Source organism: Lactuca virosa, chromosome 1, assembly GCF_052849685.1.
Source record: "Lactuca virosa cultivar CGN04683 chromosome 1, Lactuca_virosa_CGN04683_v6, whole genome shotgun sequence".
NCBI lineage: Eukaryota > Viridiplantae > Streptophyta > Magnoliopsida > Asterales > Asteraceae > Lactuca > Lactuca virosa.
In genome coordinates, this window is record NC_136426.1 from 98,442,260 (window position 1) to 98,514,348 (window position 72,089).

The following is a 72,089-nucleotide window of genomic DNA, read 5'->3' on the forward strand; positions in this document are numbered from 1 at the left end:
TAATCGTTAAGACTATTCGTCATTATTTACTAAAATTCAGTAAATATGGTTATACTTACAAGCTTAAGTGTAATTCTGAGACATTGGAAAAGGTTTCAATGTATGGCAGAGCGAATAAGAAGAATCAACTTAGGCAGAAAGATAAAAGTTTCTCAAATCTGAAAAGATGGGAGAGTACTTTAGTATCATGTTATATAATCATCTTAATGATTAAGAGACCTTATCACAATTCATCCTCTAAGTGCATTCTGGTAGCTAAGAAGAGGAGCTATGAATTGTTGAAGTGGTTAAATCAAGAAGATGATTTATACTTCATTCCAAAAACAATTCTTAGAGTTATACTCTAAGATTGTAACTTGAGTGACATGTCTTAAAGAAGGTTTAAAACACTTGTCAAATGTAAGAGTAAAAGTTTTCTACTCTTGTACATTTGAAATTGGTAAGTTGTGATGTTTTGGATAAAACAAAGACCAACTAAGGCCAATTGTGTGAAGTGTTTGTCTTGATTAGAATCCACACTATCTCTTGAATATCTGACAAGAAAGTCTTATATGTCAAGAGGACAGTGGGAGTCTTAAAGGTCTTGAAAGTCTCAAGAACTAATCAAGAATAAAACCTGAAGTTCTTCACTAGCACACGACTTGAGGTTTATAACCTATCGTGTCTACATGTCTGTGCCTATTCAAGTTGGCTTTGCATAGGAGTTCTGAGAGTTCTCAATTGGTTGCACAGCTACTTGGAAGCAATGGCAGGCCCTTGAGCTGCAAAATGGCAAGAATTTAAGATTGCACAAGTTTAATCCATATAAGTGTGGATTTGTCAGTAACCTTGTCTTGTGATTATGGTTTTGACAAAATTCATATGGATAGGAACTCATACACCATAAAATCTAAGTGTCATAAGGTTTCTCTCCGATTCATGAAAATGATGGTAAGGAAACACTTTCACTAAATAGATTTTAGCTAGATAGCAATTGTGATATTTGCATTCTCAAAGTTGTTAGTGGAGCGTGTGTGGTTAACCAGCACACTAACATGGACTTGTGAGAAGTGGTAAAGGTCTAAACAATCGAGACTATGATTACGGCATCCCTTTTCATAGTTCTTAAAATTGTTTAGACACACCTGTGAGCTATCTAAGATAAGGTGTATGATATTGATAAAGTTTTATCAAAGCAATCTAGTATCAGAAATCTGAACTTTGGTAAGAAAGTCAATAAAGTATTGATTTCTAGAAGTCCAGCTGATTTCTGATTACATGTCAAAGCTAGTGGGAGCATGAGTGTTATGCTAATAATCATCATGTTATTGGGAGCATGATAATTATGATAAAGATTGCAAGTTAGCAATGTTAATTATAGAAAACAAAAGTTTCAATTCGTGAGGCTGCAGGGGTTGAAAAAGTTGTTTTGCTATAACTAAAGGAGAGGAAATTATACTTCATTTCAATTGTAAAAGCTTAGATTGAGGTTTTAAGTCGTATTTAGTCAAGGATATATATATGAATTTCATGTTGGAATGACTCAACATAAGGAAATTCTATATATGGGTCCATTATTTGCGTTCTAAAATTCGATTATGATTACGGCATCCCTTTTCATAATCTGAATTATGAGAACTTGGCAAATAGAAATGGAAATGTTATAGCAAAAGACTGGTTTAGTCTTTATGTGAGACATCATGACTCGTGTCCCATATGCTTCGGATATAGGATCGATTTCATGTGCTATATTCATCCTTTCTAAAATTTTCCAAATGCCTGGGGCATTAAGAAGGGAAAAGGTCTAGAACTGGATATGACTAAAAGGATTAAGCAATTGTCGAGGACAATCTAAGGTTTACCAAAGATTGGTTGCTCAAGGACAGTTGGAAGTATAGTGTTAATTCTGGAAGGACCATATTGACATAATTTGTAAGGAGGCAACTCTTGTTCAGAAGTGATAGTCAAAATGGAATATGGAAATGTTTCAAAGTTGGAAATTATTCAATTTGTGTAAGATTAGGAAACTTAATGCAAGAAGGATGTTTCCAAGGAGTTGATCTCATTGGAATGCTCTGTAATGTTTGTTGTCAAGTCCTTGTGACTCTGTGCATAATCATTACAGGAGGATCAATGCATATAAGTTTAGAATCTAACAGATTTCAGTAAATGGCATGAATTTGGAATTCTTGCATTTGCAGTAAGGTTTTGGGACTGTGAAAGAGGATCATTGGAGTTATGTTCAATTGATCTAATTCACAAAGTGAAGATCATAGAAAAACATAGTATGCATACTTGGTGTATGGCATGACTAGTGTTTAGAAAACATAGTGTACATGCTTGGAGCATGGGACAACTATTGTTTTAAATTCAAGAATAAAGTTGATAGCTGAAACAGTATACAATGAATAATGTGTAATCATATGGTGATAAATAAAAGGTGTTTTATTTATATTCATAGGTTTTGATACCATATTAGATTCTATTATTATTGTGTTTCATTTTGCATGTTTTGACTTCCAGAATAACTAGGTCGTTCTTCCTGATTGACTAAGTTATTCAAACTATCCACAGTCGGTCATATGTTGGAAGTAGATATGAATCAAGACTGTCATGGGTTGTCTTGTAGAGGTCTAAGATATTGGACAAGGGGCTACAACACTCATGAGTGCTCATAAGTTCTGAGTATTGGATTCAACCCGCGCTCATTGGAATCACTTCATGGATTTTATCACGAGTGATCATGAGACGATAATATCTTATATTCTTCAAACCTAGAGATATGAGTTGTTACTATGAGTTGGTTGTACATTGATTGCACGAAAACGCATTCGGTAACTCGGTGTTATAAAACGTGCCTTTGTGTATGATTCAACAAGTATTAGAACAAGCCATATGAGTCGAAGTTTATCCATTCCTTTTTACCTTCGGGATAAAAGCGATATCTGTGGGCCCCTCGATGATTTGATGATGACAAATGGAAGTGCTCGGCCGAGCCAGGGCTGATTTGATTTGTTCAATTAGTCAGTCGTCATAAATCGGAAATCGGGAAACAACAAATGGACAGAGAGAATGATTATAATCCATGTCTCAGTCCATATGATATCTAGAATGGAGGAATATATGATCCCTTATCTAATGGACAAGTCATTGACAAAGGTCAGAGTTCATCTACAAGGTCAAAGTTTGACAGCGGCTTTTGAGAGCTACGATTGCCAGTTGGTTCCTGAAGTCATACGCAATAATAGTTTTAGACTTATCCAAGTGGAAGACTGTTGGATTAGTGTCTAAGTCCATAACTATAATTGGTATGTACTTGACCCGACTCGGCATGGTCCATTTGGGTTGCATGGCATCGGAACATTTGGATAGACCGTTTATGAGGAAAAGACATTTTGTGACATATTAATATATTATAAGTTTTAATATATTAATATGAAATCATGTTATTTAATTAGTATTGATCAAGAATTAATTTGGACTTAATTTAGTGATCAAAAATAGACTAATTAAATATATGGGGATTGATTGTGTAAATCATTCATTCTTCTATATCTGGGCTTATGATCCAAGATTCCTTTATGTTGGGTTTAACCCATGTGGTGATCCATGGATACTCCATGGAGGTTAAAACCCATGGAGCATAAGGAATGGGTAAAGTCATGAGTTACATGGTGTAACCCTAATAGCCACACTATATAAGAACCCCTTTAGTTCAAGAAATTGGCACTAGTGATACATATTTTGAGGGCTAGCCAATTTGAACATGTATGTCTTCTTCTCATGGTTATTCCAAGAGTTCATGATGTTGTGTGAACCATTTGAGGTGTCACACTTGGGGCACTAGGCTCTCAAGCTTCATGGAGTCAAGCAACAACAACAAGGTATGTATTCTATCTATTTTAGTATCCTAGTATCAATGTTTTGGTATGCTAGTTAGGATAATACCTTGGATAATCATATTTGCATGTATAATAGAGAAAACATAGATCCAAGGTATTTAGGGTTGCATGTACACTTAGGAGTGTTAGAATGCTCAAAACCCATCACTTACTACCACCAATACTTTCAATTGCAGAAGGTCCACAAAGGTCGATATGTAGAAGTTCCAATGGTTCAATGATTTTCGTGTTTACTATTGTTGGATGACTTTTCCTACTTTGTTTCCCCATTTCACAAGCTGCACACAAATGGTCCTTATCATACTTCAAGAGAGGAAGCCCTCGCACATGATCACCAAGAACAAGCTTGTTGATGTCTTTGAAGTTGAGGTGCGAAAGTCTTCTATGCCATAGCCAGCTATCATCAGAGTGAGATTTTGTAAGCAAGCATATGGAAGGCTTCCCTCATATCGGGTTCAGAATCAAAGGATACATTTCTCCTTTTCGCTGCGACTTTAAGAGAACTGCTTTCGTTTTCTTTTCTATTATTCCAGATCCTTCATCGTCAAAGGATACTTTCAAGCCTGTCCCTACAACCAATTGTGAAACACTAATGAGGTTGTGTTGTAAGCCTTCCACATATGCCACCTTACGAATCGAAAAATCTTCGTTTGTTATCATCCCATAGCCTTTGATCTTTCCAAACGAGTTGTTTACATACTTTACATTTCCACCATCTTTGAGAGATCGAAACTCTCGCAACTCCTCCTTCCTCCCAGTTATGTTACGTGAGCAGCCACTGTCGATATACCATTCACAATCGAACTGCTCGTCACGAATAACCTACGAAAATCAAGCAGATTTAGGAACCCAAAGTTGCTTGGGTCCTTGAGAGCGTTTTACAGAACGAGAAAAAGTAATTGCAAGATCAACCATATAAGTTCGTTTGATTAAAGTGGTTTCATCTTTCTTAGTTATTGTGAAAACTTTTACTTTATTATCTTTCATTTTCATCTCTTTTGAATCAGATTGTTTTCGTTTGTTTTTTATTTGATTCTTGACAAATTCTTTCTCAACTTTCTTTGGGTTAGCAGTCGATTTCTTGGTTTGAGTGTCAGAATCTGAAACTAACTTTCCCTTTCCTTTGACATCTTTGAGCGAAGCCTTCGTGGGTTGAGAATGATGAGATTTTGGTTTCTCATTAGGCTTCTTTGAAAGAGACGGTTTTCGAGCAGAGTTCTTTTTGGGTTTTTGTGGATTGCAAGAATGACAGTGCGAACATTGATTAGGATTTGCATGCGAACGAGCTTTCGCATTTTGATTGGAAGTTTTTTCTTTGTGAACATAGTTGGAATTTTGGGATTGCCAAAATTGCTTCCTCTCATTGAGATTTCTCTGATATCTCAGATTCCTTTGACGTTTTTGCTCTGCAAGTTGCTCAGAGGACTTGTGAATATTCGCCTTGGGTTTCGTTTTTCTTGCATGAGATTCGTCCTTTACTGATTGAGGTTTGCTTGGACTTTCCTTTATTCCACTAGACCTTCCTTTCTCATATCCTGAATGATTGTTCAGTGGTTCTGCCATGTATCTTCCTTTCACTCTCCACGAGGTTCGTTCTGACAGACCCTTCGTTTCATCTACATTGTCTATAGGAGCGGACCAAAAGAATTCGTCGCAACCATCTTTGTTGTCTTCGTTGACGATGGACGTTAGTTCTACTGTTTGATTTTTTTCCAGTCCTTTAGTAGCAAACACTTGATTAGGGACAGTTTGCACTTTGGGAAAAACGGTTGCTTTAGCTTTCAAAATTTCAGGTTTATTTTGAGAAATACGTGTGAATTCAACCGAATTTTCAGAAAATCAAAGGTTTCGCAGGTTCATTTTCGTTTTTAACAAACTCTGAGCAATCCACCTCATCCTCTATAGAGATTTCGCTCATATCACTTTCCTCGTCGAATTCAGATGTGCTTTCAACATTTATCTTATTTTCTGAACTCAATTTGGTACTCAATGAATCGAATTTCTGTATAGTATCAGATTTGATTTGCTTTTTGTCGTTTTCGTCCAAAGCTGTTTTAACATGTTTTTGTGATCTTTGGACTTAATGTATGATTCAATTCTCTCCAGTCCTACCCTGTAAGCATCAGAAGTCTCGTCAGATGAGACGATGGATTCACACTTATAACAGTCGGCATCAATTTCGTCTTCGTTTAACTCAAGAAATGGTAAAATCATCTTGTGAATTTTCTTACCAATCTCACAATCAAGGTGCAACTGAGTAATGTTAAAGTAAAGCCTTTTAGCAATCAAACAAAAAATATTACGTTGTTTTAAAAGCATCAAATTGTCTCGTTGCAAGTAAATTAATTGATCCCTAGACTTATACATATCTGACTCGATCTTCTCAATCCACATTCGCCTTTCATCGCTTTTCGACGAAACCCTGCTGATTGGATCAGTTAGGTTAGAGTTTGTTAATCGGGTTCGTTTTAAACTATCACTAATGCTTAAAAAAGTGAATTTTAGTTTGTTTAATTCAGTTTCGTATCTAGACATAGGTATATTGAGAGATTCAAGAATCAGATTTACCTTGTTAATCAGCTGTTCGCATTCATTGATTTGTTCACCAACCGGTTTCACAGTGAAACAGCTGTCATCCCTTCTTTCACTCCCAATAGCATTCTCCTGCGTCTGTGACCCATCACTTGTCACCATCAAACATCTTCCCGCAAACCGCGAACTCTCCTCTTTCTCAACGAACACCCTGCCATGTGTGGGCCTGCGAACCTCATCGTCTTCTGAGTCTGTCGACCAAACCTCAACTCCTCCAAACTCGTTTTCAACCACATTTCCCTGCACAATCAAAGCAAGCATAGAGTTATCAGTAACATTTTTCTTCTTGATCTCCTCCAACTTTCGCATGTGGTAAGCCTCATCATCTTCTCCTTTTTTCTTCTCATTTAACCTTCTCAGTATGCAATCCTTGGCCAAATGGTTTTTGCCATGACAATAGTTGCAGTCATAGCCGGAGTCACCCATGAGCTTTTTCTCATTCTTTTCTTCCTCCTTTGAGAAGCGCTTTTGTTCTCCTCTTTCACCTTTTCTAAGTTGTAGCTGCCCTGCCAGTTTCAGTTCTTGTTCGATGGAAATTTCTTTCTTGCGAACCGCTTGGGATTTGAAACCATTAAAGCATACTCCTCATTTGTAAGATCACATTCAGAGTGATCAGACTCAGGCTCATCCTCTGCAACTATCTTGCCCATCGCAACAAGAGCTAGAGATCCCATACCAGAAGCAACTTTTGCTTCTTTCGACACCTCACTTTCATGTGCCTTAAGAATCCCAACAAGCTTGCTAAAGTGTAACTTTTGAACTGCTCGTGTGCTTTGACGGTAGAAACCACTGCCATCCACTTAGATCTAAGCCCATTCATGAGGGTAACCTTTTGCTTAATCACCTCACGTCCAATACCATGTTTCATCATCTTGCTAAGAAGATGATTATAGAGATTGAATGTTTGGCTCAGATTTTCTTCTGGCTTTTGTGCCAAAGCACCAAACTCTGAAAGCAGGAATGTTTGTGTAGAATGCTCAAGATCTGCGTCAGTGGAGTAAAGTTCTTTGAGCCTTTCCCAGATGGCTTTCGCATTATCACACGAACTAACTAGATGGAAATTGTCAGCCTGCAAAGCGAATCTAATGATCATCATTCCTTTGACGTTGCTGATTAGTTTATCTATCTCGTCTTGAGGAACATCCTTCACATCAAGGAGCATATGGTTATATTCCTTCTGATTTTTGATAACTCTTTTGGTTTCTGTGTGAACAAATGGACCGAGAGTAATGGCTTCCCAAATCAAATAACCATTATTATCTGAATCAAGAACATAATCTTCAAAATGAAGCGCCCATACTTCATATTCATGAGGAAAGAGAATCGGGATCCTTATTGTTGATCCAATACTGCTTGAGATATTAATGGAGTTGATGTTAGAATCTTCGTGCTGCATGATGATATTTTCTTTGATACCTGTAGAGAATTAGACGTGTAAACTAAGACAGTTTATAGGGTAATATCAAGATCACTTTGTGCCGTCAAGATGACAATGAAGACGAAAGAACCAGATCCTATATTAACGGGAACCCTAAAACTTTGTAAACAGAACGGATGCGTATAGATTACACAGTCTCCTACTCTGATACCAATTGTTAGGATTGAAATCCTTAAATATCGATTAGATTCAAGAACAGGTAAATCAAGAACACAACAACGATTGAAGAATGTCGAATGATTAAATGTCACGCATCAGAAGAACTCTATGAGGAATTGCTACAGTAGAGGCGTGATTAGGGTTACAGCGTAAAGATCATAGTTAACTAAAATACGATGCATGCATGCACCTTAAATACTCTAACCCTAGAAGTAAATACGAGTGGACAGGCCCAATTCGTTAATACAAAAGACTACATTAAAAAGCCCAATGACGCAACATCTAATACCCAACACACCTCCTGGCCACAATGGGGTCCTTCACCCCGTGGAAGTCTGGCGCACCACATCCCCTGAAATCCTTGAAGGAGAGTATGTGTGTCCCTGATTGGCCATTTTCCATGTCGCTCCTGAACTCCCTGAGACGATCCTCCATCAGCTCAATGATCCCTTCCTTGATCGACCCGAAAATCACCAGGGTCACCTCAAGGATGCCTCACGTAATCTCAAACGCGATGAACTCGCGTAGTCCGTCATCAACCGGCTCGAAACCTGCACCCGAACCTGAACCTGATTTTTTCCCAGACCCTGAACCTCCTGCTCCATGATGTTTCACCACCATTCTGAAACAAAAAACATAATCGTCATGGTCATACAAGTAACATCCCGATTTTCAAGACCAAAAATTTCGTTTTTTGATTAAGTAATTTATCAAAACTGTTTACTAAAACGCAACATCAATATCATAACAACTCATAACCCATGAGACAAATGTCATAGAAATATGTCATGAAATAATGAATATGTCAGAGTATAATCCCAAGAACGTCATGGTGCGGAAATCGAGTGTGTGCGATGCGCTGCTACCGTGTCGGCTCCTTCCCCTTCGATGAAGAGGTACCTGAAACAAAACTATAAACTGTAAGCATGAAGCTTAGTGAGTTCCCCCATCATACCACATACCATACAATAACATACTGTCAGGCATATCTGGGTGCCCGACCTACCCTACTAGGCATACCGGGGTGCCTAACCTATCCCTGTCAGACATACCGGGGTGTCCGACCTACCCCTCCGGTTTATCTCAACCGGTTACGGGGACTATTTCACCCCCTACTACTACCACATAATACATAACATAATCATACTGTCAGGTATACCGGGGTGTCTGACCTACCCCTTCGGTCCTTACAACCGTAACATGGGGACTATTCCCCCTACTACCACTATCACCTAATATCAGATCATACTAGCATATAGAACATATCACATAGTGGTAAACCCAAGTAATTATCACAAAGACAACAACTTGACAAACAATCCTTACTAGTGGGTCGGCATTGTGGCCGTAGACCCACTTCTACTGGAAGGTAACTCACCTCGATGCCGTGCAGTGTCCGAACTCTCCTCGGTATGGAAATAAACTCTTCTCAACTCCTCAATCCCTACCCAACAACCTTTCTAGATTACCATTTCATACTCATAACCTTTACAAGGGTCAACTCAAGTCCAAGTCGAAGTCAAGGTCAAACCCTGGTCAGAGTCAACTTCGGTCAAAGTCAACATCTAGTTGACTAGACTCGTCGAGTTGGTCCACCAACTCGTCGAGTCCCCACGTCCACAAAATGCTAAAACTTCGTCCCTACTCGTCGATTCTATCAAGAGCTTGACGAGTTCTCCTTCAACAAAACATCGGGACCTCCTTCAACTGCTCGCCGAGTTCATCCTTAAACTCGTCGAGTCCATCTTCATCCGCATGAAGGTGGTTAGTCTATGACTCGTCGAGTTCTCCTTGAACTCGTCGAGTCCGTCTTCATGTGGTTGGGACATTGCCTTGAACTCGCCGAGTCCTCTCATACACTCGCCGAGTTCCATGATTTCCAGGTCCCTAATGAGCCTAGAAAACTAAATGTTCTTCTATCTTAGCATCTGGTCCATCAACAGAAGGATTTGATGGGAAATATGACTCGACTCGCCGAATCCCATGAACGACTCGTCAAGTCCCTCTTTGTCCAAAACTATACAGTCTATCTCAGTGGGTCTTAATGCATCCAAATCATAGATCTGGCCTCCTAGGGTCCATTTCATACGTAAAAGCTACGAACTTGATGGCCATGCATGGGGTTTTTGGCTCCAAAATCCATAAAAGGGGGTTTATAAGATGCATGGGCTTCCTATGGCCATAAAGTTGGCACCTTTATGCCATGGGAACCCTCAATGGTTCAAGATATGAAGTGTAACTCCATGGTACACACTCTGTCCGAATATGGCCTTAGAAATGCCCCAAAATGATAAGATCTAAGCCCTAGAGGAGATCTATCAAATGAGAAGTCAAGGTTGAATCTTTTTACCTTGAATGGGATGGAAATAAATCAAAACCTCTGGATCTACTAGTCTTATCTTGATCTTCCAAGCTTCCTTCTCTTCTTCAAACTTCAAACCACCACAAAACACACAAAAATGGCTCAAGATCACTCAAACAAGGTTAGGGTTTTAATCTAGGGCTTCTCTGAGTTGGGAGGGGTGATGGAGGCTGGTTTGGGACGAGATAAAGTGTTTAAATAGGGTGCAAACCCTAAATATTAGGGTTTTGTCCAAACAGCTCCTACTCGTCGAGTCGGGCTCCCGACTCGTCGAGTAGGTTACTAAAACCTGCGTCCAACGTCTTGTCTACTCGACGAGTTGGGCCTCCAACTCGCCGAGTCCCAGAGTAAAAACATACAATCTTTAAATTTAAAATACGTACCAGGAACCGGGTGCTACAATACATAACCTCGAGAGGTCTCACACACTCTACAAGTTCCGTGGTTCTATCTCAGCCCTCCTTGACTCGAGTATGGATCCTCTGCTTTCAGTAGTATGGGACCATACTACCTTCCACATCTATTTGTACTTTCCTCAAGGGTTTCCTTGACTTCACCAAGTCCCTTCTACTACTACTGCTCGATGCACTAATCTCATCATAGGCTTACCCTAGGGTAACTCTCCGACCTACTCTTCGCCATCAGTTGCATAAGAAATCCCTGCTACCTTTACCTAACTAGCTCGTGAATACCATTACATATCACTAAGACCGGATAATTCTTCGAATGAGAGGTCCTACCCTACAACGGTTGGACTCAAACAAGAGCTGCGAAATAGGGCTAGACCTGACCTTATGAAATTATTTAGTCCTCGCAATATGTAACTTAACGTATTCGTCTACTAGTTAGTTAAAGATAACTAGAACTTCCTAAAAGAACAAAGCAAGCAGCATTCGGGCATTGAGTAACCAAACCAAGCATATCCTATTAAGGCCATCATATCACTGACTAATCAGTTCTAGCATGTAATTCAATAACCACATATAGCAGGCACATAAGGCATCTTCCTAGATCCTTAGCCCTAATCTAGCATGCAGTTCTCATACACATACAATAGGCATATAAGGCGTCCTTCCTAGATCCTCAACCCTAATCTAGCATGCTGTTCTCACAATCATATCATATATCATAACAACGTGTATGGGTATCTTGGGGAAAACTTACTTGAGCTCGGCCGATTGCATGCATCACACACCTTCTTCTTTCTCAAAACTCTTTATTTTAATTCTTAGAAAAACTATTTTCTTGTAAAAATCTTTCAAACCCTCGATTTGAGTCCAGACACCCCCGAAGGTGTGTCCGAATCCCTCAAACCAAGGCTCTGATACCAACTTGTAACACCCCAAAATTCTAGACCAAAAATTTCATTTTTGATATAACGATTCATAAACAATTTATAGAAAACATCATCAAGTTATTTCATTTCATAAAAACCATAGATCATATGTCCCAAAAGCATGTCAAAAGGTAGTAGCAATGTTAGAGTACAAATCCCAAGAATCTCAGATGCAGAAAATCATGTGTGTGATGCGCTGCTACCGTGCCGGCTCCTTTCCCTTCGAAGAAGAAGGACCAGAAACAAAAACTGAAAACCGTAAGCACAAAGCTTAGTGACTTCCCCCATCATACCACATACCATACTACATACATACTATCTAACATATCCGGGTACTGGACTACCCCTTCGGTCTCTTTCAACCGGTAACTGCCTAGTATATTAGGGTGCTGGCCTACCCCTTCGGTCCTGTCGACCGGTACCTAGCCGAGCATATCATGGTGTTGTCCTACCCCTTCGGTCCTTTCGACCAGTGCCTTGCCTAGCATCTGTCGGCGACGGGTGAATTCCGAGCGAGAGGTCAAACCAATCCCATTCATATCAGGGTGTTGGCCTACCCCTTCGGTCCTTTCGACAGGTACCAGGGACTATTTCACCCCTACTTCTACCACATAGCATCCTAGTGCATAAACACATAAGTCATGTACTGCCTAGCTTATCCGGGTGCTGGCATACCCCCTTCGGCCCTATCGATCAGTACTGGGGTCTATCCTACCCCTCCTACCACTATCACATAACATCATAGCATACTAGCACATAAGGCATAACAGATAGTGACATACCAGATAATTATCACAAAGACAAGCATCTCTACTATAACTCTTACTAGTAGGCCGGCATTGGTGCCTTCGACCCACTTCTACTGGAAGGTAACTCACCTCGAGTGTCGTGTAGTAGCTGTATTGTCATCGGCTCCTGGATCAACTCCTCTCAAACTCCTACACATAAAATCTCCTTAATTACTCTTTAATACTCATAACCTCTCTAAGGGTCAATTATGGTCAACGGTCAAGGTCAAAGTCAACATCCGGGTCAAAGTCAACTTCCTGGTTGACTCAACTCGCCGAGTTGGTCCATCAACTTGCCGAGTTCTATGATCCTTAACACCCTGAAATCTCGATCCTACTCGTCGAGTTCCCCTTCAAACAGAGTCGGGACATTTCGCTTGCAACTCGCCAAGTTCCTCCTTAAACTCGTCGAGTTCTTCAATCTTCAAACCCAAGAACATATCCAACTCGCTCAGTCATCTCCTAGACTCGAGGAGTTTGGCCAGTAACAAAAAAGGTTGGGGGAACTACGACCCAACTCGCTGAGTCGTATGAACAACTCGTTGAGTCCCCCATAGTCTAAATCCATTCAGTCGGGTTCAATGCTTCCAAACCGTAGATCTAGTCCCCTAGGGTCGATATATCACGTAAAGTTACTAACTTTACGTCTATGCATGGGTTATTTAGCTCAAAAGGCCCTAAAAGGTTGTTCACAAGTTGCATGGGACTCCCATGGCCATAAAGTTGGCACCTTTATGCCATAGAGTCCCTCAATGGCTCTAGATCTGAAGGTTCTTTCCACAGGGGATATCAAAATCCCAAAGGTCATCATTATTGAACCAAAACATGGAGAAAAAGCCCTAACACTAGATCTAAATACTCAATAAGCAAGGTAAGAGCTTTATACCTCAGGTGAACCAGAAATGAAGCTCTACTTCTGGATCCAAAGCTTCTTCCTTCAACCAAGCACTTCTAACTTCCACTCCTTCAAGTAAATACCAAAGAATCACTCTCTTTTCACTCACACACACTCAAAATGCTCAAGATCACGAATTAGGGTTTTGTTGGACTGAGGGAGGCGATGAAGGAGGCCACAATAAAGTGTTAAGGTTCTTAAATAGGGTGCAAACCCTGAAAATTAGGCTTTCACTCTAGCAGCCCTACTCTTCGAGTTGAGGCTTCTCAACTTGTCGAGTAGACTTCAAGTCCCGCGTCCAAAATCCGTTTCTACTCGACGAGTTTGGGGCCTCCAACTCGTCGAGTCCCTTTGCAAAAATGAATGATTTAATTTAAAATACATACCAGGATCTGGGCGTTACACAACCACTAATTTTCATAAATGTCATTGCAAGGAAATATAAAGTAAACTAGATAAAACAAGATTTTCTTTTATTGATAATAAGTGGAAAAGTTTTGTCCTTACAATGCAAAAAAAATATGAAAACAATGTTTCTAGACATTTCCTAAGCAATCTATTAATCTATCATAAATCCTAAGCAGCAGCTTCAAAAATCTGATCATCAAACCATGCGACCGTTATCCATCTCTCACAATCAGATTCAGCTTCTTCTAAAGCTTCCTTCTTTCTCTTAGATCCTGCAAAACAAGAAAATGTGACTATCATAGACAAAACTGCAAAATTGGTCCTCGTGGTTTGCAAAAAACTGTGGATTGGGTCCAAAACATTTTCAACTTGCATGAAAGGTCCAAAATCAAAAGTTTACCATGAATTTGGTCCAAAAATTAGGAATTGTATGTGAATTTGGTCCTTGATGGACTTGAAATGACGGTTTTGCCCTTTTAGTTTCTTTTTTTTTATATTTTTTCATATTTGTTTTAATACTTTGTTAATTAAAAATAAAAACAAAAAATGGACCCACCCCATCCCCGCCCCCATCGTCCCCTAACATTCTCTATCTTTCTAACCTAACCCAAATAGCCTTCATCTTCAAGAAACCCAGAACATAAACATGATCGTAAACTTTACCCACCAAGTACATCCTTCTTATGTTAAACAGTCCCCGAAGTTATTAATCTCCTTCGTCCCCTTCGGTAAGTCCCAGTCAAACAAGTAAACAAGATTCGACAGAGCCAACTCCATCATCACAGCTCCCATCGTCATCTCATGACACCCTCTCCAATCAGACCCAAACAGAATCAACTCAAAATCCATTCAGAATCGTTTCACTTCTTGATGTTCGTCATAAAAAATGTGTTTGTTTTTTGTTGAACCAAGATGAAAGATTGAAAGATAAAATTAACCCAGAGAGAAGAATGGAAAACCGAGGAGGGTCGATGATGGTAGTGGAGGAGCTGATACCAGATTCTACCTGTAGATTTCTCTTGAAATCCTTCGTCAACGCTCCTCTTCTATCCTTGAGGTAATTTGTTTTTCCTTTACAAAATTCGAATTCAATAAAAGGAATTAATCAGTTGTTAACTTGTTCATCTGGTCTGAATAGAGAGCACGAAATGGCTAGCAAGAACATTGCAAATTTGTAGGGTTTATTTTGGGGCTAAAACTCATAGTGTCGACTTCATCTTTACCCTCCTTCTTCTCACCAACGATGGCAACTGTTTTGAAGTAGGGAAAACAAATTAATATCATCATCAAGAAGGGGGGAAATGTGTGCATCTACATTGATGACCTGGATGCAGGGAAGGAGGTTCTTGAATTTCTTCATTATTTTCAAGAATTGCGTATATAGTGGATGCGATAAGGGGATTTAGTGTTACTTTGTTGGATCTCTACCTTTCTTCCTATTCAGAAACAAATTTGAATGATGAAGTTTCTTACGGGTTACTTGAAGATCTGACCATTTCAATCTCTCATATCTAGTTGAAAGAATTGATCGAAGAAGATGGAAGAGAGAGAGAGAGAGAGAGAGAGAGAGAGAGAGAGAAGAGAGAGAGAGAGAGAGAGAGAGAGAGAGAGAGAGAGAGAAAGAGAGAGAGAGAGAGAGAGAAAGAGAGTCAAAGCGAGAGAAAGATAGTCATAGAGAGAGAGAGAGAGTGAAGGAGAGAAAAAGAGAGGGTACAATGGATTAATGGGGGTGGGGTGGACCCGTTTGTTTAATTTTTTCTTTTTTATTAAATTAGTAATGTATTAAAAAAAGGGCGTAAAAGAAATGAACAGGGCAAAATTGTCCTTTAAACATTTTCAGAACTAAAACCACAGAAAATTCTTCATTTTGGACCTTTCGTGCAAGTTGAAAACTTTTTGGACTCCATCCAAAGTTTTTTGCAAACCACAAGGACCAATTTTGCCGTTTTGTCGACTATCACATCATGTATTAAGAATCTACGAATACGAACTTAATAAAATAATGGAGTTAGATAGTGGATGTACCTAAAGTAGATGCACACGACTTGACTTTACTATCTTTAAGATCTTTCAGGTATATTGGGCAGCTTCACAACCAATGCCCTTCAATTGGAAATAGAAACATATGGACCTCTCAAGAATAGCACATGGGACTATCTCAGAACTAGCCTTTCTCTTTACCATATGGTCAAATGGTTTGACCTTGGCCGATCCCTTTCCATTGGGAAGAGAAACCTTTTCTGGACTACCAATGTTGCCATTATCAATGGAAATTTTGGAGAAAGATCCTTGAAACATTTTTGCTTGACTTGTGCTCTTAAGCATTTCTGCTTCAGCAGCAATCAACATATATGTTAGATCAATTAGGGTCACGTCGGGGTCCCTCATATAGTAGTATTTGGTAAACTGACTATATGACTCAGGAAGAGAAAGTAGAACCAAGTCAATAGCTAGCTCCCTTGGTAAAACGACACCCAACATCCCCAATCTTTCAATGTGCGATTTCATTTTCAGAAGATGCGCACACACAGACTTTCCATCTTGATGTTTACATGCCAATAGTTGCTTGAGTGACTTCGTATTTTTCAGCTTGAAGGAAACATGGCTTTGGGAGAGTCACTGGCGGAGGAAGAGGAAGAGTTATAAAAGCATGATTTCGAGTTCCACCATTGCTTGAAGAAGGGAACATTCTTTCACCTTGATCAACATGTGGAAGATCATCTTCAGATAGAGGAAAATCATTTCCAGAAGAACGAGGAAGACCATTGTTTCCTGGATTTCACATCTATAATAGGAGAAAGGAGAATTCAAGTTAGTTGATTTTAATCCTTAATTATTAACCCATAATTTAAATTAAGGCTAGGATCCATATTTTCGATTCAAACTTTGAAGAGGGATGTCGTAATCAAATTCGAATTTATTTTAGGTAGGTAAAGCATTTACGGATTTCAATCCCATGAAACTCCTAGATTTTTTAGATTCATTGAACTATTCAATGGCATGTTTAATTTCGATTATGTTCTCACTTTATGACTTGGATGTTGAGGATCACAAACGAGATGTGAATAACCATGCAAATTAGCTTGGTACTCTCGATGTCATTTATCATCTCCTTTTAATGTGCCGGTGAACCACACACGCTCCATTAATCAATAATAATTTTCGAGACACCCATTGTCACTCCTTATTAGTCCATATTAGTGTGCCAGTTAATCACACACGCTCCACTAATGACCAATAAGGTGTGATGTGCAATTTCATGGATTAGCATCAAATTCACATTTTTCCTAAAGTAACCAAGAGTGGGATTTTAGAAAATAGTTTAGTTACTTTATATCATTATACTTTTAATGAGGTTATGTCCTATCAAAACCGTTCGGCTAACGACCATCCACCATCCAAGAGAGTGGTGGGTAAGAGTGTATATCCATGGCGATCATTTTATAGGTTGTTTCCTTAAACTCTCCTTATAGTATGACTTCGTGAATGAGGCGTACTAGCGATTTGACTGACTATTCTTATATATATATATATATATATATATATATATATATATATATATATATATATATATATATATATATATATATATATATATGTATATATATTAAACTTTTTAATTATATATACATAATATAAGGTGTATTTTAAAACATTTTAAAAATTCCAAGGGCTTAATCTTTTAATAATTTAACCTTTTAATTTAATTAAATTTAAACCTTTTATGGATTAATTAATTATCTTTTAATGAATCATTTAATTAAATTATTAGTAACATCCATAAGGATGTATTTTAAACCTTTCAAAACACAAAATATTATTTGACATTAACTATTAAGTTCAATTAATATCTAGATTTATTATTTAAACATTTAAAAATCGATCATATTAATCATAAAACAATTAATCAAGTCAAATACTAATCTCCTATCATTTAGGCTTTTAAATTATCATTCTAGATACACCAAAATCGGATTTGGAGATAAACATAGCAAGTAGATATCACATAAAAGCTGTTAAGGTAGATTAGGCATTGAAAACGCATCCAGACTGAGTTCATGTCGTGAGCTTCTAAGCTCACGTCGTCGAGATATTAAGCAAACAAATTCGCAGCTGACTGAACTCACGTCGTGAGCCTCCAAGCTCACGTCGTGAGCTGCGACAGAACATAACAAGTTTCTTTTATTGATTCACCAATGTGCAAATCCATGAAATACAACCCATGGCTCTGATACCATTGATTGGTTTTTTGAGGTTACAACTACAATGCCTTAAGCGGAAAACAATCAAACAATTCAATTGATTAGGGCACATACAACCTAATTGGATCTATGTCTTTCAAGTAAAGCAACATACTATGAACCCTAGGTTATAAAACTTTTCTATGATCTAATTAACTTATACGAACAAGAAAAACTAACCTTAAATATTGTTGTAGTAAACAATCTTCAATTCCTCCTTGAAACTTTTCGGTAGCAAGCGCTACAAGTGTCGCGCCTCTAATGGTACACACTTAAACTAAGCAAGAGGACGAGAGAGGAGAGAGGAGGTGGGAGCTTGAGAATTTGGCTACTCTTCTAGGTTTAGTGGACGAAAATATGAAGGGGTACAACCCTTTATATAGCTGAGGTAGCTTAGAGCCAAAGCTAGGGTTTAAGGAGGAAACCCTAATTCCTTAGTTTAAGGCCTAAGCAGCCCATGAAATTCACATCCAAGGCCTTTGGATGAAAATTATAGGGCCTTCCTAGAAGTTTTCGTCCAAACCTTCTAGGGAGGACCAAGATCCTGATTCCTCAACTATCAATAAATTGTTGAACAGCCCCTGCACTTTTAATTAATATAATTAATTCCAATTAATTTTTGACTAACTATTAATTTAATAATATGATTTCTAATTAATATATTATTTTCATAATACATTAATAAATCATTTATTTCAATTTATTAATCAAATAATAAATTCACCCTCTCTTTCCAAAAGTTATCCTATCAAGTTGCTAGTATGAGGGCAACCCAAAAGGATTGTGCTACTATCAATTCATGTTTATACCAATTATAGTTATCGGCTTAGATACCGAATCCAACAAGTAACTCATGCCTCCATTACCAACTTTTAACATATCAGGATCTACAAAAAATGTAAAATAGTTAACCACAGTTGACCACATTTGACTAAGATAACATATATTATTCCTACCATACCATCCACTAGATCCTACAACCTACCCATTTGTTATTCAGATCAGCAATCAGCCATATTGGTTCAATCACAGTTAACTTGTATCTACTGAGTTGAGACATCTAGAACAAACATCGTCCCAATAAACAAAACTCCAAATAATTATTAAACTAATATACTTATGCATGCTTATAAAAAACATTTAAAACTTCTAGATCACTCGATTCCAGATGTTGTGCTTACCTTTGTCTTCTCTAATAACATGCACTTCACTGTGAAATTGGTATCTGATAAACAAGAACAATGGAACTGACCACATGAGAATAAGTAAATAAGAAACCGTTCAAAAACGTTAGGATTACTAAACCACTAACAACTATCTGCAAGAAAACACGTAGAGCTATGAGAAGTCATATTGAAGAGAAAGATAAATCACATGCCTAATAAAGGACCTCTTACAACTTACATTTGGTTTTCTTTCAATTAGAGGTTGTAAATGTCACAAAACGAAAGGGAGATGGATAGAAGGGGTCAAGTTTCCAAAAACAGATGTAGATTAATCTGGGAAAGCTAAATTTGTAACAGATAATGAAAACGGGGAAGATCTTGTAGAAGCACCACCTACAGCATTAATAAAGGGACTAGGACAAGTAGAATAGTTCTATAAAAAGTCAAATGTTCACATTTTTCATCAGTTAAAGTTAATGAATAATGAGTATTGCTTTTAATGTTGCCTTAAAGTTTCGAACCCAGAATAATGATCCAGTGACATTTGTCAGACACTTGCTATCTCCAAAGAAATCTGCAAATCAAAATCAAAGGAGAAATTAACACATGATAATTGTATCAATATTACTCAACAATTGACTAAATATACGATATTTCATGTATATGCAAGGTCTCAGGATGATAGACCTGAACAGATGGATATGCAAAGATCCAAAAAAATGAAGGGCAACCAATTTCTTTCATGTTTGTACTAACTCTTTCGTGTGTTGCTAAATACCGAATAAGTGAATTAGAGAAACGTTGGGATCCGATTAAGGAAGAAGGGGAAAAAGTACAAGGAAATTGATGAAGTGAACATGTGAATTGTGACAACCCGAAATTTCTATCTTGTACAGTTATTCAATTCAATCAAATTCAGACTCGTTTCTGCTATCTTTTAGCATTGTTTAGAGTCTGTTTGACTGTTCCAAGTCTTGTACATTCAAGGATAGGGTATAGGAATGAGTTTCTAAAGTTCATAGTATTAAATTCGGGCCAAACACTCCTTCATAGGGAGTGTACGGCCGTACACATGGTGTACACATGGGTGTACGGCCGTACACCCATTAGGGTCGAACACTCATGTCCATATATGAGTTATGCCCTCATTTCTAGTCATTTGTTACTCATTCAAGCCAAGAACTCAGATTTCTCTCTCAACTATCATCAACTTTCTTCATCTAGATCTTCATTTATGTAAGAATTCCTTCCATTTCTTTGTGATTATCCTTCATGATCTTGTATCACCCTTTGATTTCATCCATGAAATTACTCTTTTTGGGTAGATCTTCAAGTGTTCAACACTTTCACCAAGAACACCTACTAGTTCTTGGGCTGTGAACTCCATAAGAACCTTCAAAAGTGTGAGTCCTTCTTCTATCTTCTATCTAGGCTTGATAAACACATAATTCCTTGCCTTAAATCGACATCCAATGCATGAACACCAGGAGTGTACGGTCGTACACCCTTCATATGGTCGTACACCCCTTGTTTAGTGCATGTTTGGCCTCAAGCTCATGTTATATTCCAACATAAGATCATGGACACTTGGAGGATGCTAGATAGAGCCTTAGACCACCTTTTTGGCATGTTCTTCAAGGAGTGTACGGCCGTACACTCCATGGCCGTACACATATGTGGCCGTATACACATGTGGCCGTACACACACTAGTGTGGCCATAAACCCCTTTTATGCAATCCTTTGTACTTGTAACACTTCAATCTAAGTGTTTCCTAAGTCCTAAGGTGTTTTCCATACATTATTAGTTGTATAAACACTAATTATATACATATATGTGTCATTATATGCTTATTAGGATTCGTTTGTGCTCGAGTCTTCACTTGACACTTAGCATCCTGCAACCGATCTTACATTCATATCACTCACTGCAGGTGAGTTCATACCCCTTAACTTATCTTTTAAATGATTTTAAATGCTTTTATGGGGGAATACAAGTAGAAACATTATAGTTATTATATCAATCATATGTGATTAATAATTATCAAACAAATGGATTTCTTATACTTCAAACTGTGTTTTCAAACAAATTGCTTCAAATCGTTTTTATAAACTATTTTATATGTAAAACTCTTTATCAAACTCTTTTAAACTTATATATTGTCAAAATCATGTCTATATAGATATAGTTATATAAGTAGGATTGAAAGGACTTAGGACTGATAACTCGCCTTACTTCATGTTCCTTGTTTGGTTGTGGACTTAGGGTATCGGTTGTTTGTCCGAATGTCGTTTGAATCTTAGTTATATATTATGTATATGTATATAGAAATAAAATTTCTTCGTTCAGTTCAATACCTTTGGGTAGCAAAGGTGTACAAACATGTTCATCCATACAAATAACATTGTTAGTAAACTATAATAGGTATAGTTTAGGAAGTCACTACTTACTATTTCTACAACAATGAAACATACAAGAGTCAGTTCATACATGAGTCAGTTCAAACATACTATAATGAGATACAATGCATACTATAACGAGAAACAATACTCACTATAAAGAGAAACAGAGAGAACATACACTACACTAGAACATACTATACACTAGACAGAGAGAACATACAATACACTAGAACATACTATACAAATACAAGAATACTATAACATTAATGTGATCCACTACTTCATGGCGCGGCAATATACTGCTGTGTCACGTTTTGTACCCAGAGTCTCCTGGAGGGAGAGCGTCAATTTGTGTATAGATTTATACGGGATTGACCATCCTACACCTTGCTGCTAGCTACAGTGGGACCTGCAGGTCTACGAGTGACGAATGTCATATCATTTTCGACGTCTCGAACGTCGTGTTATACTAGTCGATCAAGTATGGTTACAATCTTATCACATTTTGCCTTAATTAAACAAACAGGTTTAAGGTAGTTAGTACATTGGTAGTTACTTAGATAAAACTACAGTACATCCTTATTTTCCCATTTCATTCACATTGTGATCTTCTCACTTAAACGGTAATGAAAACTATATTTTGGTAATGATAGTCATACTTTGGGAAAATACACTTTTACAAAAGAACAAACATAAATAACAGTTAGGTCTTGGTAGAAGACTACTTTAGTAGAAAATATAGGATTTTCTAGGAAGTTTACAAACATTTACATTCAAACACTTACAAACTTTTACATCAAACATTTACAAACACTTTCTTCAAACATATATAAACAATGACACTAAAATACTTATGAATTCACCAGCTTTAATGCTGATCTACGCTTTCAAAATAACTTGTATTCTCAGGTCACCAGTAGACAGGTACCGATGACCAGGTTTTGAGAAGATGGAGCACGTTCAAGACTCATCTCTTATTTTGATATATATTTTTGGTGTCTTATAAACTATTCAGAACACACTTGTATTAAATTATATTACTAATGCAATGGATGATGTTGTTGCTTGTTTTACTATTATGCATTGTTGTGATAATGTACATGACGTCCTCCGCCCCTGAACGTTTCCGCCATTCCGGTTTGGGGGTGTGACATGAATAATGTGATAGCGATAGAGGAGAAACTTCGATAGCGATATCTTCCTCATAGCCATGGTGGAAAAGGTGGTTGACGACAGTCAATGGAGAGGCGTCGGAGAACAAATTAACTTATGGAAATTAAAGGCATCGTTCCGACTTCCGACGCCTGTCGTCTGTCGGGTAAATCGTACGCTTGATCTCGATTCCTTTGGGTCATTTCCAATTCCTTTTGGCGGATAAGTTAACGAATGTGGTAAGGAAGGGTGGTGTCAACTGGCAGTAGTTCTAGGGTTAGGGTTTTGTAGGTGCGATGTTGGGAGCGGCAGTTGTTTGAATAGTTTGAGTTGGCGTCGACCGGTGATGGTGGCAGCGAGGATGGTGGAGACAGTGGGTTGAAGGCCAGTGGTTGATAGTTATCGGATTTGGAGAGAGAGAGAGAGAGAGAGAGAGAGAGAGAGAGAGAGAGTTCGATTAGGGGGCACATCGATCCAAGGTGGGAGACGAAAAATATAGAACAAAAAAAACAAAAAGAAGGGATTAGGTTTAATTTAGAAATATATTATTTTTGGTAAAGAGGGAAAAAATTGTTATAAGTTTTAGTAAAGAAGAAAAATTGAAACTTTTTTGAAGACGAAAAAGTTGAATCCCTCCAAATTTTGTTTTCATTTTTCAACATTCAACTGTCACCATAAAACATTTAGTCACGTGTTTTATTTATCTTTTATTGTTACGATTTTGTGCTTTTAGATACACATAAAAATTAAAACGTGCTTATAAAATATTTTTAGTGACATGTTTTTTTTTAAATGTCATAATAAAATACTTACAGTCATATATTATTATTCTTTTATATTTAAAATCATTAATTTTATACATACATTTGAAATTAAACTGTTATCATAAAACACTTATAGTAAAATGTTTTTTTTAATGTCATAATAAAATAATACAGTCACAATGATCTATCATGACTATTGGCTAGTATTTGTAATATTTTTATGTGAAACAATGACAAAATATGTAAATATAGTTTGCAATGGTGACGGTTTTTAACTAATATGTGACTAAAACATTACTGCAATTTGATTAATGACCTTTAGTAACGCAATTAACCAAATCTATAACAACCCTATTTTTAAAAAGTGTGGTCATATGTCATTTTTGTACTAATGGATCCTTATAGATTGCATGTGCCCTTAAATGTTAAGTGATTTTCCGCATGTACATGTTTGTTATGACCTACAAAACCCATCACTATTACCCATTTTTTTCCTTATAACAACGTTGTATTTTAAAAATTGTCTTTTATTAAGGCATTGTACTTGACAAATCTACCCGTGTAGGGTAAATGATGTTAAAGATAATATGCTATATATTTTTCAAAGTACAATACCCTAATTAAAAAATAACCAAAAAGTATGATGCTATAATAATAAATAAAATTCAAATTAGAGTTTTTTTTTAGAAAAAAAAAAAGAAAAAGAAGAAGAAGAAGATTTAGAGAATAAATTGTTATTTCTTGCAATTAGCCTTAAAATTTAACACCGTAGTGGCATAAAAATGAGTGTTTTGGTTGTTATATTTTGTTACAGGTGACACAAGGTTGCATTTTTTGGGGATCGTAGAAGTGACCTTATTAAATTTGTTTATCCTATTTCCTTTTCAGGAAATACAGATGTTTTAGTAGGGAGAACAGACAAACTTCACTCATCATCTTCAAACAAATATGAAGAAAGAGTTGATGCACTAACTGCTACCCTTTTGCCCGTCGCGAAGCGTGGGAATTCCTCTAGTTTGATTATATCCTGTAATATCTTTATTTTCCTTAAATTATTGTTAACCAATTTGACCAAATTACCCTTACAGTTAATTATGTGTAGTTATATAATAAATGTTATCACATGTTAATGACATCTACCCTCATATCACAACCCTTCATTCATTTAATTTAATGAACAAGAAGTGGCCATACATTCACACGATATTTGTAGTTCACATTTATTTCTAACCCTATATATATATATATATATATATATATATATATATATATATTGACATTTCTAATTTCTAAGTTTGCTCCTTTGAGTAGACTTCTTCAAAAGGGAAAGGCATGAGTGAGCTAAATGGGACAAGCACCAAGTAAAGCTCTCATTGAAAAACACAATGTGTAGAATGAAAGTGATTATACCACCACTTGGTCAACAGCCCACCTTCCACTTACTCTAGATATGAATCACAAACCCATTTTAGATGGGATAACTATAATCACAATCCTCAAATCATATTCAAACTCCCCCTAAACCACAATTTTCGAACCATTGACTCCATGCATTTTGTCAATCAACTACCTAAATCAATATAGATAAAGAAAGCGACCAAGTAGCCTTTTGGCCCACCGCTAATAATTCAATCAAGTAAACGCAAAGGTCAAGTGTATCTGCACTTTAGAAGATCATGATTTAGAGAATATTCACCATCGCACTAACTGCATCTTGCAAAAGGACCATTTGTTCGGGAATCAGTCTAGTAATCCCCAATTTACGGGTTGTTTTAAGATTAACACCAGGAATTATTTCAAGAAATAGATGCCAAGTTACAAAGTGTGAGACCCACAAGTTGGGAGAGTGAGAAAGATAAAAGGATAGCATGGTAGGCATGGGATAAGCTTCTTGGACAAAGTGCAAATCCACACTTTTAATTCTTACATGTTACTTATAGATATTGTAAAATAATATGCATGTGTGTGGGGAAGAACTTCTTTGTAAAAAAGAGGAAAACACTTGTTCGTACAAATTCGTATCGCTATATATCAATAAAATAAAAATAAAAGCCCCCATGAATGCAAATTCAAAGTACAGCATTGCAGCAAAAGATCATAACCACATAAACCTCCAAATATCAACTCTTTTCCCTTTATCCTCTTCGAGCTACCCATCCCTCTCTCTCTCTCTCTCTCTCTCTCTCTCTCTCTCTCTCTCTCTATATATATATATATATATATATATATATATATATATATATATACACGTATGTGTGTGTGATCCCGCATTTAATGCTCGAATAAGCTCTATGCTCAAAGATATTCAACCTCAACACTATATATAATCTACCCATCTCCATAACAGCAACACAACTTTACTCACACACACAGAGGCCTATATCCATACTACACACATACATATATATACATTATAAAGATGATGAGAGGGAAAGCTTTGAAATCGTTGACTAAAAAGTGGAAAAAGATGAATGATGGAGGAGTTATTCCTTCATCTACAAACTGTGACAAGTGTTGTCAATGGGCACTTAATTGGGCATCATCATCCATGCGCGAAGAGGAAGAAGCTTCGATTCCAAGAGATGTCCCAAAGGGTCATTTGGTGGTGTACGTGGGAAAAAACCAGAGGAGGTTTGTGATCAAGGTGAAATTACTGAAACACCCTCTCTTCAGCGCTTTGTTGGATCAAGCTCGTGAAGAATACGACTTCAGTACTGAGTCCAGACTCACTATTCCATGTGATGAGGACATGTTCCTCAGCGTAGTTCAATGTGCCATGTCCCCACAGGATCGAAGGATCCCTCTGTGCCTTTGACTTTCGTTGGGTCTAAGAAATTGGAATTTATGCAAGATTATAATCATTATATATATTCATGTAAAGAGATATATAACTAAATATTGTATGCGACTAGCTATAACAATGAACTTGAATGCAAGAAATGAAACCTGTCTTTTTGTTCCAACAATGATAAAGTACAACTCTTTCTGTAGCAAGTACAACCCTGCGAAGAACTAAAAACAGATTCAAGAAGTTATAACTAATTTAAATTTTCCCACGTTTGTTTTTTAATCCAAAAACCAAGCATTAGAATATCAAACTTTTTTTTTGAGTTCATAGTAATTATAGAAACTTGATTTTCCTCTCTATGCAGATTTTCCTTTGGGTTTTCACGATATTTAGGCCTCCAATTATAATAAAATGTTACTGAAATTGTTAATGTTGGAGAAAATAGATGGGACATGCTTTAAAATGAACTATATAGATATGACGCCATTCTTCCCGATAACTGAAATGCATGGTATACCAAGAAAATATAGCAACAACAACAATACCCAAAATCAAATAGGAATGGGGTATAAGGAAGGTAAGATGTAGACAAATGTACTTCCATCGACGGGGATAGAGACTTCTTCTACAGATGACATCTAGCATATGACACATGGGCCCATAATGATGAATAAAGTAAGGGTGCGATAAAGACGAAAAAACATAGGCAATGGCAAAAAAGGTAAATAATGTACCAAAAACACAATCATATAAAAGAAAATTGGTGAAACATTTCAAAAATTAGAGTAAATTATTTATTTTTTAAAATTAACCCAATGACTATAATTGTTTACAAATCATTGTTTCAAAAATGGTAGTCAAATAATCAGAGTATCCCAAAATCCAAATAACATAAAATCCGAATGATGTGCACGATTACACATTCGTCTTGCCACAATCATCTGAAGAACCTAAAACCATAACAAACAACTGTAGGCACGAAACTTAGTAAGTTCCCCCAAAATACTACCACACAAACATATAACCAAACAGATATCGGGTCCACAACCTCCTGGTTGGATTACCTCTGGCCCACAACCTTTCGGTTGGCTTGCCCAATATATAATAGGTCCATAACCTCCTGGTTGGATTACCCCTGGCCCACAACCTTACGGTTGGAATGCCCCGGTCTGTTGATTGACAGCACAAAGTCGTACAGTCTCAACCCCAGCATACCATGTCGACATATACATAAAAAATAACATATATCCAGCAATAGACAATCATATAATTAGTCAGCAGACAAAGAGGCAGATCTAGAGATCATTACCGCATAGCAACATCCAATAAATCAGGACACATATCTAACAGATCACTACAGCATAGCCACATCCTCTAAACCAGGATACATAGACTAATGGGCTGATATTGGTGCATTCGACCCACAAGAACAGTGAGGAAAACTCACCTGAATCGAAGGACTCTGAAACACTGCGATGCGATCATTTTTTCTACACTGCTTGCACCCGTGAATCTACTAACACCAGAACCAGATAAAATCTTAATCAATAGTCCAAAATCCTTAAGTTTGACCCAAATTCAAACTTGCTCAAAAAGTCAACAGTCAACGAAAGTCAAAGCCCAAGATTGGTTGTGTACGCCCAGCGTACTCCATGTACGCCCAGCATACGCGATTCAAGTCCAAGACGCCAAGCATACGCCCAACGTACGCTGACTGATCCCAACATTCCATTAAGCACTTTATCCCTTATGACCTTTTGTCTAGAGCTCATATATAGACTCAAAACATCGACTGAAGTCATAAAGTTTCCACCTTTATGACTTTCCATGGCTAGAAAAGGTCCAAAAGCTAAACCCTAACTTAATGATTCATTAAGACAGCATAACTCTTGCATGGAAGGGATGGAAGGACCAAGATCACATTTTTATGGTTCCTAATAGCTCCATAATGGATAAAGTTTACAACTTTATCCATTAAAATGGTCCAAACAACCAAAATCTAGTCTTTTAAGTTTCAAAGGGACCAAAAGTGCATCCTTCTTACTTAATCGATTAAGTCCAAGTTTCCAACCTTTAGATCTGAATCAAAATGATGTTTAAATGGATAAAGTTTCCAACTTTATCCATAACAAGGTCACAAACTTTCCAGATCTAAACTTTATGCACTAAAGTGATCAAAAGCTCATAACATCCAAAACTAGCTAGATCTAACAAATGTATCATTAAGATTCAAGCTTTATACCTCTAGAAGAAAGATCAATGTGAACAAAGTTTGGATCTACAAGCTCTAATGCAACCAATACTTCTCCAATGAGCTCCTTCTTCTCCAAGATGCAACAAGAACACTCCAAAGCACTCAAGAACACCTTCTTTTGCTCATAAGGCTCAAACTAGGGTTGGGGTTTCAAGGAAGGGTGTTAGAAAGGTGGAGACTGAGAATGGAATGGGTTTGGGGAAGTTAAGGAGCTTAAATAGGGCTCAAACCATGAAAATAGGGTTTGGGTTCTAATCGTGTATGCCCAACGTACTCCTGGTATGCCAAGCGTACCAGGGATGCCTAGTACGCCCAGCGTACATCATGTACCCCCAGCGTACTAGACTGAGCCCAAAACCTTCCTAACTTCAAACGGTCATAATTTATTCGTTCCAACTCCACTTTTGACGATCTTCATATCCACTATAAAGGTATTGAAGAGCCCCAATAATATTATCTAGATATATTGGACTAAAAACTTCCCGAACAAAAATCCATATTTTATGCAAGAAGTTCGAAACATCATTTTTCCCGTTTTACCCTTTGACTCCAACACAAACCAAGGGCTTTAATCGCATAACCAATATTATCAACATCCAATAGGGTCTAAAACTTATTCCCTTGAAGCCTAAGGCCTTTACTTGATCCATTTATTGTCCAGAATCCCAAAATAAGAAACTTCTCGAAACAGGATGTTACACTAGGGCTTATATTACTTTGTGATTTTAAACCTCCACACCCTCCTATAGTCCTATGTAAGGTCATGTCCTCGGAAAAAGTCAACTTCTTCATCTCTAACATCACACTATCTTCTCACTTGATTATCGGGTGTACTCTATCCCTTGCACCCTCAATCACTCAATCGTGTCTCTCCACCTTCCTAACAATAGTCGTCAGTTGCCTCCATTGGACATGTCTAAACCACTAAAATCGTGATGCCCTCAATTTTTCAGTTATTGATGCATTTCCCATCGTATTTTAGTTCGGATTTTTGTATCCAGTATCCTATCCAACAATATTATGTCTCATGTGTACTTCAGCATCCTCATTTCTACAACTTCCATCTTATTCTCATGCTCCTTGTTTGATAACATTCTTCTCCATACAACATAGTTGTCTGGTGTCACCCTATAAAATTTTCACTTTTATTTCAAGAGGACCTTTTCACACAAAACTATGGTAGCCGATCTTCACTTTAAAAATCTGCACTTTAAAAATCTCACTTTATACGTTGTGTAACGTCGTCAACAACCCTTCCTTGTGGATTATAGACCTCAAATACTTGAAACTTTCCTTTAAGTGTAGTACTTGATCCCGATACATATTTCTACACCATCATCATTATTTTCCCTGTTGAAATTGCACCATAGATATTTTGTCGTACTTGTGTTGATCTGTAAATTCTTTTCCATCATCCAAGTTAAGGGTGTAATGTAACGCCCGTGTTTCTAGAATAAGCATTAGTATAATGGTATAATAGTTAGAGTCAACAATTATAACCTACTTTGAAGTAATAAAGAGAAATTATTTGAATATTATGTGAATTATGTGATTTTATGTGCATTATACTTATTTATAAGATATAATAAGTTAAGAATAAAAATAAGCGTCAAAAATAAAATAATATATAGACACAATATCTATGAATAAAGTTGTAGTGGTCGGGACAAGGATTCCGCAGATATAAAGAACGACGAAATCTGAGTTATAACGAAGAAGTTATGACATGTCGAAGTTTCGCGACAAAACCGGCACGACACCAGGAATCGTAAAAAGTGAGTTCACGATAAATTATTTTTTAGACTTAGTGATCTAAACTAAAGTTGTAGAGTACGTCTCCACCTACGCGTGGATATAAAGAACATCAAAAACGGAGCTCGTATGCAAAAGTTATGAGCTTCCAAAGATGTAGCTATCTGAGGGCATGACACGTGGCAGAAACCGTAGCCGCCTCAAGTCCATGACGTGAACATTAAGTCCACGGCGTGAAACTAGTCAAGGACACTAATCGAGTCTAGAAGACACGTGCTAAGGCTACGGTATGACTCATGGAACCTCACGACATGAACCTATCATGTTCACGACATGAAAATGTCATCCGGGCATCTTTCGAAGCTAGAGCGCAGATGGAAAGTCTACGAAGTGATTCAGTCATGATTCATCACGTGAACATGTCATGTCCACGACATGAACTTGTCTTGGACACCCTATAAATAGCAAGTTCGACTCTTTCATTCCTTACACCAAACCTTCTTTCTTGATGAGGGATTATGGTTTATAGGCCAGTAGATATAAATAAATGTTGTAAGGCCTATGTTCTTTTGTTTATGCTTTTGATCTCTATTGACAATGACATCCCGAGGTTTTAATATAATGAAATACATTTCTTCGGAAATGCTTTGATAAAATCTTTATCATATTTTTGGGAACAAATTTCGCAACATATTTCTTTAAAAAGATACTCTGTCTTTCAAAATAAAGCATAAACAAATCGGTCTTTTCTGACCGTGAAAATGGGGATGTCACATGTAATGAACTCAAGTCAACTTGATGAGTATCTTATATAGTTATATGGTCTTATATACAGGAAAAGGGAAAGTCAAATAGTTAATTATTAGTTATGATTAAATGCAATCAAACAATTAGTAGGTAAATGTAAGGGTTATGGGTAATGTTAAATATGACTCAAGCATTTGGAGCATTCTCATGGAGCATTTGGAGCATTCTCATGGAGCATTTGGAGCACTTAGAACTAAATGGGGCACTTGAGTTTTATAGAGCATGTAACAAAAGAATGGATCATCTGAGATGGATTTGGATCATCTGAAAAAGGAACGGATCAAGTACCAAAGGAACGGATCATCTAAAAGGTGGTTTGGAGAAACTTGGAGTGGTTTGGAGCATCTTGGAGTGACTTGGAGCAACATGATCCAACATGTTGAGCCATGAAGATGTTGATCCATGAAGATGTTTGAGCCATGAAGATGTTGAGCCAATTGAAGATATTGAGCCAAATGAAGATGTTGAGCCACGTGAAGATGTTGGACCAACATGGAGAAGTTGAGGCATCATGCAGAAGTTGCACCACCTGTAGGAGATGTTGAGCCAAACATGAAGGATGTTGCGCATCCTTGCACAAGATGGGCCAACATCATACATGTTGCGACATCTTGGTGCAAGATGCGCCATCTTGGTTTCTTGATGAGCCATGATATTTTTTGTGAGCCACGTATACTATGAAGTCCTATATGATGCTCAGAAGTTGGTGATGCTCAAGGAATACACCATGTTGTGCCACCATGATGTATGTTGGGCCACTAGTGTTCATGTTGTACCACTATGGATCAAGGTGCTCCATCATGTGTGTTGTTGATGCTCATGGGTTGTATGACACGGATGAATGTTCCATAAGATGTTGCATGGTGGAATATGATTGGTTGTCACCTTTCATGGGCCTGTGGACAAACGGGCTTTGCCCATTAGGGTTTTAGGTCTAATCCCTCAAGTATAAATATGGATGCATGCTAAGTCATTTGGTGTCCTTTGTATCCTTAGTGAGTAGCACGAATCTCTGGTGAATTATACTTGTAACCTCTGTTGAGAACTCTGGAATAAAGAATACTCCCCTCCTGCATGTGGACGTAGGTCATTTTGACCGAACAACATAAATATTGTGTCTTGTGTGCTTTTGGTTTTGTTTGTTATCCCCATTACTTCCTAACAATGGTCATCATAACTTGGCAAATGGCATCAGATTTGATTTGCTCTGAGTCTTAACAAGTATCGTCTGATTTCCTAACAGGTAATTTATTTTTTACAATTGTCTCTTAGTTGACAAATTTAGTAGAAAGTTGTTTCAGTAGAGTTGTATAATTAATGGATTAGTTAGTGTTAGAGTCATTCGTTGATTGTATTAGAGTTAACTTTGGGAGAGACCAAGAACTCATTCATATTGCATCATTACAAGTTGCAATTAGTATCAGATTGTATCATGGTATCACAGCAGTTTCAAACCATGGGAACTTGTTCATCAGCTAACTGAATAAATGAAAGGAGGAATTTCATTACAAGTTGCAATCAATATCAAATGGCATAAAAAAGTTTCAAACCATGGGAACTCGTTTAGCAGGTACCAATTGCACAAGCCCGATTTGAATCAAATTTTGAATCAATGGAAGGAAGCCTTCAAGCAATTATATGCAACAACAAACCAAATTATCAAAAATCCAAGAAGATGTAGGAAAGAAAATGATTATGTTAGTGTTAGACAAGTATGTCAACAGACATTCAAAATCAACTTCATTTTGTGTCATTAAACTAACAATCAACAAATTTTATCTAGAAAATTAGATTTTAAAGGTCGATCAATATTTTTTCTTTAAATCGCCTGACCAATAAAATGTTGGAAGTAGTGATCATCTCATTCGATGGTGATGCTTTATGATGGTTCCAACGAGGGAACAAAAGCTTGTGATCAAGAAATGGGAAGAATTAAAACAATTGATCTTGAATCAGTTTTGAAAAATAATGAACAAAACATTTTGGGGTTAATATCATAAAACATTCTTATACATTGAGTTTTTTAAGATTAATCCTCAACTTATTTTTTTTAAATGACCATGCATTTTTTCATTATTTTCGATTTGGCTATTTTAGTAGGTTTTCCAATAATCTTCAGGTTTTAGATAAAAAAAATCAGGAAATCATCAGAAAAGTCCTAATATTTTACCCTAATTTACGAAAAATCTCAAACTAAAATTTGTTTATAAAAAATCATGAATTACCAGTAAAAAATGATGATATGACTCCTTTTTCTCAGTTTTTACCGGTTTCATCATTTACTTGGTTCGATTAAAGTTTCATTATTTTACCCTGATTTACAAATAAGTCTTAAACTAAAATTTAATGATGAATTGGTCATTTTCTCTGTGTAACATATATTTTATCGGTTTCATTGATAACCTGAACGCCTACTCATTAAATAAGTTGATAAGATGGATATGATGTGTTATATAATGCTACGTTTACCGTATAATTTAATATTCATCTCATCGGCACATTTATGACTATGTATCCAAGTCAGCAATGAAACCGATAAAATGTGTGTTTTCGGGAAAAAAAAGTGTGGGAAATGAGTTGATGTATGATGAGATGGATATATCGGGTTACATAAGATTAGATAGACGATTTGAAAATTCTTATAAACTTAAAAAATGAAGAAGTTGTTGGTAGTTTATGTAATTATTACAGTCTTCGTGGGATGCATTTCATATTCCAAAAAATATACATTACATCACGATATCAAGTTTTATGGTAAATATGACATTATATAACCCAACATATCCATCTCATCAGCTCATTTAATGACTAGGCGTCAAAGTCAGCAATGAAACCGAAAAAATGTATCTTAATGTGAGAAAATTGTCAAATCATCACTAAATTTTACCGGTACTTCATGTTTTTTAGTAAATAAATTTTAGTTTGAGACTTTTTCGTAAATTAGGATAAAATCTTATGATTTTTTTGGAGATTTCCCTAAAAAAATTCAGAAAAACACTTATCTTTTATAAACTTTTAACTTTTTTTCTTTAAAAACGAACGTTTGGCAAAACTTTTTGCATGATGCTCAAAGATTGCAGCAATTGAAAAACAATTGTCTAGCCTGCCTTGAAATTGTTTCTAACGAGAAAAACATGCAAGCTTAGATTAGATTCCAAACATAGAATGGTGTTCGGAAGTTGTCTTTGTGTTTGGTTCTTAACATAATACAGTATAAGATATCAAGCCAACTAAAATTGTTTTTCTTTACATGCTACAATCTTGAAGCATCTTGCAAATATATCTTGATATATATTTTGTCAACAATAATTTGATACAATAGTCTCTCCTTGTTTCGAACAAACAAATGGTTCCATGAAATGTTGAAAAACATTAAAGATCACTATAAACGTCAACAAGAAGAATATGACAATTATGAGTCAAAAAAAAAGACATAATTTCGTTCATACGAAAACAAAATTTGAGTCTCAAAGGAATATAACGACATTATTATAGATCAAATCAGTTCTTAGCTTGAAATGTTTCTAACGGTGAAACATGAATTCTAAAATCAAATTCCAAAAAAAATAAATGAGTTTTTTCGGAAAAAAAATATTGAGGGTTTTTCCGAATTTTTTTTATTCTAAAACCGGAAGATTACCGTTAAACTTATTAAAATTGCCAAATAAAACACACACACACACAAATTAGGAAAAAAAATTGGGGTTTAATCCTTAAAGAAACAATATATAAGGTTTTTTAATGATACTAATCCAACCATTTTGTAATCAATTATTGGAGGTAAAACAAATGATACGGTGAGGTGAGAAGGAAAAATAAGAATCGGAAATCAAGATCAAATTTAGGAAACAAATTTGGTATCATCAATCTTCATTTCTGTCGGGGTTAAGACTGCATTTACTGTGTATGGCATAAACATTATATTTGAAGCTAGGAAAATAAAGATCGATATTATAAGGCTAATTCTTCCTTGGTTATCTAAGGGCATCGATTGGAGATGACAACTTTCAGTAATGCTCAAGAAATAACCAACGGAATCACAGATGAGGTGATATGGGTCAACTCTTGTAAAGTGCAAGTCAACTCAAAACCAATGTCAGATGATCAACATCCAATTTGTAGGTTTATAGTGATGTTTTATAAATGTAATTGGATTATTTATTTATTTTTAAAGATAGAATCGATGGGACATATCACATATGTACAACACAAGATGGCATAAATTACCACTACAAGGGAGTGTAAAATATACACATGTTATATCTGCCTCATGATAAAAGTACATATGATACAAAACATCAAGATGGTGTCACAAAAACAATGGCAGTGCTAATGCTAAATCACATTTTTTTTCTGAAATACAATCAACACACAAAGCACTGAAGAAAATTACCAATTCAAAAGAATTTTTCAGCAAGCATCATCATCTAACATCTTCAAGCAACCCTTCAAGCTCTCTTTCACCAAATGGTGTTCCATTTGAATTTGCATCTTTTGATTTAACAGATAAATAGTATAGAAGCCATGCCACCATAAAGTATACCTCCATGAAAGACTGAAATGCAGAAGCAAATAACTTCCCAAAGAATCTTGAAAGCACCCATCTTGCAAATGACCCACAAATAATACCTTCCAAACACTTGAGATTGATAGCAGGATGCAGCATTAAAGATAGCAAATGACACCCTTCTTTTACAACTTCTTTCACACTCTTTCTGGTGTCCACCATTGCAATCCAAGCATCCACAGCAAAAACGAATGACACTAATGTGTCAAGCAAGAACCAGGATAACAGAAAGCCATAGATTTCTCTCTCAAACCCTTTTACCCAAGGGGACACGATTGAAAATGGCATTAGTTTTAATCTAACGAAGATCTTGAAGAACAGATATTGATCCTCGATTTCTCCAAAGAACCAAACGCCTAGGAGTTGAGTCAATGCATCCCTTACAGCCCATCTCATAACAATGTAGCCTGATAACCTTTTCAAACCTAGATTTGATCCATCCCAGAGAGTTCGAAGAAATGATTTATGCCCTTTTAACAAATCATTCATGACTACTACAAAAATAATCCCGAGAACCCAAGCGTAAGTAACAACAAATCCAAGAATTGCAAAACCGTATGAAGCAGATAACACGCCGAGAAGAAATAATAAGGCAGTCATTTCATGATGTTCTAGTTCAAACCTCTTGAGAAAAAGCTGCAGATCATCAATGGTATCACTCTCATTTTCTTTAATCATTGGAGGAGAGTTGGTATTACCGGTATCTGTCTTTTCTTCTTTCTCGATTGCCTCGACTGCTTTGAAAGAAACCTTAGCATGAGAACGCACAATCTCTGAAACCCTAATTCCATTATCGGATATGAAATTAGAGAACCCTCGTTGGGGATCAAAGAAGTCAACTATGAATGAGGTGGCATTCAGTTGTGGTCTTGGCAGGGTTCCGAAGAATCGGTGATCAAGCTCTTCATCTCCAGAGAAGAAATCATCATCTAGGGTTCCAACACGGGTGAGCTGGAGGAAAGGCCGGCGGCGATGGCGGTGGGTGATGGCGGGTGGGGAGGCGGGATTAGAGGAGATGTGGAGGCGAGAGAGGAGTGATTTTATGGAAGGGTCATGGTCGATGAAGGAAGTAAGGGAGTGAGTGGCGGTTTCGACGTTGGAACGGAGGGAAAGGATGAGAAATGAGAGGAGGATGAAGATGAGGAGGTGGTGGTGGATGGAGAAGATGGTAGTGGTTTGTTTGAGGATCTGAGTGGTGGTACGGAGGTGAATCAGGGGAGGCGGCGGAGAACGGCCGTCCATGGTGGTGAATTTTGCAACGGCGGATCTTGGATTTGTGTACTTTTATTTTTGTTCGTCGACGAAATAATCCCCGGCACAATTGGTTAGACTTGGATGGAGTTGCATATGAACAACATGGTTAGAAAATGAATTTAATTACTAAACTAACCCCAAAAGTAGTTTAACAAAAATTGGGGGCAAATTTGGAACATTAGGTATTACCATGTTTTTTAAAATGATTTATTAACTTCTTATTGGTTTTATCAAAAAGTCAATAAATTAAAAAATTATTTGGTAAAAGTTAACTTTTTAGACAAAAAAAATATAAAAATTCACTAAAAAAATTAAAAAGCACTCTCAAACACACCCGAAGACGATGTTATTCCCAAAACCACGGTTTAAAAGACTAACTCAAAATCACCAAAGAATTCTCCATAATCATAGTTAAAAACACATGTTTAAGACACTAGGTGAATCATCGCGTGTTGCGTGAATATAACTATTTTATTAAAATAATAACTTTTAACAAATTGTGATTTAATATATATAAATGAAAACCAATGTTAGTAGCAAAACAAAAAATTATAGTTAACCTATTAGTTTTATTATCTGTAATAATCTTATATCATTAGTTATTTATATTATTAATTGATGATTTTATAGATTGTTTTATTTGTGTAAATTGTATATCAAACGTACGTTAATTTCTATATATAAAAAATGCAAAGTACTAAGAAATAAATAAATACTACAAATTTTGATGATTTTATAGATCGCTTTAAGTTGTGTAAATTATATATAAAACGTAAGTTGATTTGTATATGAAACAAATAACAAATAGTATTGAAAAATAAAACTTTTAATTACATAAAAACACTACAACATCTACTATAACGATTACATCAAATGAAATTTGTTAAACACTTATAAATTTTTCAAAATGAATATTTAGAAATCAATATACCATGATATATAGAAACATTGTTATGAAAAAAGACGTTGAAATAACCGTTGATGAGACATAATTCATATTGTAACACCCATAAAAATCACAAGAAATTTAAGCTTTTAAAATCAACCCAATTCATAAATTGTTTACAAATCATAGTTTTCAAAACATTTTTCCAAACATCAGGGTCTCCCAAAATCATAAGTCATAAACAATAGGATGTGTACGGCCACGCATTTGCCTTCCCGCGGTCATCCGAAGTACTTGAAACATAACTCAAAATTGTAAGCCAACGCTTAATGAGTTCCCCCAAAGTACCAACACATAAACAGATAACATATACAATAACAGCATGTCGGGTCCAATCAACCATCGGGTTGGAATACCCCAGGCTCAATCAACCATCGGGTTGGAATGCCAATATATTATGGGTTCAGCTAACCTGTAACACCCCGTTTATTTATTTAATAAATAAATCGATGAATGAATCGTAGCCCATAAATCAGTAATTATATGGCAGAGTGTTGGTCTCGAGGGGTTAATTGTCAGTTTTAGAAGTTTGGGGTTAAAAGTGTAAGTTCCGGGATTTATTTTGTAAAGATTTTTAGAAGACAAGGGGTATTTGGTAAATTCTGGGCCAAATATGAAAAGGATTGGTAGGGGGAGGGGCTGTATTGTAAATCTCGGACCTAATTTGTAATGTATTTAGATGGCATGGGTTAAAAAGGTAATTATCGGATTTAAATTGAAGAAGATTTCCAAATCCAGGGTAAAAAGGGTAAATATTGGATTAAATGTGAAGAAATCTTATGGGGAGGGACCAATTATGCCATTATGGCAACTTGGTTATGGAGTCGGGTATATAAGTGTAAGGAACCCTAACCCTAAAGGAAGGAATCAGCCGTCTCCCTCGCCGGCCTCCACTCCCGTTTCTTCACCTCCGGTCGCCGCCACCTCACATTCCCATCCTCCCTCCGCCACAGCAACCCAATCGTCGCTAGGTGTCGCCACGTCGTTGTTCCTGGAAGCGATGAGAAGCCGGAAAGCTGCTGAGAGAGGCTGAGATCGTCGCAGCCGCCGCCCCCGGCCGTCAGATCCTGCTGTCGCTACTCCTTCGTCACCGAGGAACCACGACATCGCTGCTGTTGGGTTCTAGTCGGAGGCTAGGCGCATTTCGCTGTCGTCGTTTGCTGCTGCCGTTCGGAAATCGCTACATCCCGCCGACGCCTCCATAAGCCACCTGCCATCATGAAATGGTGGCTGGGTTGGTGGTCTCGTGAAGCTGGGTTCGTATTAGAGTGTTGGAGGCGTGTGTTTCGATGGTCAAGACTGCAAGAGGGTCCTTTGTGCCGGAGTTATAAAGAAAACCCCACTGCCACCACCGTGAGGTGGTGGCTGTTGTCCTTAACCGTCGGCAAGAGGGTCCTTATGTGTGTTTGTATTGGTGTGTGTGTGTTTGATTATTGTAGTTAGCATTGTAAAATGTATCTAGAAAGAAGGATAATGAAATGAAATTGAAAACCACCACCTAAGGGTGGTGGCTGTCGCCTCCTGCCGCCACCGGCCGCCGTGTCGGGTGGCGGTGTGCTTGCCTTCTGAGTTTGATTCGTTTGGGGTGATTGAAACCCTAATGGGCTCAATGTAGCATAATGGTCTTAAATAAAACCCTAATGTGCTTAATAATATTCTGGTGGGCTTAAGAGGCCCAATAAAGCCTTAATGGACCTAAAAGCCCAACAATTGATAAGTAGACTAGTATTTGGGATGGAAACCCTAATGACGATAAAACCCTAATTTTGAGAATTAATCGGGACACACACACGGGAATTATTTAGTAGTTTGAAATATTAAAATAATAATCATTGGCAAAGATTAATCTAAGCAATATTGGACTTAATGGATTAAGTCCTTAGTGGGTTAAGTCTTTAATGGGTTAAGTGAGAAACACTTAACCCTAATCGTCATTTTATGTGAAACCCTAATTTCACTTGGGTTTATTGTTGGGCCTTTCTATTGAGCCTTGATGATTGGGTTATTAATGGGCCATCCAAAGTCAAGCAATTGGACTAGAATAATTAATGGGCTATGAGGTAAGGCCCATATGAGGAGTTGGGCTCAATTTGGAAAATTGGGTCATAGATGGGCCAAAGTTTGGGCCTCAATAACTATAGGATGTTGGGCCTTAATATAGGACCATGTAAAGGCTTGGGCCCAATTTGGAAAGTGGGCCATATGTTGGGCTTTGATTCTTAGTTGACTTTGCGCTTATGGATTGGGCCTTGGGCTTGAATAAGCCAAGCTTGGGGTAATGTAGTAATTATCCAAGTATTTATTATGGTTATGTGATGGGACCCAATTATTAATTGGGTGTTATTTTGGTGTTGACAGTTCGGGAACCTGTCATCCAGCAGCTGGGGTTGAGTCTGCGGGACTTCAGCAGCGTGGGATTGAGTCTGCGGGACTTCAGCAGTGTGAGGTGAGTTTTCCTTCCAGTAGGAACGGGTCTACGGCCACAATGCCGGCCCGTTTAGATAGCAGTAGTTCCGGACTTTGGTCTGATGCAGTAGTACAGTATGCTTGATATCTTTGTGATTCAGGCATGTTTATGTGTTAGTTAGTCCGGACCTCGGTCTGATGCAGTATGCAGTATATGTGCTTATGTTATATGATATGATCATGTTATGCTATGTCCAATTAGTCCGGACTTCGGTCCGATGCAGTGGGCAAGGCCCAAGATAGTCCGGATTTCGGTCCGATGCAGGGGGCAAGGCCCCAGTTAGTCCGGACTTCGGTCCGATGCAGGGGGCAAGGCCCCAGTTAGTCCGGACTTCGGTCCGATGCAGTGGGCAAGGCCCAAGTTAGTCCGGATTTCGGTCCGATGCAGGGGCAAGGCCCCAGTTAGTCCGGACTTCGGTCTGATGCAGTGGGAAAGGCCCAGTATGTGCTTTATATGTTATTGTATGGTATGTGGTAGTTTGGGGGAGCTCACTAAGCTTCGTGCTTACAATTTCAATTTTGGTTTTAAGTACTCAGTTTTCAAAAGAGGAGCTCGGGAAGATTGCAGTGCACACACACCATTTGTTCAGCCTGGGATGTTTATGCTCTGATATACTTGACAGTTGTTATAATATTTTGAGATACATTGCTTATGATTTTTATATGAGGTTTATTGACTATGGTTTTTATTATTAAATTAAACGAAATTTTCAGACTGTGTTTTTGGGATGTTACATAACCATCGGGTTGGAATACCCCAGGCCCAATCAACCATCGGATTCGAATGTCAATATACAACGGGTCCTGTCATCCTCGGGATGGAATACCCTCGGGCCCAATCAACCATCGGGTTGGAATGCCCTCGGCCTATTGGCTCACGCACAAAGAAATAAAGCCTCAACCACCAACCAAATATGTACATATATAACAAAAAAACATATAATCAGTCTACAGACAGTCAGGCAGATCTACAGATCACTACGCATAGCATCATCCTATCTACCAAGATACAGATCATGGTAACATACTATCACATAACAAATATCTAATCCAATAGGCAGACATTGGTGCCTTCGACCCGTAAGTACAGTGAGGGAAAACTCACCTCACAAACTGGACAAAAGTTGATGAGGTCCCGACTCCGAATCTCGGGCCCAACCGACACCTATCCATCAAAATGACCAATCACAATCAAAATCCCAAAATACCCTTAGGTCAAACTTGGTCAAAGTCAAAGTCAAACTGATCAAATCAACTGAGTCAACCCAGCCGAGTCCACCCAACCGATTCAACTCAGCCGAGTCACCACAGAGTGAGTATGCGGGGGGAACTCCCTATGTATGTTGGGCGTACTCGCACGTTGACTACCATCGGGGTCGTTGACCTCTTACGCAGGGCGTACTCCAGATACGCGGGGCGTACTCCCAGAATCCCAAAAATCCCATTAAGTGCTTTATAGCTTAAGCACTCACGTTTATTTTTCAGATCCATGGCTAATATACCCTCAAGAATCATAAAGTTTCCAACTTTATGACTTTGCATGTCCATTAAGTGCTTAACTCAACTTCTTAATCCATTAAGACCTTCTAAATGATGCATGGAGCAAAACCAACCATTTGGAACCCTTTTTTATGACTTAAGATCCTTCCAAGGGTCTGAAAGGACAACTTAATGGGTCAAGAACATGCTATGTTCATGAATCATCATCTTGGGACCAAAAAGTGACTTAAAAGAGAAAAAATCAGGATCTATAAGATGGAGTGGTAGAGATGCAAGCTTTATACCTTCAAGATGTTGCAAACCAAGAAGAAATCCCAGATCCAAAGTGCTCTCAACTCCAAGATCTTCTCACCACCTTCTTCTTTCTTCAAAACCACTCCAAAACTCTCTTATAAGCTCAAAATTTACTCTCTCTTTCTTTAGGGTTGCTTGAGGGTCGATCTCACAGAAGGAGGCTAGATAAGAAGAGGATATGAGTCCATAAGGATGCTTATATATGAGCCAACTCCCTAAAATTAGGGTTTGCATGCTTTCCACGCACGCCCTGCGTACGAAGTGTACGCCCAACGTACTAAGGAACGCCTTAGTACGCTTAGCATACACACGTACGCACATCGTACTCCTCAATCCCAATTTTACCAAAACGCCACTAAGGGTCCTTTTGCACTCTTTCTTACACTTGGGGACCAAAATGCAATATAATTCAATTATAGTGTCAAATTTAGAAGTATCTCATCATCGGGATGTTACAATTCTCCCCCACTTGAACTAGACTTCGTCCTCGAAATCGACTGCGACGAATAACTCAGGATAATTCTCCCGCATCTCAGCCTCCGGCTCCCAAGTCCACTCGGAGCCTCTCTGATGCTGCCATTGCACCTTTACCAAAGGTATCTACTTGCTGTGTATGACCTTCATCTTTCTTTCCAAAATTAACCACCGGTCTCTCGACATATTTTAGGCGCTCATTGTGACAACTCGAAACTTTTATCTTGTACACTTAGCCAATTCAATCAATGCTAAACTTGTTTTTTTGACTTCTTGTGCTGTTTAAGGGTTCATTTGAGAGTTCTAAGCTTAAGTAAGACCAAGGTTGAGTTTAGGAATGAGTCAGCAAGTCGCATAGTGTCGAAACCGGGCCATACACACCCTTAAGGGGAGTGTACGGCCGTACACATGGGTGTGCGGTCGCACACTCACCTCTTAGCCGTACACTCTCTTTTAGGCAGCATACATACCCCTATATAAAGGGTAGCCCCCTTTCCTTTCATTCCTTTAACACCTTGGCAGCACACAACATTTTTCCTCTCAAGCTTATTCAACCACAAACCCTCCAAAGCTCCAAGAACGTGAGTAATTCATCCTCTAACTTGATATCCATGAAAGACCACTCTATCTAAGCCTTAAGTGTGCAATATTCGTCATGTTCTTCGTGTTTGGAAGTGAGTGCGACCGCACACTCTTAAAACACCCTCCAAAGTGAGAGTTTGACTTCCATACTCGAGATAGACATGACCCTAGCCTTATTGCACCTTGGAATTGACATTTTGGACATACTCATGTGGGGTGTACGACCGCACACACCTGTGTACGGCCGCACACACCCTTGTGCGGCAGCACACTCCTTGTGTGCGGCAGCACACTCCCATGTGCGACCACACACTCATCCTAGGGCCACAAACCCACTTCTAGGACCCTTAACTTGCACTACAATTGAGAATAGACCTAGAACACTTCGTGGATACAAGTATGGACCTTGAGAACACTTCAAAGGAACCTTCTTTCATGAGTGTACGGCCGCACACCCCTTGGGTCGCACACTCATGGCCATACACACACTCAAGGTGGCCATACATTCCCCTCATGCAATCCTACAAGGTCCTAACACTTAGTGCAAGTAGTTCCAAGCTTCTAGAGTGGTTTTCCATCCCATCTAGTGGTGAAATACCTTCATTTGACTCTTTTATGTGTCATTACGTGTTAATTAGGATCAAATCGTGTTCAAGGCTTCACTTAAACACCCAGCTTTCCGTATCGATCCTTCAATCAAACCACTTACCCGAGGTGAGTTCATACCCCTACATTTTCCGTGTTTTTAATGTTTTCAGGGGGGAATACAAGCCAAACTCAAAGTATTTTATTAAGTTTTAAACTTATTAATACAGTCCAACGATTTCCACGTCTAATAACATATTCGGATACTTTATCCCTTTTGTAATATGTTGAGCATAATGGAAACTTTATTTTGGAAATCTAACTTCATAGCTTTCAGAAAGGTTTTACAAGGCACTTTCCATATCAACTCTAATAAACTATAATGGGTATAGTTTAGAATAACCTTCTAGGCAGTTTCTACCAAATCAGATTTCAGGGATGAATATATATAAACTATGGCAGATTTAGTTTATGTTATATGTTTTCTCAGAAGTATAAAGTACATTTATTCAAGAATAATTACTATTTTATACTGTCTCTAGATTGTAAACTAGATTATACATAATTGTGAGGCTCTACTTCAATACTGTACCCTTAGGTGTACAGGGATAAATCCTTTTAGTATAACCAGAGTCTCCTGGAGGGAGAGCGTGAGATTTGTGAATAGATCTATTCGGGACTGACAATCCCACACCTGAACTGCTAGCTACAGTTAAGCGGACACGCCTGGGGTGAACAAATGTCATTTAGCTTAACGCCTGAAGAACGTTATAAAGGTCTCTAGGTCATATCAAGTATGGTTATACGACTCGCAAATAAGTATAAACTAACTTTGGTTTACGGACTCTACTCTTCATTTGTTTTATGTTGAGTAATAAAACTGCTTTCATATATGTACTGATAGTAATCAGGGATTTCTAAACTTGCATCTCTACCTCTAGGACGGATAACCTGTTTTTAGGGAAAATATGGGATTTTCTCGGGATAACACCGGCATTTCCAAAACTGATGGTTTATTTTCTACTACTAGATACTCTTTCAAAACTACTTTTCGTAAGAAAATATGGGATTTTCTTGAGGAACACTTTTCAAAAGAATCAAAGAACATTTCCCACCAAAAACTGAATACTTATGAACTCACCAGCTTTTTGCTGATATTCTTTCAAAATTGCTTGTATTCTCAGGGAATCAGTAGATAGGTACCTTCCGAGCATCGCGAAGAAGTCGGAGCTAATAAGATTTTGTCTTTATACTTTCCTTATACTTTTGATGTATTTGAATCAGATTTAAAACCGATGTAAACTTATTAAATTTTCATGTATGCAATGTTGGTTGTGTTTACTATGATTGCTATTATACACTTGTTGTGATGCTAAACATGACGTCCTCCACCCCGGAACGTTTCCGTCATTCTGGTTTCGGGGTGTGACACTCATCGACCTGAATATCATCCAACGGAACCACTACCTCGTTGTCCAACACATATTTCTGCAACTGAGAGACATGGAAAGTGTTGTGGATCTGACTAAGCTCGCTCAGCAAATCCAACCTGTAAGACACCTTGCCAACCCTAGAAATCACCCGAAAAGGTCCAATAAACCGGGGACCCAATTTCCCCCTCTTCCTGAAGCGTATCACACCCTTACAGGGTAAGACCTTCAGGAGCACCATATCGCCGACCTAAAACTCAAACTCTGATCGGCGCCGGTCGGCATAGCTCTTCTGTCGACTCTGAGCGATCTGCAGTCTCTACCTAATCTACTGAATAAGCTTCATGGTTTGAAGGACTACTTCGGTCCTTCCCATGACCCTAAGACCAACCTCTCCCCAACAAACTGTTGGATAAGGTGTCTAAGTCCATAACTTTATTTGGTATATATTTGACCCGACCCGGCTTGGTCCATTTGGGTTGCACTTCACCCGAACTATTGTATGGTTAAACCTTTGAGAATTGTATGTTTATGATTTGTTAATATATTATAAGTTATAATATATTAATATGAAATCATATTATTTAATTAGTATTTGATCATAAATTAATTTAGAATTAATTTGGTGATAAAAAAGGTGACTAATTAAATATGGGCTCTTGTATTTATATAAGTGTGGGCTAATACTCATTTGGAATGGGCTTGGCATGCATGGGAGTCCATGGATAGTCCATGGAGATTTTAACCCATGGATCCTTGGAAAGGAAGAGTCATGGGTATTAGGGTTTACATGGATGTAACCTTAATTCCCCACACTATATAAAGGAGCTTATGATGCTTGAAATGGAACTAAGTGTGTGTGTGTACGAAAGGTGGCCGATTTCTACAAGCAAACATACACTCTCATAGTTTTTCCAAAGTTTGTGGTGATTTGTGATTTCCATTTGAGGCATCCATATTATTGGTGCTTGGCTCTCAAACTCCAAGGAATCAACTCACTATTGAAAGGTATGTAATTCTTCTAGCTTTTATGTTTAAAGTTCCCCATGCCATGCTAGATAGGTTATGAACCTTGGAAAAACAAATTTGCATGTATTCATAGTAAAACATAGATCCAAGGTTTCTAGGGTTGCATGTACACCATAGGAGTGTTAGGATGCTCAAAACCCATCAGTAGTATCAGAGCCTAGGATTGTTTTCTTGAATACTTGATGTAAACTGTTGAAAAATCGAAAATTTGAGTTGTCTGGACAGTGGACTCGCCGAGTCCATGGGGGGACTCGACGAGTCCAAGTGAAAATTCATCCTACTCGTCGAGTAGGTTCCTGCACTCGACGAGTAGGAGGCTCTGACTGCAGTTTTTCGACTTTTGCTGCTGGAAATGGACTAGAAACATTACCCTAAACTGTTTTGGTGTTTTAAAACTTGTTTTAGATGGTGTAATGGTTATGATAATCCATTTACAATGGCTAATATCAAAATTCCATGATTTATATGTATTCATATGATTCTTGAAGTTTTGATATGATATTCATGTTCTTATGAGTTATTGTTAGATCATAGGAATTACTTGCTAAATTGTTTAATGATTAATTCTTGATCAATTATGTGTTTTAATGGAATCCATAATTTGTCATCAAGTTATGGATTTCCAAAGGTCACTTTCTTTAATGTACATTTAAAACACATAAGTTACATAAAAATGAAGAGTCTTCACTTTTATGAACCATTAACTCATAAGTTATGAAATGAAAAGTTTTGAATAGTTTTAAAACTTGCCCTCATGTTTTGGAATTTGTAAAGACACACACACTTTAATTCCAACCCTTAGGATTTTAAAAGTTAAAATTCAACCCTTATACTATTATAAGATTAATGGTTAATATTTATATATGTATAAGATCAAGTCGTTTTACCGTTAGTAGGCCTCATTCACGAAGTCGGTCTATAAGGGGGGTATAAGGTTGTTGCCTATAAAATGGCACCTTAATGGGTGTCCACTCTCACCCACCGCTTCCTTGACTGGTGGAGGGTCGTTAGCCGAACGGGTAGTACAATGACTTTAATTCTCATTAAAAGTATAATGATTATTATAAAGTAACTAAATGTTTTTATAAATTCCAAATCTTAGTTACTTTAGGAAAATGTGAAAATGATGCTAACTAATGAAATTCACACTTTGTACCTTACCAAGTTGTTGGTGGAGCGTGTGTGGTTAACCGACACACTAACTTGGACTAGTAAGGATAACAAAGGGTGACTTAATGTTTATCATAGATCGGTGGAGCGCGTGTGGTTAACCGGCACATTGATTAGGTGATAATATTAAGGGTACCAAGTGAATTTGCATGGTTATTCACACCTTGTTTTGTGATCCTCGGCATCCCATTCACAAAACTTGAAGGGCACAATCGAGATTGAAACATGCCATTGAAAAGTTCAATGAATCTCAAAAGAATCTAGGAATTTCAAAAACCAATTAAAACCTAATAATTTATTTCATTTTCATGGTGGAAATTGGTGAATCGTCATTCACCTACCTTCGAATATGTTATAGCTTAGATTACGACATCCCTCTTCTAAGTTATAATATATTGTGTTGGGTCCTAGCCTTAATATTACATTTGGGTGTCTTATTAAGGACTCTTTATATCTAATCTAAACTTGTCTTTCTTCTTTTCAGATGTATTTTAACAATGCTTCGGGTTCTAACCCTACCAGCTCCTTCTCTCTCATGAACCTTTGTGGGAGAGTCATCTTCGATGGTTCCAACTTTATGGATTGGATCCGGAACATCAGGATGGTCACTCGTTACGAGGAAAAGGAATATGTCCTCGACAAGGAGCTTGAGGAACTCGATGAGACTGTTGGATAAGGTGTCTAAGTCCATAACTTATTTGGTATATACTTGACCCGACCCGGCATGGTCCATTTGGGTTGCACTTCACCCGAACTAGTTATGGATAATTTTATGAGAATTGTATACTTACGATTTATTAATATATTATAAGTTATAATATATTAATATAAAGTCATGTTACTTAATTAGTTTTAATCTTAAATTAATTATGAATTAATTTAGTGATTAAAAGGAAGACTAATTAAATCATGGGCTATTATATTTATATGGTGTGGGCTAACACTCATTTGGAATGGGCTAAGCTTATATGGAAGTCCATGGATGATCCATGGAGCTTTTACCCATGGATCCTTGGAAGAGGAAAAGACATGGGTTATTAGGGTTTCACCCTAACCATGTACACTATATAAACAAGCTTATGTTGCATGAAAAAGACACTAATGTGTATGTAAGTGTGGTGGCCAAAATCAAGAGTTAGTATACTGTCTCATACATCTTTTCCAAGTTTGTGGTGATTTGTGATTTCCATTTGAGGCATTCACATTATTGGTGCTTGGCTCTCAAACTCCAAGGAATCAACAATCAACAAAAGGTATGTAATTAATCTAGTTCCTTTATGGTTAAAAGTACCCCATGCCATGCTAGATAGGTTATAAACCTTGGAAAATAATATTTTGCATGTATCTTAGACAAACATAGATCCAAGGTTTAATAGGGTTGCATGTACACTTAGGAAGTGTTAGAATGCTCAAAACCCAACAGTGGTATCAGAGCCTAGGCTTGTTTGTTTGATACTTGATGCAAAATAGTGAAAAAAGTCAAATTTTTGCTGTCTGCCTGATGAACTCGCTGAGTCCATGGGGGGACTCGCCGAGTTCATGAGTAAACTCATCCTACTCGGCGAGTAGGTTCGTGCACTCGGCGAGTAGGAGCCTCAGAATGTAGATTTTCGACTTTTGCTGCTGGAAATGGACAGGAAACATTACCCTAAACTGTTTTGGTGTTTTAAAACTTGTTTTAGTTGGTGTAATGGTTGTTCTAATCCATTTACAATAGCATATATCAAAATTTCATGCTTTGTATGTGTTCATATAATTTTTGAAACTTTGATAATCATGTTCATGTTCTTATGAATTTAGAAGATGATAGGAATTATTTGTTGAATTGTTTAGGATTAATTCTTGATCATTTATGTGTTTTAATGGAGTCCATAATTTGTCCTCAAGTTATGGATATCCAAAGGTCACTTCTTTTAAACACACACTTAAAACACATAAGTTACATGGAAATGAAGAGTCTTCATTTTTATGAACCTTTAATTCATAAGTTATGAAATGAAAAGTTTTGAATAGTTTCAAAACTTGTCCTCAAGTTTTGGAATTTGTAAAGTTACACACACTTTAATATACTTTAATTCCAAACCCTTAGAGTTTTAAAAGTTAAAATTCAACCCTTATACTATTTATAACATTAATGGTTAATTATTATATATATGTATAAGATCAAAGTTGTCTTACCGCTAGTACGCCTCATTCACGAAGCCAGTCTATAAGGTGGGTATAAGGTTGTTGCCTATAAAATGGCAACTTAATGGGTGTCCACTCTCACTCACCGCTTGCTTGACTAGTGGAGGGTCGTTAGCCGAACGGGTAGGACAAGGACTTATAAATTCTCATTAAAAGTATGATGAATATTATAAAGTAACTAAACCTTTTATAAATTCCCAATCTTAGTTACTTTAGGAAAATGTGAATATGGTGTTAACCCATGAAATTCACACTTTGTACCTTACCAAGTCGTTGGTGGAGCGTGTGTGGTTAACCGGCACACTAACTTGGACTAGTAAGGATCACGAAGGGTGACTTAATGTTTATCATAGATCGGTGGAGCGTGTGTGGTTAACCAGCACATTGATTAGGTGATAATATTAAGGGTACCAAGTGAATTTGCATGGTTATTCACACCTTGTTTTGTGATCCTCGGCATCCCAGTCACAAAACTTGAAGGGCACAATCGAGATTGAAACATGCCATTGAAAAGTTCAATGAATCTCAAAAGAAACTAGGAATTTCAAAAACCAATTAAACCTAATAATTCATTTCGTTTTCATGGTGGAAATTGGTGAATCGTCATTCACCTACCTTCAAATATGTTATAGCTTAGATTACGGCATCCCTCTTCTAAGTTATAATATATTGTGTTGGATCCTAGCCTTAATATTACATTTGGGTGTATTATTAAGGATTCGACATATACCTAATCTAAACTTGTTTTCTTCTTTTCAGATGTCTTCCAACAACAAAGCTTCGGGCTCTAACCCTACTGGCTCCTTTTCCCTCATGAACCTTTGTGGGAGGGTCATCTTTGATGGTTCCAACTTCATGGATTGGATCCGGAACATCAGGATGGTTACTCGTTACGAGGACAAGGAATATGTCCTCGATAAGGAGCTAAAGGAGCTTGATGAGTCCACTGCTACTCCTGAGGAGGTCGTTGAGTATCAGGCACATGAAAGAGATGCCACCAAGGTGGCATGCATCATGATGGCCACCATGACAGCTGAACTCCAAAAGTCCTATGAGGATTATTACCCTTTTGAGATGCATCAGGATCTGATGGAAAGGTACCATCAGAGTGCTCGTCAAGAGCGGTATGAAATAATCTCCTCCATGATCACTACCCGTATGAAGGATAGCGAACCAATCACGAGCCACATGCAGAAAATGCAAAGGTATGTGGACCGTCTAATGAAACTGAATGTGAACTTCCCTGAGGAGTTGGCAATTGATATCATTTTGCACTCCTTGCCATCGTGTTATGATCAATTTCGTATGACATACCACATGAACAAGGAGGAAGTCACACTCAGTAAGCTTCAGGGACTTCTGAAGACTGCCGAAAGTGGTCTTAAGAGTAAGTCGGTTGCTACTCCTACTCCTACTACTACCCCTGTTTTGGCTATCGGGCAAGGCAAAGGGAAGAAGAGGAAGCACCCTTCGAAGGGTACCAAGGGAAAGTCCCTTGAAGGCTCCTCATCTGGAACCAAAGGTGGTTCTATCACTCCTTCTGCCATCCCTAAGGATGCTGAATGCTTCTACTGTGAAGGGGCACTGGAAGTGAAACTGCCCAAAGTACTTGCAGGATGTCAAGGATGGGAAAGTGAAACCATCCCATGCAGGTATTTACACTATATTGTCTAATAACTCACCATATTCTAATTCTTGGGTTCTTGATACAGGTTGTGGTATTCACATCTGTTGTGACTTGTAGGGCCTAAGAAGAAGTGAGGATGTGGAGCACGGAAAGATAAACTTAATCATGGGGAACAAGAAGGTTGCACCTGTTACCAAGATTGGAGTTTATACTTTGTTGCTAGATAGTGGGTTAAAGTTAGATTTGAATAAATGTGTGTACTCGTCTGAAATGGCGAGGAATATTATTTCCTTTCATGCTTTTTACAAACAAGGTTTTACCTTTTCTTTTGATAATGAAGTTGGTAGTATTAATGCTTTCTTTAATAATGTTCTTTATTTTAAAGCATTACCTTGTGATGGTGTGTATAAAGCTGTATCGGTTGTAGATAATTTAGGAAATAATGTATTATGTATTGATTCTTCTACTAGCTTGGATAAAGCATCTTTGTGGCATTGTCGTCTTGGACATGTAAGCAAGAAACGCATAGGCCAGCTCCAAAAGGATGGAGTCTTGGAGTCGTTCGACCTCAAGTCGGATGATAGTTGTGAGTCTTGTCTACTTGGAAAAATGACAAAATCACCCTTCACTGGTACTTGTGCATGGGGTGAGGGTTTGTTGGACCTTATACATACTGATGTATGTGGACCATTCAAAACCGCCACAAGGGATGCTAATCGCTATTATGTGACTTTTATTGATGATTTTAGTAGATATGGTTATGTCTACTTAATCAAACATAAGTCAGAAACTTTTGAAAGGTTTAAAGAGTTTAAACAGGAAGTAGAAAATCAATTGGGCAGGAACATTAAGATGCTTCGATCCGATCGAGGTGGTGAGTATCTTAGTACAAATTTCCTCGACTATCTTAAGGAGTGTGGGATTGTCTCACAATTGACACCTCCCAGGACACCACAGCTGAATGGTGTGGCTGAGAGGCGTAATCGGACCTTGTTGGACATGGTTCGTTCCATTATGAGTCGAGCTTCGCTACAAATCTCTTTTTGGGGGTATGCCTTAGAGATTGACGCCCATATCCTTAATCTAGTCCCGACAAAGAAGGTTGCCAAAACACCTCATGAGATGTGGACTGGGAAAGTTCCCAACTTGGACCACATCAAGATTTGGGGTTGCGAGGCTTTTTTAAGGCGCGAGACTCACGATAAGCTTGAAACTCAAAGTGAGAGGTGTATTTTCATTGGCTACCCACAGAAATCCTTTGGTTACCTCTTCTACAGACCCAGTGAGAATGTGGTCTTTGTGGCAAGGAGAGGGGTCTTTCGTGAGAGAGAGTTCATGATCCAAGGAAACAGTGGGAGGCAAATTGACCTTGAAGAACTTCAAGAGTCAAGTGGTGAAGGAACCTCAAACCCTAGCAATCAACCTGATGAGGAAACTCCTGTTGATCCAACTGACGAATCTGTACCTCTAAGGCGTTCCACGAGAGTTAGGAATGCACCTGAGCATTACTATGGTTTCCATATTACTGCGGAAGGTGATACATTTATCAGTGATAGCACACTGGTAAATCTAGATGAACCTAACAGTTACACAGAAGCCATGGCAGGCCCTAAGGCTGTTAAATGGAAAGAGGCTTTAGACAGCGAGATACAGTCCATGTATGACAATCAAGTTTGGAACTTGGTTGACAAGGTACCAGGTCGTAAGACAGTCGAGTGCAAATGGATCTTCAAGAAGAAGACCGACATGGATGGTAATGTACACACTTATAAGGCGTGACTGGTTGCAAAGGGCTTTTCTCAAACTACGGGAGTTGATTATGATGAGACCTTTTCACCGGTAGCAAAGATTAAGTCTATTAGGGTTATGTTAGCCATTTCTGCATTTCATGACTATGAAATATGGCAAATGGATGTCAAAACCGCTTTCCTTAATGGAAAGTTGGCTGAGGATGTTTACATGAATCAACCAGAGGGTTTTGTCAGTGCAGAGTACCCTAATATAGTGTGTAAGCTTGAGAAATCCATCTATGGATTGAAACAAGCACCTCGCAGATGGAATCTTTGTTTCGATGAGAAAGTCAAAGAGTTTGGCTTTTCGAGAAGTGAAGATGAGTCTTGTGTATATGTCAGAGCTAGTGGGAGTATAGTTAGCTTCTTGGTGCTGTATGTGGATGACATACTGCTCATAGGAAATGACATCCCAACTTTACAGGAAGTGAAGTCCTGGCTTGGGAAGTGTTTTGCTATGAAGGACCTTGGAGAGGCTGCCTATATCCTAGGGATAAGGATATTAAGAGACAGGAGTAAAAGACTAATTGGACTTAGTCAGAGTACCTACTTAGATAAGGTGTTGAAAAGGTTCAACATGCAAAATTCCAAGAAAGGAGAATTACCGATCCAAAGCAATGCCAAACTGAGCAAGGCTCAGAGCCCGAGTACAGAGGATGAGATAGATGAGATGAGTCGATTACCATATGTTTCCGCTGTTGGCTCGATCATGTATGATATGACTTGTACCCGCCCTGATGTGGCCTTCGCTTTAAGCATGGTCAGCAGATATCAGGGGAACCCTGGCAAGGCTCACTGGACTGCGGTAAAGAATATTCTCAAGTACCTGCGGAGGACTAAGGATTGGATCCTTACCCTTGGTGGGAGTGATGACTTGAGAGTAGTAGGGTATAGTGATGCTAGCATTCAGACTGATAGGGATAATTTCCGCTCTCAGTCAGGCTGGGTCTTTACTCTAAATGGAGGGGCAATCACTTGGAAGAGTTCCAAGTAGGAGACGGTAGCTGATTCGACCTGTGAATCAGAGTACATAGCAGCGAGTGAAGCGGAAAAGGAGGCGATATGGCTGAAGAACTTCATCGGAGACCTTGGAGTTGTACCAGCTATTAAGGAGCCTATGGAGATTTTCTGTGACAACAATAGTGCGGTTTCCTTAGCCAAGGAACCGAGAGATCATGGCAGATCCAGACACATTGACAGAAAATATCACTTCATAAGACATAAGATAGAATAAGGACTCCTCGTGGCAAAGAGGGTATCATCATAAGAGAATCCTGCAGATCCCCTCACGAAGGGACTGACGAGGGTTACGTATTTACAGCATGCGAGGCGCATCGGGCTGAAGGATGATATTAGTTTTACAGATTAGATAGCTATTTCTGAAACTTGTAAGATGTAATCGACATTTGATGATGAATAAAAGGTGTATTTATTTATGAGTAAGGTGTTACTGTCTTTTGTCAATTATTTACTATTGGTTCAGCTTTGCATGTTTTGACTTCCATAATAAATTACTTTATTCAAACTTCCACAGTCGGTCATACGTCGGGAGTAGGTATGAATTAAGACTGTCATGAATTGGGCTTGTAGATGACTAAAGGTGTTTAGCCATAGCAATGGTTGCTACAACATTCATGAGTGCTTATAAGTCCTGAGTATTGGAATAAACCCACGCTCACTTGCATCACTTCATGGAATTTATCTCGAGTGATCGTGAGACGGTAATATCATATAAGTCTTCAAACCTAGAGATATGGGTTGTTTCCTATGAGTTGGTTGTGCATTGATTGCACGAAAACACATCAGTAACTTGATGTTATAAAACGTGCCTTTGTGTATAATTCAACAAGTAGTAGAACAAGTATACGAGTCAAAGTTTATATGTTCCTTGTGGTCCTTGGAGGATTAGAAACGATATCTGGGCCCCTCGATGATTTTGTTTTGACCTATGTATCGGGCCCGGTCAGAACCTAATTGATGTGTTCAATTTAGTTCTATGTCAAACAAATCGGAAATCGGGAAACAAACTGCTGGACAATAAGTACGACGTTGTTCCATGTATTTGTCTGGCTGATATCTTGAGAACAGAGAATTATATGATCACTTATCTAAAATGGCGCTTCATAGTTCAACAGAGTTTTAAGAGCTACGATTGTCGGTTAGTTCCTGAAGTAATATAGGCAAATATAATTATTAGACTTATCCAAGTGGGAGACTGTTGGATAAGGTGTCTAAGTCCATAACTTTATTTGGTATATACTTGACCCGACCCGACTTGGTCCATTTGGGTTGCACTTCACCCGAACTATTGTATGGTTAAACCTTTGAGAATTGTATGTTTATGATTTGTTAATATATTATAAGTTATAATATATTAATATGAAATCATATTATTTAATTAGTATTTGATCATAAATTAATTTAGAATTAATTTGGTGATAAAAAAGGTGACTAATTAAATATGGGCTCTTGTATTTATATAAGTGTGGGCTAATACTCATTTGGAATGGGCTTGGCATGCATGGGAGTCCATGGATAGTCCATGGAGCTTTTAACCCATGGATCCTTGGAAAGGAAGAGTCATGGGTATTAGGGTTTACATGGATGTAACCCTAATTCCCCACACTATATAAAGGAGCTTATGATGCTTGAAATGGAACTAAGTGTGTGTGTAAGAAAGGTGGCCGATTTCTACAAGAAAACATACACTCTCACAGTTTTTCCAAAGTTTGTGGTGATTTGTGATTTCCATTTGAGGCATCCACATTATTGGTGCTTGGCTCTCAAACTCCAAGGAATCAACTCACTATTGAAAGGTATGTAATTCTTCTAGCTTTTATGTTTAAAGTTCCCCATGCCATGCTAGATAGGTTATGAACCTTGGAAAAACAAATTTGCATGTATTCATAGTAAAACATAGATCCAAGGTTTCTAGGGTTGCATGTACACCATATGAGTGTTAGGATGCTCAAAACCCATCACAAACCGGGGTACGACATCTCTGACCGTAACGGAGCTCAAATGGTGGGGCACCAACGCCGGAATGATAATTGTTGTTGTAGGATAACTCCGCCAGAGGTAGGTAGGAATCCCAACTCCCACAAAAATCAACAACACAGGCCCGCAACATATCCTCAAGGGTCTGTATAGTTCGCTCACTCTGGCCGTCAGTCTGTAGATGATATGTAGTACTGAAATGTAACCTCGTGCCCAGTTCCTTGTGGAACTTCTGCCAGAAAAGGGGAGTGAAACGAAAATATCGATCTGAAACAATGGAGACCAGAACCTCATGCCAAGCTACGATCTCCCGGACATACACATCGGCCAACTTTTCGGCCGAAGAGCTCTCCCGGATGGTCAAAAAGTGGTCAATATTGGTCAATCGATCCACGGTGACCCATATAGCATTAAAACCATGTGCCGTCTTCGGCAACTTGGTGATAAAATCCATGGTGATTTTCTCCCACTTCCATATCAGAACATTCAGAGGTTGCAGCTTACCATGCGGCCTTTGATGCTCGGCCTTGACCATCCTGCAGGTCAAGCACCTCTCGACATAACAGGATATTTCCCTCTTCATACATGGCCACCGGTAGCTCAATATCAAATCCTGTTACATCTTGGTGGCTCCCAGGTGTATAGAAAAGCGAGACTTATGAGCCTCATCCATCACTATCTGTTTGATCCTGCCTGAAACTGGAACCCAAACCCGACCACACCGGGTCAAAAGCCCTCGACTATCTATGACGAACCTGTCGATCTCACCCCTGATCCTTTCCTGTTTCCAGTTCTCCTTCCGAGCTCCCTCTGCCTGTGCCTCTCTGATCAATCCCAAAAGCGGAGAATCAACGGATATACACACCTCCCCGACCGAAGACCCAGCCGACTGGCTACTCAAAGCATCTGCTACCACATTCGCTTTACCCGGATGGTAAAGGATCTCGCAACCATAATCCTTAACCACATCCAGCCACCTGTGTTGCCTCATGTCCAGGTTCGGCTGATCCATAATATATCTCAGACTTTTGTGATCCGTGTAGATAGTACAGTGAGCCCCATAAATATAATGCCTCCAAATCTTAAGAGAAAATACCACTGCCCCCAACTCCAGGTCATGCATGGGATATCGCATCTGATGCGGCTTCAGCTGCCATGAAGCATAAGCGATCAATCGTCCTCTTTGCATAAGGACTGCCCCTAAACCGTTGATGGATGCATCACAAAATACCACAAAATCCTCAAATCCCTCCGGAAGGGTCAATACCGGGGCCTCACATAACCTCTGCCGAAGAGTCACAAATGTCGACTGCTGCTCATGGCCCCATCGTAAATCCGCCCCCTTCCTCCTCAGACGAGTGAGGGGTATCGCAATCTTGGAGAAGTCCTGAATAAATCTATGATAGTACCTTGCCAAACCCAAGAAACTCTTGATTTATGAGGGAGATTTAAGAACCTACCACTGCATCACAACCTCGATCTTGGTCGGATCGACCAAAATCCCATCCTGGTTAAAGAGGTGCCTAAGGAACTGGACCTCTCGTAGCCAAAACTCACACTTCAAGAACTTGGCATAAAGTCATTCACGCCTCAAAACCCCCAGAAGGTATCGAAGGTGCTCCTCATGCTGCTCCATGGTTTTGGAATACACCAAGATATCATCAATGAACATGATAACAGATCGGTCGAGCATCGACATGCATACCCGATTCATCAAGTCCATAAACACAGCAGGCGCATTGGTGAGCCCAAATGGCATCACCACGAACTCATAATGCCTATAACGAGTCCGGAACGCGGTCTTCTCCACGCCCTCCTCTCTCACCCTCACCTGATGATACATCGACCTCAAATCTATCTTGGAGATCCAAAATGCACCCTACAATTGATCAAATAGGTCATCCATTTGCGGAAAGGGATAACGGTTATTCACCGTTAACTTGTTCAACTCCCAGAAATTAATGCACATACGGTGTGAACCATCTTTCTTCTTGACGAACTGTATCAGCGCTCCCCACGGAGAACTGTTTGGTCTGATGAACTTCTTGCCTAACAACTTCTGAAGCTGATAGGACAACTCCTCTATCTCAGGCGGTGCCAAGCAGTACGGTGCCCTGGAAATCGGAGCCGCACCTGGTACAAGATCAATCCTGAACTCAAATTGCCTCTCAGGAGGCACACCGGGTAACTCCTCCGGGAAAACATCAGCAAAATCCCTGACCACTGGTACCTCTGAAACTGAAGTCTGCTTCCCAACCCGAGTATCAACCACATAAGCCAGATAACCTGCACACCCGTGCTGAATAAACTGTCAAGCCCTAGCTGCCGAACAAAACCCTGAACCAACCCTGGTGCCCTCTCCATAGATAACCAGTTCTCCCCCACTTGGGGTTCAAACTACCACTCGTTGGCCCTTGCAATCAATCATGGCACCAAACCTGCTCGGACAGTCCATAACCACTATCACGCATACATCCCCATGGGGATAGGGATCAGATCAATCGGAAAAGGCACCCCGAAGATCTCAAATACACAACCCTGATACATTGCGGATGTAGAAACCCCGTGTTCGTTGGAGATAGAAACTCGCAACGGACACTTTAACTTCCCATTGACGTATCTAGGGATGAGCAAAAGGACCGAACCGGCCCGAACCGGACCAGACCCGGGAACCGGCTTCGGCCAAAATCAAGAACCGAACCGGCCCGGCGGTTCTACCGGTTCCCGGTTCCTACCGGTTCTTGTCGTGTCTTCAAATGTTGGAACCGGTCCTTGAAAAATAGCATCATACGGTTCCGGTTTTTGCCAGTTCTACCGGTTTTTGCCGGTTCTACCGGTTCCGGTTCCTACCGGTTTCCGGTTCCAAAAATCCACAAAAATAACGTCCCGGTCCCGGCCCGACCGGTTCCATCGGGTTCCGGTTTCGGTGCCGGTTCCGGTTCCGGTACCGGTTCCGACTGGTTCCCCGGTCCATATGCTCATCCCTAGACGTATCCCATCAGGATTACATCAGGTATAACGGAACCGTCAATTTGATAGACGGCCTACGAAAAATTCGGTGTACGCCTAACGTCGCGTCCTTGCCCACGCCCTTCAAAACTTCGTGTTCGTTTCTTGGCGCCCAAGCGCCAAAGCCAGCGTCAAGACAAAATAATACCAGTCATCCTCCAAAGCGACATGTGTAACGCTCAGGACGCTGATCCCCTGGCAAGCCTGCACCAATAACAAACAGCCACTCACAGAGCACGATCTACCAATCGGAAGCCGTCTGTCCATGCCATATCTGAAAAAGTAGAAGATATTGTCGAGGTTCTATCCCCCCGATTCCAGGTATAAAAAGGTCCCTTCTACTCCAAGAGAAGGGACCAACATTCAACATGAACCCTTTGTCTCATACTTTCTCACCCTCTCATTATAACCTTGAATTGACTTGATCGTCGGAGCATCATTCTGGGACAACCTCTCGGACGATGACTGACGGTCTTGTTTTCTTTTTTGTGATTCTCAGGCCCCTTTTTTCCATCCCTCACGGAGCAGGAATCGAGCTGGAGACATATCACAATAGTTGGCGCCATCCGGACGTACACCCAGCACGACACAAGCCACTTCGCAACACCAGGCCCCGGAAATGACGGATACAGGACCGATGCAGTAGGAAGGCGACAACAATAGCCCGATGAGACCAATGCAGTCCCTTGACAGAAGAGGTCCGTCAAAACTGGAAGGACATCCGCTCACACAGGCACCAACGTCGCCGCCAGTCGGCTCCACGGCGGAGTTCATTGCTAGCATATGGCGACCACCGCCCATCACAACAGAACAACCGGCCACAACTCCCACCACAGCGCCTCAAAGAGCGTCGACCACCCAATCACAACAAACATCAAATCGACCACAGCCATCGGCATGGCAGGCGGGGACCATCGCTTGGTCCCCCGACACCATTCTATCAGCCGCACCACTTGCAGGCCACCAACCTTCTCCAATGGCAGCCATGTTACATATCCCGTTATTCGCCCAATAACCGATGTTCAACCCATATTCATACCACCACCAAGGTGTGTACCCTCACACACAGACACAAACCCACACCAGTCAAAGCGTGCCAGTACAGGGATGAATGCACACGCTACGGGGCTAACGGAGTCGAATTCGCAGCCAAATCAGCTAATGCACGCATACCCCACACATGCATTGTATATGCCTGAACCGAACATGTATAACCACGAGTACCATTACGAGTTTGGCCAGGGGTACAACATCTCATACCATGCGCAGCAGGCGATGTTCGGTGTACCACTCAACTACCCACATATGAAGAGCCCGTAACAAGTATCAACTCAGCATTCTGCCAAGAGCTATTACAGTATGAAATACCGCATTCCGCCATGATACCAAACATCCCCAGGTATGACGACATGACGGATCCTGAAGAACACATAGATACCTACGAGTGGACCATGACATCCCTTCGGATGGACAAAAGATTCACTTGCACCTACTTCCCGGTCACACTATCGGGTAATGCTAGCAAATGGTTCAAGGCACTACGTCTGGGAAGTATCTCCAGCTTTGAACAATTGAGATACCTTTTCCTCCACAACTTCATACAATTGAGGAAAGTCAAAGGAGATGCCAACTCTATCATGGCATGCAAGCAAAAAGAGGGAGAATCCATCCGAGCATACTATGATCGGTTTACCCTTGCGACCCTGAGCGTCCCCGGCCACGAGGAATTTCTATACACGGACGCCTTTGCCCAAGGGCTACTTCCAGGCCCATTGTCAAAGAAAATGCAAGGAACAGTGCCAAAAATCTAAGGATGAGCTCAAATACAGGGTCGAAAAATACCTCAGGCAGATCGAGGGAAAAGAACGAAAACAAGCCAATCTAAAAGCCGTAGCAAACGCCTACCTCAAACAAGAATCGGCCAACTCCCACTACCGCCATATCCATAAGGATCACAACGATGGAAGCCATGATAAGCACCACAGACATTCGAGACACTCATATCGCAAATTCCGCCCGTTCGTCAAGGATGAGCCAAGGAGCCATAAGATGGAAGTGCATGCGGTGGAAAAACCCCCTCATTGGACAGAAAAAGAGAAAAGCAAATATTGCAAATATCATAAGAGAAAAACCCATGACACTAGAGAGTGCACGATCCTCAAAAAAGAAGTAGAAGACAAGCGACTGGGCGGAGACTTAACAGAAATCGCGAAGACTCTACGGTCAAAGTTCGAAGCCGAACGGAAAAACGGGAGAACCCGGAAGGAGACGAACAAACAACCAATAAAAAGGAACAAATATTTGAAATCGCAAGCCTCGGGAACAGAGCCAAGCGTCGATTGCCAACCGATGGTGCCGAAGACTTGCCTGGTGACACTCTCAACATAAGTTTCTCAACGGAAGATCCACGAGTGCCCAACTGGGACCCTACAGATCCAATCATAATACTCGCCTTCATACAAGAGCATTAGATATGACGAGTCCTGGTCGACGGAGGTAGCGACTCCTGCCATCCTGGAAGAAAAGCCTAAGACCACCAACCCGAGCCCCACTCTTCGGCTTCACGGGACATATATTATGGCCAATCGGAACCATAAACCTCCCGTTGACACTACTCAGCCACGACGGAAAGGAAAGGGTAACAAGGATAACTGAGTTCTCGGTAGTCAAGCACAAATCCGAAGACGATATGATCCTAGGGCGACCTGCTCTCTTCCGGCTACAATCCATCCCATCAACAATACATGGTACATTCAAGTTCAGAACGACAAATGGCTCAGAGATAGTGACAACTCTAAATACACGAGCAAAACCACTTCGGGCGATCGCCGCATTGGCCACTTCACACATCCGAAGAAAGCGACGGATGACGACATTTAACACCCAAACGGTCAAGCGCAAAAAAATGACCATTTGCACTCAAAATGAGAGGAAAAGACGCCAACCCCTAATGAACAGTCTGGGGGGAAGGGTGTGATAACAACAACATTACCACTCCAAAACTATCAAGGATCGTCCTCATGAATACCAAACGAGGTTGGACGTCACTAAGCATGCCTACACGTCTCAGGGCAGCAAGGGCACAGGGCACAGAAAAGAAGGGAACGAAAGAGCACACGCGCTAAGTCACAGAGCTCGACGGGAGGCACAAACAAGGAGCCACTGGTACCAGAGAAGAGAGGATAAGCAATCACCTCAAAAAGAAAACGTAAAGAGGAAACTCACTACAACAATATGAGTATGCAGTTGGCAGAGGTTTCCCCCAGGGCGGCACCAAGTCAGTAACCTCGCATAAAATAGAGCTGCTAACGAAAAATTCATGCAAAAGGAGGAAAAACCACTCAAAAACGATGACCAAGCGACCAAAACCAGAGAATGAAGGAAATTGAAAATCATCTTCCGAAAGACGACCAATCCAGAAACAGCCAATCACGGCTCGTACATGAGCATGATCGCTAGAAAGCTTGCAGATCTGAGTCGCCGAAGAACACAAGCTAAGGAAGACCAAGAAGAAGAATTTGTCCCAACGACTTGGGAGCCCCTGGGCCCAAGCTAATAGCCTTGGTTTGGGGGGAATCAAGGGAAAGGGCCAAGTGATCAAACTCCTAACGGATAATCACACCCCAACTAGTCAGCTCAAGAGCTAAACCTAGAATAGCAAAAGCTATCGAACCTCTGATACTTCTCTGACAATTTAAATGCCTCCAAGGCACTACAAAAACATGCAATGAAAAGAAAATTTGCAACGAACGAGTATCGACACACTTTCGTACGAATGGCAAATAATAACAGACTGATCACCTGTGCCACCCAACACAAAACCAATGAGACAAAAACAATCACCGGCCTCAAAGGCTCATCACTTACCCCTAATAAACATGTCAACAAGGTCAGGAGAGCCGCAATTCCTGATCATGACAAATAAGAGGCCTTAAAAAATCATAACCTTTCCCTCGAAATACACAATGCCTAATCTCTTAGATCTCGAGGTGACGACCTCGATCTTGCTTAGACGACTAAGGTCGGAGTACAACTCCCCATGACCCAAGGCTTAGAACAAAGCCCCAAAGCGAAAGCTTTCAGCTAGGAAAGAAATCCTAACGAAACGAACCAGCCAGAGTTCACACCTACAGACTAACTAAAGCCTCGACCAACAGAGGCTAACTTGAGGGGGAGTGTCGAGCCCGTCAGAACCTATGCTCTAGCCCCCCAAAACTGGTTAAGAAAACAATAAACACGACCAAGACCCTCAAAGGTCAACACTAAACTCCGGGAGAACCCAAACCAAGGTTGACCAACACAAACCACCCAGGGCGACAAAAAAGGGGGGAAGAAACGCAATGAACTAAAAGCAAACTTAACATACAAACAACACAAAGGACGTATTGTTTAACCCGGACAACCCCCCAGGATTTTAAAACGACCACGTAAGTCCAAAGAAGACAACTAGACATTGTTTAAAAAAATTGTTCGACAAACACCATGAAGATGCAAATATTATCTTAAAATTCAAACAACAACAAAGGGTAAAAACCATCACTTACTGGGGGTTGGAGGAAGGTCCGACGTGAGAAGCGCCACCTTCAGAATGGCCTTCCTCGGAGTCAGGATCATCGCACATCTGACGAAGGCCCCCTAGGTCCAGCTCACCCAGACGAAGGCCCCCTAGGTCCAACTCACCCAGACGAAGGTAGGAGGCAGAGTCCATCTCCATGAAAGATTTTTTATAGCATCATGAATCGCCTGAGCATGATCCACAGTAGCGTCCGGTTCCCCGGAGAAAAACTTTCCGGCGGCAACCTGCTCCCGGATCACCTGCTTGCCGTTCTCCACGTCGGCAGCCACACATGCCATCTTCATCCGTTTCACCCCCAACGCAAATTTAGCACTCTCAACAACCTTATCCACCACCTAGACAATGCCTTTCTGAAGCAACCAACCCAAGTTCTCCTCTGCAACTTTCCTCCTCGCAACCTCCTCCTCCAGCCTCTTGTAAGAACACTCTGCATGTCCCTCCAACACCTTCTTCTCCTCCACTAAGACCACGATCCACTGAGAGAAGTGCTTCACTGACCCATCCAGAGTAGCCACTTGGTCCTCCAAAGAAGCCTTCTCCCCCGCCAAAAAATCATAGCGCTCCTCGAGTGACCGCTTTTCCCCATCCAACACCAGCAACCTCGCCCTCAGCTCATCCCGCTCGGCCTTAATTGATGCTAGCTCACTAGAACTAGAACCACCCTGACGAAGGCGGGAGGCAGTCACCGTCATATACGAACCAACCTACGTACCTGCATATAAAAGGCTGTTTGAAAGATATGAATTATAAAGAAGCTCCAAAACCTCGATGGCAGCTGGGGAAAAGCATTGCAATCCCAATCATACGCTGTCGCATGCTATGAAATAAGAGACTCCCGAGTTATCCCTCATCTAGGCACATATATGGCCTGCGCTGCCAGAGGAGTAGAAGTAGAACCCCCGACAGTATCGTCCCCAGCCAAGAGCGGGATCTTGGGGTCTGGAACACCTTCGCAAACAGAGCTTGAGTCAACGCCAAGAATATCCTCACCAATAGTAGAAGTCTCCACCGGCTCTTCTTTAGGTTCACGAGGCAGTTCAGTTGCCTATTCCCTCATCCACTCTGACTGTTTCGAAGTGTCATCACCGGGGATGTCAACCACCACTGTGGCCTCCCCCAGAAGGAATTCCATGTTTCGCCTCTTTAGCAGGTGTTGACATGAGTAGTTGGCATCAACAGACTCCATAAGCGGCGAATCCAGCCATGAAATCCATCATTTGGAAGTCGTACAAGTATTATATCGAGTCAACCCGATCGACGTCTCCTCCTCCTCCGTATCATAAGGCAAAAGGGTCCTCACGAGAAACACCACCGACGGGCGCATCAACCAACACCTGACCAACGGGAGGATCAGACCCGGGCAGAGACACAACAAGAGGACCGGCAAGGGCCAGGGCACGGTCAGGACTGACCGGTAGAGAGAGCGTTTCAACCAAGGGTACTTCCTGATACTGACAGGTGCCCTGAAAGCGGCCCCTCATCACCATCTCAAAAGGAAGCATCCTCTCGTGACCTGCAAACAAGAGACAAGCCAACATAGTTCACAAAACAAAACAACAATCCAAAAAGGAGGGGGGAAGGAGAGGCACTCACCATCTTTCTCAATGTAAAACCGAGGCATCGTCCCCCGGGCCCTCCAGGCAGCGCTCATCCCAAATGCAGCCAATGTATGATCCTCCCAATCCTCGCCATTAACACAAATGGCCTTCAGTGTTTACGTCACAGTGACGCTAGCCCCAAACAGTCCCGACACACGATCGGAAAAAGTGGTCAAGCGAGGATAACCAAAACCCACAAGGTTGCGATTTACCCAGAGCCACCGATCTTTCCAGTTCTTATTCGGAGCTTTTTGGTTGATGAAGAAGGCCTGAACACCCCTCCTTTGGGAAAAAGTCCGAACACCAGATTGAGTAGAAGAATTGAAGAAAGCTTTGAATGCCTAAAATTGTGGCAGGACTCCAAGGGTCCGACAGACGAGCTCAAAGCCAACAATCTTGTTGGCAGCGTTTGGAGTCAGGTCGTCCACACGAAATCCACATTGGCGCATTATCTCATCAAAAATGTTCGTCGTCGACAGCCTCAGACCAGCCTCGAAGATCGGAATAGGGACCCTGACCTTCCCTTCCGGCGGACGAGAAATTATCAGCCCCTTCCGAGGATACTCCACGCCGTGCTCAGGAAGTAAACCAAATCACTCTTAAAGAGCGGCAAACTCGCTTGAAGAAGGAACGATTCCGGTATTAAAGTCAGCCATGGTCCGTCGAAGAGTAGAAACAAGAGAGAAAAGGAAAAGAAGCAACAGAAGTGAAAAGAACCAGAAAAATGAAGTTCGACTCAAATGGGGGAAGTTTTAAATACAGGCGGGAAGTCCAACCGGTTACAATGATGGAAACCACCTGCAAAAACTCCTCCGTCACGTCAGCAGTCGTCAAAAAGCCATCCCCACCGAACGCGTGTCCAGATCCAAGCTAGAACAACTCAACTACCCTAAGAAAATGCTGACATCTACTAGCCTAGAGGGCTTGTCGACGTATCCTATCAGGAATACATTAGGTATAACAGAACCATCAATTTGATAGACGGACTGGGAAAAAGTCTGTGTACGTCTAACGTCGCGTCCTCGCCCTTGCCCGTCACAACCCTATGTTCCTTTCTTTGTGCCCAAGCGCCAAAGACAGTGTCAAGACAAAATAGTACCAGTCGTCCTCCATAGCGACAGGTGTAACGCTCAGGACGTTGATCCCCTGGCAAGCCTGCACTAGTAACAAACAACCACTCACAGAGCACGATCTACCAATCGGAAGCCGTCTGTCCCTGCCATACCTAAAAAAGTAGAAGATATGGTCGGGGTCATGTCCCCCTGATTCCAGGTATAAAAAGGTCCCTTATCCTCCAAGATAAGGGACCAACATTCAACATTAACCCTTTTGTCTCATACATTCTCACCCTCTCATTAGAACCTTGAACTGAATTGATCGTCAGAGCATCGTTCCGGGACAACCTCTCGGACGACGACTGACGGTCTTGTTTTCTTTGTTGTGATTCTCAGACCCCTTTTTTCCATCCCTCATGGAGCTGGAATTGAGCCGGAGTCATATCACAAAAGTCCCCAATAGGCATATCAAACTCCCTACTGAAAGATCAAGATACAAAGCACCGACTCGCGCCCGAGTCAAATAACACAAGAGCAGGCAAAGAGTTCACTAAGAACGTACCTATTAGGAGCATAAACATAAGCATACATAAAACATAATCAACAGAATAATAAATAGAAACATATCGGTCACGACGTCTAGTGTCGACCTGGCCTCCTCTGTCGTGAGCTGGAAAGCGCGACCTCGAGCCCTCGGGGGCTCCGCCTTGCCCTGACTCCCATCCGTGATTCCCAGAGTAGCCAAAGTTGGAGCCTGGGCCGGCCTAGCACCAAGCAAGGGGAATTGGTCCTTTAGATGGCCCACCTGATCACAATGATAACAAATCATTATGCCAGATACTGGAGCCTGCTGCTGGCAATCCCTCGTAATGTGGCCCTGCTTGCCACATTTGAGGCATCCCGAAGAAGATCGAAAAGCTCCATAATGAACCTTGTCGCACTTCCCACAAGTACGACCCCTATGACTCCCAGATCTAGTATCAACGGCCCTGAACCGCTTCAGCGCAGGCTGCGACTGCACCGGCGCCGGTCTCTGCTCCTTCGTCTAGAGCTCCATCTCAATCTCCCGCCGCCTAGCGGCCTCCTGTAACTCCAAAAATGAACCATAATGTTGTGTGGATACAAACTGTAGGATATCCGTCTTGAGCATGCTCAAGTACCGGGTCATCTGAACTTGCTCAGAAGTAGCAAACTCAGGGCAAAACATGGCTCTCTCCGTAAACATCTTGGTGATCTCCGTCACCGACTCAGACCCCTGCCTCAAATCCAGGTACTCTTGCGCCAACCTCTCTCGCTCTACCAGAGGAACATATCTAGAGCGGAACATCTCAGAGAACTGCTCCCAAGTCACTGCAATCCTCTGCTCAGGAGAATACTAGCTAGTAACAAGTCTCCACCAATCCTTCGCTCCAGACCGAAGAAGGTTCAGAGCGCACCTAACCTTCTGGTCAGATGGGCAAGAGAAAGTGAAGAAACATATCTCGATGTCAGACAGCTACCTCATGGCTATGATCGGATCCTGAACTCCATCAAAAGTCGTGGGCTTCGTATTGTCGAAGTCCCGATACTGGAAGGCTCTCCCATCGCCAATCCCGGCAGCAGCAACGGCTGCGGTGGCTGCAGCAGCAACAACCTCATAAAGTGCAGTGTATCGCTCGTCAAAGTACTCCACCATAGCGGTCTTAATAGAACCAAGAATATCCGGTAACTGCTCCCGGAAAATGGAAACAACCTCCTCCTGCATGATCTCCCTAACACGATCATCAGTCAAAGCTGGCCTATCCTAGCCACCAGCTCCTGATCCTGATCCGGATCCTGCCTCAAATCGTCTTGTCATCACCATACTGAAAATAAACCAGGGCGATATCAGATAAAACACATATCATACCAGGGGAACCAGCTCATAGTAAAGCCCTAGGGGTTGTGACTTCCCTGCTATGCGTACGAGTCATGTGCTTCCAGTAGTACATGCCCATACTACCTTCCACACCTACCCGTATTTGTCTCAGAGGATCATCACAACAACCCTAAAAATACACACTAATATATGAATACACTCAATCCTCACTCCCTAGAGGAAGTTTAAACATTACGTGACTAGTCGGCAGACCCCATACAACTCGTCTATGAAACTTTCACCAACCCTGCAGCACTCGTGTATCCTAATCATACATAACATTGGATCTTATAGACATTTGAATACTTGACTCCACCCTAAGTCCTTCATCAAACAAGAGCAGGAAATAAGGCTAAACCAAACATTCTCAGGCTATAAAATCTTAGTTATGTACAACTATGATGCATACACTAAGCAACTACAATTATGATGTCAATTCCATATAATAAGGAAACCCTAGGTTAACAGACATCATATAATCATGCAATTATATCATGCAATTCCTGAATATCCCTAGCCTATCACTAACATCATGTTCTAACATATCACAATATCCAATAACAGTGTGGTAATTTGGGGTCTACTTACTGGCTCCGGCTGATCGTACACATCACATCCTCTTTGATTATTTTGAAAACAAATTGAAATCATTTTTAAAACCTTTTTCCTTAGTTTGAGACTGGATTCACACGAGTGTTCCTCCAATTCACTCAATCCAAGACTCTGATACCAACATGTAACACTCATAAAAATCACAAGAAATTTAAGCTTTTAAAATCAACCCAATTCATAAATTGTTTACAAATCATAGTTTTCAAAAAAAAATCAAAATATCATAGTCACCCAAAATCATAAGTCATAAACAAGAGGATGTGTATGGTCACGCCTTCGCCTTCCCGCGGTCATCCGAAGTACCTGAAACATAACCCAAAACTATAAGCCAACGGTTAGTGAGTTCTCCCAAAGTACCAACACATAAACAGATAACATATACAATAACAACATGTTGGTCCAATCAACCATCACGTTGGAACACCCCATGCCCAATCAACCATCGGGTTGGAATGCCAATATACTATGCGTCCAGTCAACCATCGGGTTGGAATACCCCAGGCCCAATCAACCATCGGGTTGGGATGCCAGTATACAATGGGTCCTGTCATCCTCGGGATGGAATACCCTCGGACCCAATCAACCATCGGGTTGGAATGCCCCCGACCTATTGGCTCATGCACAAAGCAGTAAAGCCTCAACCACCAACCAAATTTGTGCACATATAACAGATAAACATATAATCAGTCTACAGATAGTCATGCAGATCTACAGATCACTAAGCATAGCATCATCCTATCTACCAGGATACATATCATGGTAACATACTATCACATAACGGATATCTAATCCAATGGGTCGGCCTTGGTACCTTCGACCCATAAGTACAGTGAGGGAAAACTCACCTCAGAAATTGGACAAAAGCTAGTGAGGTCTCGACTCTGAATCTCAGCCCCAACCGACACCTATCCATCCAAATAACCAATCACAATCAAAATCCCAAAATAACCTTAGGTCAAAATTGGTCAAAATCAAAGTCGAACTGGTCAAATCAACCGAGTCAACTGAGTCAACCCAGCCGAGTCACCATAGAGTGAGTATGCGGGGCGTACTTCCTATGTACGTTGGGCGTACTCGCATGTTGATCACCATCGGGGTGGTTAACCTCATATGTTGGGCGTACTCTTGGTACGCGGGGCATACTCCCAGAAGCCCAAAAATCTCATTAAGTTCTTAATGGCTTAAGCACTCACGTCCATTTTTTCAGATCCATGGCTAAAATACCTGCAAGAGTCATAAAGTTTCCAACTTTATGACTTTGCATGTCCATTAAGTGCTTAACTCAACTTCTTAATCCATTAAGACCTTCTAAATGATGCATGGAGCAAAACCAACCATTTGGAACCCATTTTTATGACTTAAGACTCTTCCAAGGATCTGAAAGGACAACTTAATGGGTCAAGAACATGCTATGTTTAAGAATAATCATCTTGGGACCAAAAAGTGAATTAAAAGAGCAAAAACCTAGATCTACAAGATGGAGTGGTAAAGATGCAACATATATACCTTCAAGATGTTGCAAACCAAGAAGAAATCCCAGATCCAAAGTGCTCTCAATTCCAAGATCTTCTCACCGCCTTCTTCTTTCTTCAAAACCACTCCAAAACTCTCCTAGAAGCTCAAAATTTACTCTCTCTTGCTTTAGGGTTGCTTGAGGGTCGATCTCACAGAAGGAGACTAGATAAGAAGAGGATATGAGTCCATAAGGATGCTTATATATGAGCCAAACCCTTAAAATTAGGGTTTGCATGTTTTCCACATACGCCCTGCGTACAAAGTGTACACTTAGCGTACTCCTCAATCCAAATTTTACTAAAATGCCACTAAGGGTCCTTTTGCACTCTTTCTTATATTTAGGGACCAAAATGCAATATAAATTAATTATAGGGTCAAATTTAGAAGTACCTCATCATCGAGATACTACACATATTTTTAACTCTTTCATATCCGAATCACAAACCGCTTTAAACATATGATTTTATTTATCAAAACTTACTTATATACTACTAATATAGCTACAATGTGTATAAATAAATGGAAAATAAAAAGGAATTGCATATTAATAACCATAAGTTAAACAAATTCTTGAATGTAGTGGAAATAAAAAGGCATGACTAATGACATTAAATTTGAAATCATAACTATATTTAAATTAGAAAACTCTTGAGATGTAATGAGAGTTTCGAACTCTTCAGTTGTGCACAATAATGTAATATGAATACTGACAATTATATGTTATAATAACAATATTATCAGCATTTATCATTGAAATAATGATTTTATACTAAGTTGAACCTAATACTATAATTTTTAAGTATAAAATAAGATAAATATAATAAGTAGTGTTTGAATTGAATTAAATAAAGTTTTTGATTTAACATATTTTTTATTATAAGTATTATAATTAATTTAGAAATAATTTATTTGAATATTTTGACAAAACTGCAAGATTGGTCCCTGTGGTATTAAAAAAAACTTTGGATAGGGTCCAAAAAGTTTTTCACTTGCATAGAAGGTCCAAAATCAAGGTTTTTCTGAGTTTTTGGTCCAAAAAAACTTGAAATGACGGTTATACCCTTTTAATTTCTTTTTTATATTTTTTTTAATTTTTCAAATACTATTTTAATTTAAAAATAAAAAGAAAAGAAAGTAATTATCCCCAACACACACACACACACACACACTCTCTCTCTTTCTCTCTCTCTCTCTCTCTCTCTCTCTCTCTCTGCACCATGGTTATGTCGTTCTTTGTTTCCCTTCTTCAACTTCTTTTTCCCCTTCTAAATTCAACTTGACAATCAGGAAAAGAAAAAGGGAAAACATGAATGTGATTGTTTTTCAATCTCAGAATTGATATCGATGTGAAGTTTTTAAGAACCAAGATGTGCCCCCTTTCTTTCCCCTCCACGCAGATCCAATAACAAAGTTTATACTCCAAGAAAAGTGAAGAACCGATGAATTGGGTCTTCTCCACCTACAATTTGTGTTCATGGTGAAGGTGGTTGAAGATCTGTAATGTTTGTCGGAAAAAACCCTAGCATCCGACGCCACCAACCTTTGATCTGTAATGAACTGGGTCTTCTTCATCGTTCTTCCTTTAGGGCTTTCTGGTTTAGATCTGTCCATCAAGCGATTTAAGGCACCTGGACATGTTGTCCTTACTAGTGAACATACACTATGGATCTCCAACCTCCAGAGAATCGACGAGCACCACCGACGACACATCAACAACTTCAGATCCAAGCTTCGATGATCCCGGT

General features: G+C 39.7%; 2 protein-coding genes across 2 annotated transcripts; one reads left to right on the plus strand and one right to left on the minus strand.

Annotated features, from left to right (window-relative positions):
* The first annotated feature begins 25,853 nt into the window (after positions 1-25,853).
* On the plus strand, positions 25,854-26,556 carry LOC145105805 (auxin-induced protein 15A-like). The gene has a single exon (XM_079042887.1). The coding sequence runs from the start codon at positions 26,003-26,005 to the stop codon at positions 26,396-26,398; it is 396 nt and encodes a 131-aa protein (XP_078899013.1). The 5' UTR covers positions 25,854-26,002; the 3' UTR covers positions 26,399-26,556.
* An 8,868-nt stretch (positions 26,557-35,424) lies between these two features.
* LOC145152644 (uncharacterized) lies at positions 35,425-37,107 on the minus strand. The gene has a single exon (XM_079075421.1). The coding sequence runs from the start codon at positions 36,991-36,993 to the stop codon at positions 35,608-35,610; it is 1,386 nt and encodes a 461-aa protein (XP_078931547.1). The 5' UTR covers positions 36,994-37,107; the 3' UTR covers positions 35,425-35,607.
* Positions 37,108-72,089: the final 34,982 nt, after the last annotated feature.

Excerpts from the sequence above, each read along its gene's own strand:
- LOC145105805 (XM_079042887.1), top strand. The coding sequence starts at position 26,003 with ATGATGAGAGGGAAAGCTTTGAAATCGTTGACTAAAAAGTGGAAAAAG.
- LOC145152644 (XM_079075421.1), bottom strand. The coding sequence starts at position 36,993 with ATGGACGGCCGTTCTCCGCCGCCTCCCCTGATTCACCTCCGTACCACC.